The following is a 72089-nucleotide window of genomic DNA, read 5'->3' as shown; positions in this document are numbered from 1 at the left end:
ATCAGCATATTAGAATGATTTCTGAAGATCATGTGACACTGAAGACTGGAGTAATGATGCTGAAAATACAGCTGCGCATCACAGAAATAAATTACATTTTAACATATATTCACACAGAAAAAAACTACTTTAAATTAAAATAATATTTCATTTTTTTGATCAAATAAAATGCAGTTTTGGTGAACAGAAGAGACTTCTTTTAAAGCATTACTGACCTTAAACTTTTGAACAGTAGTGAATATCTAAGCACCATTGCTTTATCTGATAATCACTCTACCATGAAAGTACTATTGTATTGTTTTGAAGAGAGCAAGACCTACTTATCTCACACACACACACACACACACACGTCTCTCTGCCTCTCTGAGTGTGTACTTTCAGAAGTCAGTTCAGTCTATAGGTGTCTGTGAGTTGTCATGAACGTCTCTGAACGCGAGCAGCTGGTGCTCAGAAGCTTCTTCTGCTGATTAGCATCTCCACGGCAGATTTCAGAATGACTTCAAATGGCTCATGATGCTGGAGACACGTGGAAGATCAGCGTGAGACGCTACGAGAGCCAGAGAGAGCCAGACTTTCCCTCTGGACGGACGCTACGCTGATGGAGAGACCTGGGGACCACCCTCTCACACACACACACACACACACACACAGAGAGAGAGACACACACACACACACACACAGAGAGAGAGAGAGAGAGACACACACACACACACACACACACAGAGAGAGAGAGAGAGACACACACACACACAGAGAGAGAGAGAGACACACACACACACACACACACACACACCGAGAAAGAGAGAGAGAGAGACACACAGACACACACACACAAATGTATCCAATCATCCAAATGAGAATTTGGATTTTTATATAAAACTAATCAAATATTAATTAGAAATACCAGCTCAAAGAGAACTAGTTGCTCCATAAGCAATATATTTGATTTGAGGGCAGCAGCGGAGATGATCATAATAAAAACACACAAAGGATCATTTGAATTCAGAAGAGTCATATAGTTTACATTTATTGTGCTTTTTGGGGAAGAAATAATCAGTTTTATCTAAGATTTATAGTTTTGATTAAGACACTTAATAGCTTGTAAACTACCAGCATAACTGTATATTCCAGTTTTCATTATTTTATTTTCATTATTGTTTGTTGTTTTGTGCGGTTTGTATTTTGAATGTGAGCTCATCTACCTCTTTATAAAATAAAATGTAAATACATGTGTCAATAAATTTAATTTAGATGTAACTTTCAGACTCAGTAAGTAATTTATATATGAATGAATGAACGAACGAACCATGACAGTACAAGCAGGTAGTAAAAAAAAAAAAAAAAAGATATTTTGATAAGATTATACTTTTTCCAGTTTCTTCTTATGAAAGTTTTATATAATTGTATACTGTATGAATGATAAAGAAAGTAATTTGTGAAAATCGGGGATCCTCAAATCTGTCGCACGAGATCCACTTTCCTGCAGAGTTTAGCTGTAACCCTGATCACACACACCTGAGCGAGCCAATCAACGTCTTCAGGACCGTGAGGCAATCACAGATAGGTGAGTTTGATCAGGGTGCAGCGCATCGGTCCTCCAGGGCAAGATTTGAGGAACCCTGGTGTAAATCGTTCGTAAAGCTGTTCTGGCGTAAATTTTCGGATTCATGAAAGTGTTCTTATTATCAAAATGTTAGTTGGCACGAAAGAAATGTACACCTGCTCCTTACCACTCTGTGTTCATTTTGGCAAACCGAAGACACTGAATTTTGATGCATTGCCATTATAATATTTTACAACTTCGTTTGACCTGTTTTTTTTGTTTTTTTGTTTTTTGGGGGTTTTTTTGCAGCTGAGAGTTGATAAACTGTTTAGCTTTGGGTAAAACACAGCACTTGTCACTCACTTTTACCCAGCCGCAATCAATGGAGGAGGGGCGGGACAAATACTACAACAACTGAACAACAATAGAGAAGTTAATATTACTGGTTGCTGCATTTTTATATAGTCAGTAATATTCTTCAAAATGAGATACTAGTAATACGTTACTGCCGTGGATATTCCTAATCATAGCAACCAAAGCGTCTCTGGAAAAATGCTCCACCAGCTGGCCGTTTTCAGAAGAGCACCTGACATGTTTCAGCTGACTAAATGCTTTGATGGACATGTTATTGAATATGTATTGTTAGGCATGTGGCCTATTAGTCTTTTTTGCATTTATGCAATATATTGGAGCCAATCCTGCGTTCCTGGACACGCAATTTACGTAGCTGTAACTCATAGGTGGGGATTATGCTAATTGTGAATGAGCGTGCACACGCAGCCTATTTACGAATTATTGGAACTCATTAACATACGCATGTTTAACTATCAAAACGGAAGTTTATGAAGCATTTGTGAATCCGGAGGAAAGTATTCGGGAAGGTCCGTTTTACGAGAAAATTACTCAGAATTGACTCCTGTATTTACGAATGTTTCATGAATGAGGCCCACTGTGATTAATTATATTTTGATCAAATTATTCTTCCTAAGAAAAGAAGAAAAAGGTTGTGTGAATAATGCAGAAATAATAAACATTCTATTTGGCTTTGTCTTTAATTATATAAATGATTGCCAAATAGTATCTAGTACACAAAAAAAAAAAAAAAAAAATTACTAAAAACCTGTAAGTAACAATTAAACATGAAATGTCGAAGTAGAAAGACTGAATTTGTTTTTGTAGAATGTACTCCAATACTCTTTGTTTTATTTATAACATTGAAAAATCTTTTTTTATAGTGCATAATTTAGCTAAAATGAGCACATTTGGTGCCTTTGCGTGTCCGTCAGATGCTCCGCTCCTGTTGTCGGTCAGAATAAGCTGTAACGTGTAGCAGCCTTTATGCCGTTAGTCAAACGTCTGTCTACGTGAGACGGGCCTTGATCACCAACACAAACGCTCACAATCCTGCTCTCCTGCCATGCCTACACATTCGCTTTCTTCCCACTCTCTTGCTTTCTTTCTCTCGCTGTTCTTCTCTCGCTCAGAGGAGCAGGAGCGCTGAGGGGGATGCTGGGAAAAGGAACTGGGCACATCTGCAGCGTGTGAGGTTCAGAGAGACGCTGCCAGTTTGGAGCGGGATCAGACACAGAGGGAGATGCTCTGGTCCGGGTTCTACCTCTTGGCCACCCTCGCTCAGATCCGCTCAGCCAAACCTCACACACACACACACACACACACCACCTGTTAGTTCATCTGCAGTAGCTAAAAGGACACCCTGACTCCATGAAGTTCCTCTTTCTCTCTGGAGCTTCACTTTGATGTTTGGGGAGTTTTGGAGTTGCTGCTCTTGTCCGTTTAGCAGCAGGACAGCAGTCTTGACACTGAGCCCGTAAACACACACACACACACACACACACACACACACACACACACACTCGCTGGCACGCATTCACACACTCTGGCTAATAGCAGGAGCATCAGTAATTCAGCTCAAATATTCATGCAGACGCAGTCCCAAAACTTCAGCAGTAAACGGAGGTGTTTATCTCAGTCGAGAGAGCTCTCATTACCATAATTACACACTCACATATTTATAAACATCTCCGCAATCTACCTTTCCTTTCACCTGCGCGCACTCCTCGAGATGCGTGCAAAGCGTCTGCTTCCTTTAGAAAGAGACAGACGTGCTGGATCGAGCTGAGAGCGTCAGTGCAGGGAGATGAATGATCAGTGCTGGTAAACACGGTTCAAGAACACCACAGAAGATCTCAAGAACACGGCTGGCTCACATTTCACCTCAAAACCTCATGAAAGAGAGGAAGATTTATGTATAAAAGTACATGAAGCCGATTGACTGACTGACTGACTGACTGATTGATTGATTGAGACATTGTCATGACAATTAGGGACACCGACTCAAAATGACTGAAATGCAAGAAATATATTATTTAAATTGTAAAATATTTATGCACATTACATGCACATATTTATGTACCACATTATAATATCTGTTGTACTACACTCTCAGAAATAAAGGTACAAAAGCTGTCACTGGGGCGGTACCTTTTCAAAAGGCACACGTTTGTACCTAAAGGGTCCATTTTGGTACCTTAAAGGTACATATTAGTACTTAAAGTGCACATATTTTAACCAAATAGGTACAAAAGTGTACCTTTTGAAAGGGTACCACCCCAGTGACAGCTTTTGTACCTTTATTTCTGAGAGTGTACCATTATGTTGATTTAATTAAATCACTGTACTTTAAAGTATGGCATTACAATAATAATAATAATAATAACAACAATAAATATTAGTAAGATCATAGGATCTCTTTAGGATCTTTTTTTGGAGTAAAATGTGACTGACCAGCCCGATCTCACGGCAATTTGTACATATTTTACAAGTTGCCAATTCGTATGAATTTGTACGAATGACCTACACCTAACCCCACCCCTAAACCTACCCATCACTGGGGTTTCGAGAAATCATACAAAATCGTACGAGTGAGGTCGTATGAATTAGCCACCTCGTAAAATATGTACGAATTGCCATGAGATAGCGTCGGACTGACATATAAAAATACAGATATATAGAAGTACATGTAAATAAATTTAGTTTTAATGCAGTTCTATGGTAAATTATGAAAACAATTTCAAAAAAAAATTTTTTTTTTAAGTATATACATTTTCATTTTCATTAGGACTTTAATCTTATATATGATTGCTAAACAGTATCTAGTATAATATAAAATGAACGTATTTCCGGTTTGGTGCTGATAAAGAGAGACATGAGCCTTACTGAAAGGGCTGTGAGGTACATAAAGACATATAAACTTATAAGAAACGTACAGTTGTATAGTATTATGTAAATATGTTCAATGTATACTGTACCAAGATATTCTTCATTGTACCTTTGAGTACCAATTAAAAACTTGAAATATGGTCATTCAGTACTATGAAATATACCAAGGTAGCATGGATTTGCCTTTAAAAATCATGACCCCATCAACATACTGTATGTTTCTGTAAGGACACAAAATGAAGAACGAGAATAACTCCTGAAATATCATTAACTCACCATTTTTAGTAATTCTGACCAAGCAGGGAACGTGTTTGGGGAGAAATTCAGAGTTGTTTGTTTCTCTAAGCTGTTAGAAATGTTGTAAATGTGTGGAAGATGATTCCAGCGTCCGTCTTTGTTTTGGGTTTATGATAATGTTTTTTTCTCGTTCTCTTTGGTCTGAGAGAGTCTGCCTGGCTGTGAGGGTGTCACCATTGATTTTATTTTTCTTCCTTTTAATGGGTAAATAAATTCTTCAAAGTCCGCCGTTGCCCAGAGCAAACTTCAGCGGCCTGCTTTTCAAAGTTGTTCCGCGTGTTTAAAGTTTTCGCGCTGCAGTTTCTTCACGGGAGGAGACGAGGAAAGACAAACCTCAGATCTGAGAGGAACGACTTTGCAAAGGTAGAAGAGAAAACTTCACGTAGGTACAGACGTCCCTGTGGCCGCTTTGACTTTAATAAATCGATAGGCGCCCTGAGCTGGTAAGTACGGCTTTGTTCAACAGAGAGAGAAGCGGCTTTGCAGGGGCTCTTCCTCCGAACGTTTGAGGAACAAGAGAGCATGAATTTCTAGACATCTGCACACACAGGCGGTCTGAGCACATCACAAACATACAACCACCACTGTTACAGACAGAAACACAGACTAAAACAACAATGCTAATTAAGTAAACATGAATAATATGGTTATTTTATCTAAAGCAATATCACTATTAATAGTGTTCATTTGATTATGTCTTTATTATGAGGGGAAGGTGATGTCTAAAAACTATTATTAATATCAAGATTTCAGGTAAATATCTACAGTAACGCTGTATTTTAATGTGTCCTTGGTGCATGTTACGTGCAAAAAATTACAAGTAATTACAAGTAACTAATACTAAACCTATCCCCTTAACCTATAGTAAGTTAATTACTATCACTCAGTGCTTATTTGTGTAATTACACTGCAACAAGGATACATTAAAATAATGTGTGAGAATATTTTCATAATTGTATATGGCAAAGTGTATATTTTTTTATGTACTGTAGCTAGTTGCCATATATTTTCACCATTTTAAACTACCCATTTGCATTTACTGGTCTTGCAGTGACAAATCAACCCTTCTAGTATTATTATTGTAGTGTAATTCTTGTAGTATGATTATTGTGGTGTAATTGTGATATAGTCAGTTTTTTGTAGCATAATTCTTGTAGATTAATTGTAGTATAATTCTTGTGGTGTTCTGTAATTCTTGTAGTGTAGTGTAATTTTTGTAATTGTAGTACAGTGTAGTTGTTATAATTATTGTCATGTAGACTAGTATAATTCTTGAAGAGTAATTGTAGACAGTTGTAGTATAAATTGTTATTGTGTAATTGTAGTATAATTCCTGTAGTGCAATTGCAATGTAATGTAGTTCTTGTAGTGTAATTCATGCAGTGTAGTATAATTATTGTAGTATAATTGTAGTACAATTCTTGTAGTGTAACTGTAGTATAATTATTGTAGTGTAATTGTAGTATAGTCTAGTTTATGTAGCATAATTCTTGAAGTGTAACAGTATAATTATTGTAGTGTAACTGTAGTATTACTCATGTAGTGTAATTGTAGAATAGTTCTTGTATAGTAGTATAGGAGTTCTTGTAATATAATTCTTGGAGTGTAGAATATTTTTTGCAGTATAATTGTAGTACAATTATTGTAGTGTAACTGTAGTATAATTATTGTAGTGCAATTGTAGTATGGTCCAGTTTTTGTAGCATAATTCTTGTAGTGTAATTGTTGTATAATTCTTGTAGTGTACTATAATTCTTGAAGTGCAATTGTAGTTATTGCATAATTCTTATAATGTGAATGTAGTATAGTGTTGTTGTTCTTGTAGTATGATTATTGTACTGTAGTGTAATTCTTGTAGTATAACTAGTATAATACTTGTAGTGCAAATTGTGTACTGTAATACTTGTGTAATTTACAGTGTAAATCTTGTAGTTTATTTGTAGTATATTCCTTGTACTGTAATTCGTATAGTGTAATTCTTTCATTCTATTTCAAAAATAAGAATTAGCAAAATACTATTCAAAACTATTTGAAATGATGTTCTTAAAAGTATTTCAGAATTTTTCTGAAAGTCAGTATAACATGGAACAATACTTCACACACTCTTCTCAAACGATCACAAGCGGTCTCTGAATAACATGCTATCAACTCATGTCTGTTACTGCAGACGCACCTGTCTGCCCTCCAAGACGCCACACAGACGTGTGTTAAATACACTCATGCACCGTTATATTTAGCATCTCCTGCGTCCTCCCAGTTCAATTATGACTTTATCTCTTCCTTTCCACACTTGTGCTCTCCTCGTCTCTTCCCCTGGTGTGTGAGGGTGTGAAGAGCGTGAGAAGAGACGAGCGCTTCGGCAGGTCGGCTCCCGTACAGCGACTGGAGTCTTTTCACACCTGCTCTTCATTATCTCCAAGCGCGAGTTTACAACACACACACACAAACACGTGTGCTCTGAGGTAGTCCTGTCCACCCCACATCTAAGAGTCCAAGTGCCTTTTAGACAGGGAAAAGGTCAGGCATTGCCCAGGTGAAAAACAAGTACACTTCCATAATGTACTTAAAGTGCTCTATTTTCGCGCACTAATTTTGTACTCAATATACTAAAAATTATCCTTTAGTTCTTCTTAAGATAAACTTAAGATCATCGAATTGTAATCAACTGTGCTATTTTGAGACACCATGAATATGAACTAAAATGCACTTTTAACAACTGTCTTTTGTATTTAAAAAATGTATTTAGTTACTACTTGTAGTACACTTGAGTGTACTAGTGAATGAAAGATGGGTTCAAGTGTACTACAAGTAGTAACTAAATACATTTTTTAAATACAAAAGACAGTTGTTAAAAGTGCATTTTAGTTCATATTCATGGTGTCTCAAAATAGCACAGTTGATTACAATTCGATGATCTTAAGTTTATCTTAAGAAGAACTAAAGGATCATTTTTAGTATATTGAGTACAAAATTAGTGCACTTTAAGTGCATTATGGAAGTGTACTTGTGTTTCACCTGGGTGGAGAGGACAACTATATGATTGAGTCATGTATTATGAAACAAAATACAACCTTATTATATTACTGAATACTGCGCACTACATACCATATTATCCAAGCTATCTCTGTTAGTATTCCCATTCAACATTTTTTTTTTTTTGGAACCAAAAACTAGAGCTGCAAATATCTTGAAAAATAAGAGCAAACACATGAGGCAATAACAAAACATCTACTACTGGAGAAACTTGCCCACATACTAATTGCTGAAGATAATCAGCCAAATCCAATCCTCTGGACTGCATCCCAAATCACATGCTTGCCTAAAAACTATATCAGATCAGGTTTAGTGCATCCATTTAAAAGTTTTTTTTTGGAAAAGTCTCTTCTATTCGACAAAATTACATGTGATTAAAAAATACAGTAAACACAGAAATATTATGAAATATTATTACAATTTCAAACAGCTGTTTTCTATGTGAGTATATGTTAAAATGTGATTAATTTATGTGATTGAAAGCTGCATTTTTTAGCATCATTACTCCAGTCTTCAGTGTCACATGATCCAGAAATCATTCTAATATGCTGATTTGCTGCTCAAGAAACATTTCTGATTATCAATGTTGAAAACAGTTGTGCTGCACAATATTTTTGTGGAAACTGTGATTAATTATATTTTTCAGGATTCACAGATGAATAGAAAGCTCAAAGAACAGCATTTATTTCAAATAAAAATAAATGCTTTTGTAACACACACACACACACAGTCACTTTTGATCAATTTAATACATCCCTGTTAAATAAAACTATTAATTTCTTAAATAAAAAAAAAAATTAAAATAAATGTTACTGACCCCAAACTTTTAAATGGTCATGCAGCACAAACATACAAAGCTGAAGCTGCTCAGGTGGCATAATATTTTCAAATGTCTTCTTATGCTAACCCCCTCACATAAATGAACTCTTACCTATAATGAATTTAACTGCATGCTAAAGCTGACATGCAAACACATATAGCATGCAACAAAGAACTTTGTCTGTTGTATGAAGATGCAATTTTATAATGTATCAATGTGCCTTTGTACATACTCAAACCAAAAGTACTTTCTTTACACTGAAGTATGCAATTGCAGTCATGTGTTAGACAGGATATAGCATTGGATGGGATGGCTACAGTATATGATTTATAAGCTCATTCTGTTGAGATCGTAGAGACCCGTATGCTAATATCTGACCCCCCGTCACACACCGTACATCAGTCTGCTGTGCTGTAAGTGCTCTGACCTCATGTGCTGCACCGCGGGTCATCCTGGAGAACGATCTCCCGCTGTGAGTCGATGTATACATCTGACCTGCTGAACATCTGAGCTATACGTCAGAAGATCTCTGGATACGTGCTCTCGTTACAAAAACAAATGACTTGGTCTATCTGGAAGGCCTCACAGTTCAACATAACATGCTGAAGATGTAGGTTTTTGTAATGAGTTGAAGTCAATCATCACTAAAGCTCCTCATGATCTGATTAAAAAAGAAAAAACACTTGCATTTAAGAACAAACCTAACAGAATGTCTCACAAGACAGAAAGACATCACCTAACAACCACCAAAACACCATGGCAACTGCATAGAAAAGCCCTACTAACAACTCTGGCACCATGTTGCAAAGTTTGCAATTTTTTTTTTTTTTTTTTTTAAGAAAAAAAATAAATCTAGTTTGAAGATGCATAATAGATCTGAAGTACAACAACTAGCTGACAGATCAGCTTTACTTATTCGCACATATGGAAATTATTTACTAAAATATTATTTTCTTCAAAAAAAAAAAAAGTCATTTCACTTTACAGGCCAGTTTAAAATATAACAGCTCCCTCAGAATATCGATCTAATGCTTTGGTATCAGAGCTCATTAATAAGGATGATGTACTGATCCAGAGTCAGCGTGAAAGAGCTTCAGGCCAGTCGACAAAAAAAATAAATCACTTACTGTTTTGTTTTTCTGTCATGCATTCTACATTGTTATTGCAAATTCTGTTGAATTTTCACCAAAATAATGCTATCTAGTTGGCTAACAAACAATCAGAAATGAACTATGCATATTTTTAAGTAATAAAAAAGAAAGATTACATTTATTTTTAAATTACATTTAAAATGTAAATGTATTATATTTAAATAAAAAATAAAATGTATATTTTCTATGTATTAAATATTTTGGTAACACTTTACAATAAGGTTCATTAGTTACCATGAACTAAGAATGAACAATACTTCTACAGCATTTATTAATCTTAGTTAATGTTAATTTCAGCTTTTACTAATGCATTAAAATCTCAAGTTGTGTTTGTTAACATTAGTTAATGCACTGTGAACTAACATGAACTAGCAATGCACAACTGTATTTGTGTTAACTAACTTTAACAAAAGATGAATAAATAGTGTAATAAATGTATCGATCATTGTTTGTTCATGTTAGTTAATACATTAACTAATGTTAACAAATGACACCTTATTGTAAAGTGTTACCAATATTTTTATTTAAATGTTTTATTTAAATTTCTGGCAAATGCATTTCTAAGTAAAAAAAATTTTTGTGGGGCATGTGGAGATAATGACTGGCTTGATGAAAAAACAAAACCCTTATTGTTGAGTCCTGGTTTACAAAGAGTTGTCATCAGAACTGTGGTGCAGTAAAGCAGCTCACGCCACTCAGGTTCAAGTCTGAATCATGTCCTGAAGAACTTTCATGTGTCACTTCACTGTCCTCTAAATGAGCGGTTCTTATGGTGCGTTCAAGTCATGTCGAATAGATCGTATTTATGAGTTGAACGCACATGAACGCCACCACAAAGTCATTGTTACGAGTGAGAAACTCAAAATTTTCTTTAAGCCCCGAGTTTCCGAGTTGGGGGCGTGTCAGTGAGAAAACATCCGGATGCAATGGACGCAGCCAAAGACTATAGATATGCAGCATCTCTATTGAAGGTAAATATGTTGAAATTAATAAAATTAAAAAATGTTTGTCATGTAAAATAAAACTATATACGTTATTACCATAGAACATATAATGATTTGGTTTACATCACCTTCATAAATTGAATAAAAACTGAAAAAACCAAAAACATTTCTGTCTGCAGCATCCTCACACACAGACAAAACTTACTCCAGAAGTGTGAAGGGTTATTTAACCGTAGTCATGCGATTTGCATAGAAGTCACATCTTGCACACTTTAAAGAGAGTTCACAACATCCGGCACGTGACGCGTTAACGTGCTCTGGCATAGTAGACGCATGCGCGGAAGCGATCTGTCGCGCGTATACATCACTCATTGTTTAACACCTCTGCAATCTCTCTGCACTGTGTAAACAATGAGTGACGTATACGCGCGGCAGATCGCTTACTATGCCAGAGCACGTGCCGGATGTTGTGAACGCACTCAGGACAGTTGGACAGTGCGGTGGATCAAAGGTAAAAAATGATATAAATACTGTTCAGTTTCTTCCAGAGACTGATTGTTTCATGTCTTAAGACCTCAATGTATCGTCACGAGCCGCAGGGTTTAATTTGGTTTTGTTTGTGTATGTTTTTTTTACTCTCAAAGCCATGGGTCCCATTGACTGCCATTATATGACTGACAGACTGCAACAATTTGAGTTAAAAATCTTAATTTGTGTTCTACTGAAGAATCAAAGTCACCTACATCTTGGATGCCCTGGGGGTAAGCATATAAACAACAAATTTTCATTTTTGGGTGAACTATCCCTTTAAATGGAACAATGGAATGATGTCAGAATATCCTGTGATGTCCACTTCGCAGGGCACTTACGGTCGAATGAAACAAACCCCTGAAGCGGTAAGAGAAACATACAAAATGTGCAGAGCGGGGGGTCGCGAGGACCAGGATTAAGAATTGCTGCTCTAAATAAAAGCTAAAGCATCCATAGATAAAACATACATACAGTATATAACATTTGTACAAAAAGCAGCTCTGGTGCAGGTTTTGCGTGATTATGGCAGACGGTGAGCGGCAGCCCACCTACAGACTCACTACACCAGAGAGACAGAGAGAGCGATGGATGCTGGTCTCTCCTCTGACCTGCTGAATAATGCATGATGTTCAGTACCTGTGTGTTTGAGCGTCCGGCGGGAGCCTGCAGATGGGCCGGGGGTGTACTGCCGGCTATAAGGTGAGCAGCTGTGCACATGAAAGCTGGGCCAAGAACCCTGGAGAGAGAGAGAAGGTAAGTGTTTCACATGCACTATACTGTTTCTTTGTGTGTGTGTGTGTGTGTGTGTGTGTGTGTATCTACCCATTTGAGATATTTGAGCCTAAAGCGTTTTTCTCCCATCTACCTCCATCCCTTAAATACAAACACACTCAAAACACTCCGTCCCATTTCAGAACATAGTGAACAGCCTACCTAGACAGCATTGTAAGGTATTATGGGTGTGCTCTGATCACAAAGGCCTTTTAAGATACACCTTCTTTTGGCCAAATGTGGAGGCAGCATGTATTCAAATGCATTGCAACAAACTCAATATTTGTATAATCTGGGCATTTTAATTGATTTTTGGAGTGTTGTTAGTTTAACAGCATGCTTATAGAAGACCAAATTTGCAGAAATTATAAATAAATGAAGGAATGAATAAGTGAATTAATAACTAACTAGCTAAATAAATGAGAAGATGAATTAAGTAATGATTAAATGACTTGATACAATTAATTTTAATTCAATTTAGTGACATATGATCATTCTGACATAACTGGAGGGCCAAAAATATCAGAGAGAAATAAGAGGTTCATAAGGATGTTATCTGATGTTTAATCTCTAAACTAAACAACAAAACCTGACTGAATGAATCAAATGCTGCTCCGAACAAACATATACACTACAGAGTAAAGCGTGGGGCGGGCAAGACTTTTTATGTTTTTGAAAGAAGTCTCTTCTGTTCACCAAGGCTGCATTTGTTTGATCAAAAATACTGTAGAAAACAGTAAAAATGGGAAATATTATTAACATTTAAAATAACTGCTTTCTAAGTGAGTATATGTTCAACTGTAATTTATTTCTGTGACGCGCAGCTGAATTTTCAGCATCATTACTCCAGTCTTCAGTGTCACATGATCTTCAGAAATCATTCTAATATGCTGATTTGCTGCTCAAAAACATTTCTGATTATTATCAATGTCGAAAACAGTTGTGCTGCACAATATTTTTGTGAAAATCATGATACATTTTATTTTTCAGGATTCACAGATTCAAAGTTTCATCTTTCACAGATGAAAGTTCAAAAGAACAGCATTTATTTGAAACAGAAATCTTTTGTGATGTTATAAATGTTTTTCCTGGCACTTTTGATCAATTTAATGCATTCTTGCTGAAGTATTAATTTCTTTATTGCAGTGGTCTCTATGTTTTTGACTATTTTCTCATGTTGTGCATCAGTCCTGCGTTTCTTTATCACACCGAATGAGAAACAGCATGTACACATCTCTCTCTCTCTCTCACTGTCGGGACGGGCGGAGCGAGTGACCTGTGTAACACCTTGTCCGGGACAGATGGCAGAGCGAACGCACTCGGATCTGCCAGAGCAATCTGCTGAGAGCAGGTGTGAGCTAATTGTCTCCTGCACAGGCAGAAACCAGCTCGAGCCAACGTTACCTGGGTGGAAACAAATATCTTCATTTAGTCCTGACACACACACACACACACACACACACAGCCAGCGCAGTGAAGAGCGGAGATAGAGCCGACCCTTTCCATCCCTCTGGAGCTCAGATCCAAAACCCAGTGAGGTGTCATGCTGTCTGCTGTCTACATAGACAGCCGCCTTCTGAGGGCGCATGCTAACTGGAATCACAGCTGGTAAGCAGCAGCAGCAACAACCGACTCCAATAGAGTTTGCCATCAGCTTGCTGCCAAGCTAACAACTCAATATGCTAATTTAGCTTAAAAAGCACACAAACACAAGATAAAAGTGAATTTCTAAATAGATTAAGCATTTTTTTATTATTGAAATAAGTATATTTGTAATTAATTTACGTGTTGTTATTGTGTAATTGTGTTTTGTTTTTATGCTGTAAAGAAAATTTAGAATGCGGTCCTAGAATTTAGATATATTTAAGGTGGAAGTTTGGGACTTCCACCTGAAATATATCTAAATTCTAAAATAATAATAATTAAAAAAAATATATATATATATATATATATATATATATATATATATATATGCATATATTACATTTTTTTATTAATAATAATTTATATATATATATATATATATATATATATATATATATATATATATATATATATATATATATATATATAAATTATTATTATTATTAATAAAAAAAAATGTAATGCATTTTTTTTTTTTTTTTTTGGTAAAAATTGTTAACTAAAATAAAACTAAAACAATATAAAGCAACACTGATGGAATCCACTATGATTTTATGTTTACACTGGTTACATATAAAATAAGAATACTTAGAAAATGATCAGTGAGTCACATCACACCAATAAGATGATTGGCTCCTGTAACTGAAAGGTGGGACTTCCTGTCTTTGCATTTCCTCTCGATCGTTTCTCACAGAGTGCTGCGTTTGCTGTGATCTGTAGTTTTGTAGAGCGTAATACAATCACTCCAGTCCTCCATTATGATTTGTGCACAGACTCACACACACACACCACGGGAGCTGCTCTGATCTATCAGAAATCTCCATACAGCTCAAAGAGGCCTGAACACACATCGATTTGCTCTCCGTCCCCATCAGACACACACACACACACACACACACACACACACACACTCATACGGAGGTCCATTAAGGTTCCAGCGTGTTCTCTGAGGGCCGCTGTGTAAGAGAGTTTAGCCACCTCCTGCTCGCTCTGTCTCTCTGTATGAACACAGTGAGGAGACGCTGCTGCTGTGTTAACAGGACACACACACACACGCGTCAGTCTACATACAGCATGATTACATATGGACATGAAATATGCAATATATGCAATGTGTTTTGCATTTTCTGAGCTGATTTTACAGGGAAATTTGCAGGAGACTGAATTCTGGAACAAAACACCATAAATTAGCTGGTGATGTTCATAAATGTGTGTAATATGTAAATAAATAAATAAATAACATTGAATTAATATGAAATACAACCCGAATTCCGGAAATGTTGGGATGTTTTTTTTTTTTTTTTAATTTTAATAAAATGAAAACTAAAACAATTTCAAATCGCATGAGCCAATATTTTATTCACAACAGAACATAGATAACAAATGTTTAAACAGAGAAATGTTACAATTTTATGCACAAAATGAGCTCATTTCAAATTTGATGCCTGATACAGGTCTCAAAAAAGTTGGCACAGGGGCAACAAAGGGCTGAAAAAGCCAGACATTTTGAAAAGATTCAGCTGGGAGAACATCTAGCAGTTGGGACGGGAGCATGTTTACCGTGGTGTAGCATCTCCTCTTCTTTTCAAAACAGTTTGAAGACGTCTGGGCATCGAGGTTATGAGTTTCTGGAGTATTGGTGTTGGAATTTGGTCCCATTATTCCCTGATGTAGATTTCCAGCTGCTGAAGAGTTCGTGGTCGTTTTTGACGTATTTTTCATTTAATGATGCGCCAAATGCTCTCTATAGGTGAAAGATCTGGACTGCAGGCAGACCAATACAGCACCCGGACTCTTCTACTACGAAGCCATGCTGTTGTAATAGCTGCAGTATTGTCTTGCATTGTCTTGCTGAAATACACGTCGTCTGGAGGGGAGCATATGTTGCTCTAAAACCTTTACATACCTTTCAGCATTCATTGTGCCTTCCAAACCATGCAAGCTGCCCATACCGTATACACTTATGCACCCCCATACCATCAGAGATGCTGGCTTTTGAACTGAACGCTGATAACACGCTGGAAGCTCTCCCTCCTCTTTAGCCCGGAGGACACGGCGTCTGTGAATTCCAACAAGAATGTCAAATTTGGACTCGTCTGACCATAGAACACTTTTCCACTTTGAAACAGTCCATTTTAAATGAGCCTTGGCCCACAGGACATGATGGCGCTTCTGGACCATGTTCACATATGGCTTCCTTTTTGCATGATAGAGCTTTAGTTGGCATCTGCAGATGGCACGGCGGATTGTGTTTACCGACAGTGATTTCTGGAAGTATTCCTGGGCCCATTTAGTAATGTCAATGACAGAATCATGCCGATGAGTGATGCAGTGTCGTCTGAGGGCCCTGAAGACCTCGGGCATCCAACAAAGGTCTTCGGCCTTGTCCTTTACGCACAGAGATTTCTCCAGTTTCTCTGAATCTTTTGATGATGTTATGCACTGTAGATGATGAGATTTGCACAGCCTTTGCAATCTGACGTTGAGGAATGTTGTTTTTAAAGTATTCCACAATCTTTTTATGCACTCTTTCACAGATTGGAGAGCCTCTGTCCATCTTTACTTCTGAGAGACTCTGCCTCTCTAAGACATCCCTTGTATGCTACAGACCTGATGTCAATTAACTTAATTAGTTGCTAGATGTTCTCCCAGCTGAATCTTTTCAAAATGTCTTGCTTTTTCAGCCCTTTGTTGCCCCTGTGCCCTTGTGTGTAGCAGGCATCAAATTTGAAATGAGCTCATTTAGTGGATAAAAGTGTAACATTTTTCAGTTTAAACATTTGTTATGCTATCTGTGTTCTATTGTGAATAAAATATTGGCTCATGTGATTTGAAAGTCTTTTAGTTTTCATTTTATTCAAGTAAAAAAAAACAACATCCCAACATTTCTGGAATTCGGGTTGCACATAAATTATAAAATATATCTTAAAGATATTTTGTACAAAAAATTGTGTCATCAAATGCCAGATGAATAACAGTTCAAATGCAAGAATTAGATAATAAAGACTAATCAGATGAGAAAATATGTCTTGAAATTTGAATTGTATTTTATGAATTTATTTATTGTATTAATTTAAATGTTTTTTTATATTTTATTTGCAATTAGCCAAGACAAGATTTTTCTTAATGAAGAACAAAACATCATGAAATGTTTATGTAATATAACATATTATATGTATAATATATCTTAATTAAATGCTTTTTTCTTTTTTTTTTTTATAAGATAAAATGTCAGATTCTAACTAGATAACAACTAACAACTTAACTGCAGGAACTAGATAATAAAGATTAATCAGATGAGAAAATATGTCTGTAAACTGCAATATTCAAAATATTCATACATATATTAAATAAATATTTAAATCATCTAAATAATCATGACAAGATGACTGGCCTGTCATTTTTAATTATTCAACATAATTCACATGGGCTTATTATTTGAGTTTTATCAACAACAGTTGATTGCACATGACAAGAAAGTCACGATGGCATACAGTGTTTTCCCTGCTCTGATCTGCCAAACACACAAATACACATCACACACATCATTCACCATAATTCATAAACACATCATTAAACAGCACAGACTCTGCTGAAGGAAAGTCCTGTTAAAACACTGTCCTGTGTGTGACTGTGATAAATTAGGTTCAGGAGGTTTTTCTAGACCAGCTCCACGTGGTCTGCCGCTGTGTGGCGCTTTGAAAAATCTCATTGTATAAATGTTTTGCTGTACTCAGAGTTATTAAGCCATGAATCAGAGCTGTATTTTACAAGCCTGAGCCCTCGGTTTCCTGCTGTAACACACAGCAGATGTTACGCACATCAGCCTGATATCTGATCAGATTAAACTCATCTGCTGGATTACTGAGACACACACCTCTGATCTCTGTGTGTGTGTGTGTGTGTGTGTGTGTGTGTGTGTGTGTAAAGCATGAGAGCTCTTTAATAACTCAGTCATTTCTCCTGGACAGCAGTAAGAGACAAATGAAGAACTTCTGAAGTTTCTCAGATGTTTCTCCTTAGAAAGAGAGTCCAGAAATCCAGTGTTGGGCAGTAACGCATTACTGTAATTTGATGACTTTTTTATTAACAGTAATTTAATGCGTTATAATTTTCAAAATAGTAATTCGAGTATAGTTACAACTTACAAGCCGAGGTCTCTATACGTTACTGCCACGTTACATTGCTGACAGAATGCAGTGTTTTAATGTAGATTGTAAAAAGTGTGTAGCACACGTACTGTCGAGTCCAGTGCCAGTGGATTAGAGACGTAACAGAGTGCGGGCGAGTAGACACTCGTGTGTGTGCGGGATACAGGAGAATAAAATGAATCACGGGACTCCCGCAAAATAGAAATCTAAACATAAAATATCTAAAACAAATAAATTGTTATTCATCTATTGCACAAAAGCAACAAGAACTAATATAAAATATAGAGCTTTTATTTAGGCTATAACACGTGTTTGCAGCGTTGAGCAATGTTGATTTCTGGACCGTAATGGCCAGTCAGGAGTGCAGCACTGAAATCTGCGTGCTCACGAATCCTCTCATTATAACAATTGTAGACATTATGAAAGATTCATTATGCATATATTAATTTTGTTATAAGATATATTGTGATGAACTGATATGTCATCTTTTTTATAGATTATAAAAGCAGCGCTATTTGCTGGCATTATTCCATGCCAAACCATGTATGCAGCAGCCTATGCCTGCTTTAGTTAAAAATAACAGTGTTCTGTGAATGTTGATGCTTTAATAACAAATATTTATCGGGAGCGTTTATGCTGGAATTTCATGTAAATTGCATGGATGTAGCCACAGAAAAAAGTAGCGTGACTAGTAATGCAACTAATTACTTTAGAAATAAAGTAATCAGAACAGTAACGTGATTACTTTTAAAAGGAGTAATCAGTAATTTAATTACATTTTCAGAGTAACTTGCCCAACACATGTGTCTACTAGAGATTTGCAAAAGATCACAATAATATCCCAAAATGGGCTTATATTTGACAAAATATCTAAATATGAACTTATAATAACTAAATAAACAAATAAATGTATAAGTTAAATTACATTAAAAAAAAATCAAATAAACCAATAATAAAATAAAATAAAATTTTTAAATATTGTCTTGGCAAATAAAAAGTACTAAATTACTTTAACTACCAACAAAATCTAAAAATGAAATAAAGTTTTTAAAGGGGTAAAAAAATAAAATAAAATAAAAAAAATAATAAAAAGTTAATTCTAAATACTTACTTATAAATACAAAAATACGTATAAATAAATAAAAAAAGAATAAAAAAAAAAAAAAAAAAGAAAGGATTTTTTTTTTTACTTGCATGACAACTATGGACTCAAACATCTGAGATGAACTTAATGTTTAAATAAAACACACCTGAGAAGCGAATGAAGTCTCCTGAGTTACACAAGGCTTTAGAAGAAGAGCAGAGTGTTTGAGAGCGATGGATCTCATCTCTACACGGTGTGTAAATTATTCATGTGGTGCTAATGTCATTGGATCCTGCGCTCGGATGAACATCATGCCGTTCACACGTCAGAGACACCAACACCACAATCAGTCCTGATGACCCACAATCCTGATATCTAAAGAAACAGATGAAAGAAGTTCATTTATACTTTTTTTTTTTCATCTTATACATTTCAATTTCCATAGGGAAATAAGTCATGAGATATTTGCCTGGTTACGTCTAAAAGCCCACTTCAGTTTTTCATTACAGATCAGCAGGGGTATTATAGTGAACTAAAACTAAAACCAGTTGTGTTACTTGAAATAAAATAAATTATATGTACATGTATTTTTTATATAAATGTATAAAAAAAAAATTATATTTTTATTAATTTTGTCAATGCAACATTTCTAATTTCCATATAGTTTAACTTGATGAACTAAAAAAAAAAAACATTTTATAAAAAAAAGAAAAACTGTTACTGTAGTTAAAGAGAGTTCATCCAAAATTGTAAAAAATAAATAAATAAAATTCATGATTTATTCACCATCAAGGAAAAAAAGGTCAGTCATGGTCACCATTCACTTTGGAAAACAGCAGCTTGGACATTCAGCATTAATATCTCCCTTTCAAGAAAATGCTCCATTCAAGAAAATAAAGTCTCAAAATATTAAAACACACAACGGCGAATAAATGCTTTTATTTTTCAGAACTTTTATATCTGGGTGAACTATAAACATCAATATAGTAAATACTTCAATCACCTCAACCACAAAAAAAGAGCACAATGTACCTGAGCTGAGTGTTTGTTACGCAGCATTAATGAGAGCAGGATTTCCAGAGATGTCAGAGCATCAGTCCAGCTCTCATTACTGCAGTCGCCCTATAGGCCCGGAAAACAACTCAACACACACTAATAATGCTCACATCTGTGTGGACAAATTGTCTGTTCGAGTCTGTACACACCCTCACACACACACACACACACACACACTTAATCGAGGCCCAGAAACGGCCAGCTAATCAGCTCATGCACTATTTATGATCCTAAACAAGGAGGGCGACAGAGAGAGAGACGCCGCGAATAAAACAACACGTCAATCACAGATCCGCTCATACAGCGGCCGTGTTTCTGTTTGCTCACCATGTACAAAGAAACACACATCACACACACACACACACACACTCACACGCCAGAACTCAGAGTCTTTAGCTGCTTCTTTTTGGGGTTTGAACGCAAATCAAAGAGAATTCCAGAGTTGCAGAAAAGGAGTGTAAAGCGTACAGTTAGAGTAAAATAAACAGCCTGACAGCGGGAGCCCGTGTGTGTGTGTGTGTGTGTGTGTTTAACAGCGAAACTTGAAGCACAGAAGGTGCAAACCAGCAGAAGGTAACGTTGTTTCTTTTGAAAGTTCACGCATTCGTAAGTGCAGGATTCCCTCGGCCTGCCAGAGTCTTTCATTACCAGAGTTTATTCTGCTTAATTACCCTGATTGGTGCGCTCAGATATCACTGTGAAAGCACATACATTAATGAGCTCGTCGTTAGCACATGTGAAAGTCCATATGTCTTACGACACATTCAGTCGGAGCGCAGCAGGTAGAAGAAACGCGGCTGAATTTTTAAGCGGTCTCGCAGGAGAATATTCAAAGCCAAGGACAGAAGTTCAGAAAACGCCGGTCTGATTAGTTTCTGTGGGCCTGGAAAACAAGTTCTAACGAGCTCTCCGTTCTCCACCGAAGAGAAGAGAAGAGAAGAGAAGAGAAGAGAAGAGAAGAGAAGAGAAGAGAAGAGAGAGAGAAGAGAAGAGAAGAAGAGAAGAAGAAGAAGAGAAGAGAAGAAGAGAAGAGAAGAGAAGAGAAGAGAAGAGAAGAGAAGAGAAGAGAAGAGAAGAGAAGAGAAGAGAAGAGAAGAGAAGAGAAGAGAAGAGAAGAGAAGAGAAGAGAAGAGAAGAGAAGAGAAGAGAAGAGAAGAGAAGAGAAGAGAAATGAGTTCATATTGAGATCTCTGATGCTACACTATGACAGTAATAAAGGCCTAAAGCCACAAAACCCAAGAAAAAAAAAAATGTATCCACATTATTTAAAACAAAATAATAATCAGAAAACAATATTTTATTACAAATTTTGTAGTGTGATTTCAAAATGTTTTTATTGATATTTAAAAACCCATAGCTTGTAAATGTGTGCATTATTTATCAGGATTATAAAACGTATCTAAAACTAAAACTGAAACTAAAATTAAAACATAAAAAATTTAGTTACTTGAAATGAAATAAATGTTAGCTTAAAATAAAATGTAGCCTGTATAAATTCATTTTGGCTTGTTGCAAAGGCAACATTTCTCACTTTAATTATTTAATTTAGTTAAACTCAAATCTACTAAAATAACTAGAAAGAAATGTTTAAAAAAAAAAAAAAACTATATAGACAATTAGACATACAGTATATAAACTAACCACTAAAAGACCACATAAAAATACTAAAATTTTAATTAAAAATCAAATGAAAAAAAATCAAACTGATTCAAAATATCTTAGTATCTTAATGACACTAAAATAACATTTATGTTTGATGATGTTTGTTAATTCTAGGTATTATAAACTAAAATTAAAATTACTTCTTAGTTTTTTGGAAAAATGTTCATGTTATTCTATACTCAAAGTGATGTGTGATCACAAATGATCAGAATAAAGCATCTGTATGCGCACCTAAACCTGATCAAACCTGAAAGTAGAGGATCGTTCGGAAAAAAAGGTAAGAAACTTTTCACTGAGGCGGTACCTTTTCAAAAGGTACAAATATCACGTACACTTTAGGTATTAATAAGTACGTTTAAGGTACTAATATTCTCTCTTTAGCAGTAAATAAAGCACAAAGGTGTACCTTTTTCAAAAGTAGCGTCCCAGTGACAGTTTTTGTACCTTTTTTTTCTGAGAGTTTGGGAATCTGAGGGTCACTGATGATTCGTCTCAAACTGCAGCGAATAAACACACAGATCATTATTTATTCATGAGGGAGAATTAAACTGGGTCATTCACCCTCCGACTGGCTCCACCCCTTCATCCATCCATCCATCCATCTATCTTTTTGTGACTGTATGTATGCAAATTTATATGCAAATGTATGAATCATGTTGTGTGTAACAGAAAATTAATCAATAAAGCAAAATTCAGGGGGGTTTTTTTCTGCCCCGTTTCTATTTGCTCTCTCTTTGCCTTGTAAATACAGAGATCCTAATTTAAATACTAATATTATGTCTGTGCATATAATTAATATTAATGAACACACCGCAGACCCTGATCAGCGTTCTCTCTCTTACTCTCTGTCATGAAATGATATGTTATGTATAATGTGTTGCAGATGTTTATATTCATCTGGCATAATAAACAAAATAGCTGCATATTTTTCTATAATTTAGGCGTTTAGCGAGGAGAAAGCGTTGCGGTTTTGTGCCTGAAACAGACCCTGAAACTTGGCCAATTGTCTTTCAGTGCAATTTGATTAATTTGACACAAATGTTTATATCTGGCTTTTCATGTCCAGACTCGGTCTGGGCGTTTTTGTGAATTATAATTGTTCTTCAGAGGTTAGGTTAACGTCGTAATTAAGACCAATTTGACTCCTACAATAAACAGAAAGCTGAAATGGAGCAGCGAGACGCGTGACAGGACCGTGAAGCGCTCCGCTCAAACGAGGAACTTCAGTGAATAAACCGGACTATCAACTCACAGCATACTGAAAGTTAATTAACAATTTGTTAATTGAATACAGGGCCTATAATTGTTGCATTACTAGCATAAACATCATTTTCTTCAAATATTATTAAAGCGTTTTTTGTTGCACCTATTAGAGATTCTTGTCTGTGAGTTAATTTCATTATGCTAATGAGCTCTCTTCCTCTCAGAACCTTCGCTTTGATCCGTGTTAATTGTCGTGATCTTCAAAGACAAAGTCACCACTTACTTTAAATGAATTTTACATTTTTTTAGGGAATCTTATGGAAATGAGGAAGAAGTAATTAAATTTTTATGACGCGTCTCGGTATTTTTAACGGGCGAGTGTACGGTACAGAAGAGGTTTCGTTTCAACATTTAACAGGGGAAAACTGAGAAACGAGAAAGAGCCGAGCGCAAAAAAAAAAAAAAACGGTCAGATGCTAAAGATTAAAGCGGCTGCGAATCCAAGACTTAATTTGTACTGATAAACTTTAGTCTTTAATATGCTCTTTTGTGTTCGCAGCGTGAAATCGTCACGTCAGAGCTGGAGAAAAGAAACTTTCCCTTCTTTTCTCTCGTTCACCTTCTGAACTGTTTCAGATTCTCTATATCCTGCAAAACAACGATTTGCGTCCAGAAGACATCAAATCAAACACCTCGCCATCGTTTCCAAAGAGCGCTCTTACAAACAAAGGCTCCAGTTAGAACTTGAAGGCTCTGAAACCATGAGAGAACGTCTGAAGTTTCACAAAGAAGGTTTTATTCTGTAGTTCTTTGTATCGGCGCTTTAATGAATCCAGAAAGCAGCTGACTGATCTCAAGGAGCTCTAATGTAGGGGTGTTTTCTCCCGGGAGGTAAAGGAGGCAGAACTGCATCATAAAACACTAAATCAGGTAGAAATGAATCAAAACAAACACTGCGTGTGTAAATGACTCCTCCTGTAGTAACACGCTCCTGAAACGGATGGCTGGATTGAACGGGTAACTTAACAACTTGGAAATCAGAGCTGTGTGTCGTTTCTGGATATAAACGAACAATAATCGTGTGCTCAAACTGCTTTTTAGTGGTTGAATTAAAGATGCACCTTCACGTGCGCAACCTTCGCCACACCTGCTGCATTTAAAAAGCATCTGAGACTGAAGATCCAAAATAAAGTGGTCTATTAATAATAGCAAGAATAAACTAATTGACAGATGCACAAAATATGCTTTGTGATGCAAAACCATAATGAGAAATGCTTTCTGTAAGTAAAACAAAGATTATTGGAGTCTTTCTACCTTTAATTCTGTTACTTGCTGTTTATTTGTTGTTTGTGAAACTTACTAACAATTTCTGAGTGAAAATCATTCCACCAAAGTTTTGCAGTGAATGATCTTAACTTGAAAATGCTACAGTAACAACTTGAGAATTGGTTAATGTTACGTTATCATACTATGAGACAACATTTTACAGTAAAATACTGTTATATTGACAATTTTCAGAAGTGAAAAATAATCATTTTATAATTTACAGTGAAAAACTGATTGATTGATTGATTGGATTTGTATTTTTGCAGTGTGGTTTTAATAAGCTACAATTTCTGGCCATTAAAAACATTAAAAAATCAGGAGACATTCCATTTCAGAAGCCACACCATGCGCCTTTTCTACACAGACACATTTTTAATCTCCAAAAGAACTATAAAAACACATCCAGAATGTTTGTGAGGTTCGCTGCTGAACTTGAGGTGACCGAACCTGCAGAACCTGAGAGTCATCAGGTTTGTCTCTGAGGACTGATAAACTGGATAAAGCTTCAGATGTTTATGAGAGCGATACTTGTGATGTGCTGTGTGTGATTCAGGTGTTTTTTTGTCTTGTTTAGCTTTCACACTAATTACAACTCATTTAAACATCATCAACTGATTAGTTTCAGACTAATAAAATTTAGAACTAGTACACAAAATATGAATACATGAATATGAGCAGATTCTCTGCAACAGCCGGTTATCTGTCTTTAATCAGTGTGTGTGTGTGTGTGTGTGTGTGTGTGTGATAACACAGGTGTGGTGGGTCGGATGGATTACTGTTAAACCCACACAAAGCTTCTTACATGCTGGGTCAACCTCTTCATTCAAGTGCCTCAGATACTGAGCAGATGTGTGCAGGTAGAGCGTGTGTGTGTGTGTGTGTGTGTGTGTGTGTGTGGTGGGTTAAAGTGTCATTAACCTGTAGATAGGCGGGTCACTGAAGGTCCACTCAGGAAACACAGCAGGTGGTTTGATTTATTTATTTATTTGCGGTGTTCAGAGCTTGATGAGGAGCATTAGTTCATCCTGCAGCTAAACGCAGAAACACTGCAGATGTGTGTGGATTAACTGCGTATCTGAGCTAAACATATACAAACTACATGCTGCTGAATTACAGAGATTGACCAGTGGATTCAGAATTAGACTGGAATCACATTTGAATCCTTCAATTAAATCAAATCTGATTTGGACTCTTATCATACTAATTCTGATTTGAAATCAGATTTTAAACTGGATGCATATTTTATCATCCTAATTTTCACTCCGATTTCTATTTAGATTCAGATTTTGATTCTGATGCTTATTCAAGTTCTGATGTGTATTCCAGTCATGTTTTTAATTTTAATTTGGATTCACATTCTGATTTTGATTCTAATTGTAATATTTATTCTAATGAATGTTTCAGATATTAAGATTCCCTGATTTGGATTCCGATTATCATTCTAATTCTGATTTGGAATCTGATGCATGTTTTATTTATGATCCTAATTTTGATTCAGATTCATACTTGGATTCAGATTTTGATTCTTATTTAAATTCAGATGCATATTCTGGTTATGATTCATTTGTATTAACATTCAGATTGTAATATTTAATCTAATGTATGTTTCTGATTTTGGTTTGGAAATGGTTGAGTGAATAATTCAATGAAATATAATTCAGTTTAACAGGAACAAGATGCAGAAATACAGAGCATGGTACTGTTTCCTGTAATGTACACACACCATCACCACTCAAGTGCGTATTTAAATTTTCCATTTGATTTATATAGTTTCATATCCTAATAAAATTCATGCATTTTATGTGGTAAAGCAAGGAAAAGTGAGATTTGTCAAATAAGAAAGGGATGTGAACATTTTCAACTCCACTTCAGTCAACAAAAAACAATCTGTAAAGCAAGTATCCATGCGTTTTAAGACAGCAATCATGTGTTTATTTTGTCATAACTACATCCTTCTACATTCAAAATAACAAACAACTCACACTAAAATTTACACAAACAAAAATTCAGAAAAACAGCTTAAACCAGCCTAAAACAGTCAATTGTGTTTAAGGTGCAAGCTGGTTTTGCTTGCTTATAAAACCATAAAACACCACAGACCAGACTGAGCATCTTAAGGCTGGTTTGAGCTGCCTGATATCAGTCATGCTAGAGTAGATGAGCTCTCCGTCCCTCAGAGAAAACACCTCACATGCTATTTTCATACCGTCACAATCTCTCTCTGTCCTTCAGTCACTCTCACAGGAATATACGTGCATGCTGTACATGAAGCCCAGATAAATAAATAAAAAGCTACAAGAACCTCCTAGATAATTGAAATAGAGAGAGAGAGAGAGAGAGAGAGAGAGAGAGAGAGAGGCGGTGAGTGTGGAGGTGGCAGGTATGATTAAAACCGCTGTGATTTATGGGAAGGTGGACCGGAGTCGTCAGGCTTCACGCTCTGATGCCCCGCACACATAAACTCATCTCAGCACAACACACACACACACACACACACACACACACACACACCTCTTCTGTCCCTCCCAGTCATTTTCAGATGTTTACACTGAACACTTCTACATTCAGACCTCAGCATAATGAAACACAATCTAACAATATGTGGCATCCCACAATACACCTCTCTCTCTCTATCTTATGCACACACAGACAAATGGTCATGTTTTATAAATGTGGCAGTCTGTAAAATAAATAAATACGTAAATAAATGGAAATTAGCACAGAGCTCAAAAAAAAAAAAAAGGCCAAGGGTGATAAAATACCCTTAAAATTGGAAAAATTGTTTTTTTTTTATGTCTTAAAATTAATTCTACTATAGGCCTAGTTGTATTATAACATAAAATACACTGTAAAATAATAATACATTAAATATGCAAAAAGTGACAGTTCATAAGTTAGAGAATCATCAGAGAATGTACTTTATTGAACTGATTTAATTGAAATAATTGACATATAATATATGAAATAATTTATATGATTATATATAAATATAACAAATAATGTCAATATATAAAATTTTAACAAATCTGAGAACAAAAAATGTTTCTAAATACAAAAGTTATTCTCTGACACTGGTCTGTAAGCTCCTTCTAAAAAGAAATTACTGAAGTATTAATTTTTCTGTTTCAAAAGGTTAAAATTCACTTTTACATGTTGTTTGAACTGAAATATGTTGGCAGTGTGTGTACACAACCACCCTATAATGATAAATATCCACCCAGTGTATTTTTTTTAATTTTACATCTGAGCTGCTGAAGACGCAGTGGATTACATTTGTTTGTGAAGGGAATGTGCCCCCGATCTGCCTAAATGCGTCTACGTTCGCACAAATCATTCGTGATCCAGCCTCACCTCCAGTAGGAGTATAAGGGTTTTTATTAATCTTTTCAAATCACCTTTCCTAATAATGTGCTATTTAGCAAGTTCCGCAGCTAAATGTGGCTACAGTTTACAGTTTTAGAGAACGGCTCGTCACCCCACGGAAGAGAGGGGCGGGGTCAGCAGAGTTCAATAGCATTTAAAGGTACATGCACCGAAATGGGTCACTGTGAACAGAGCAAGATAAAAAGGGTGTTGTTTTACACTACCATTGAGAAATTTTAACCAAAGTATGTTATAGCCTTTTCATTAAGACCCTAAAGAATCATATCAACTTGTGGAAAATGGGCATCTGATGACCCCTTTAAGACTGCAGTACTGTCCTCTAAACTAACAGTTAAACAATTAATAACCAGCTTGAGTATGAATAAACTGTGACCAAAGACAATTGCAATGAATTGGAGAATCGAGCAGGAGGAGTTCGAGCTGATGCTCTTCACTGACAGTGAGCTTCATTTATATTGTAAGACTCAAACAGAGGCAGAAATAAACTGATAAATTTCCTGATTCACTTACAGCATCAATTGATTTCCTTTAAAATTGCATTTTTTGGGGGAAAAAATGTAATGCCGCTCAAATAAAGCTAAAGCAGAGAGGAAGAGCCTGAACTAATGACAGATAAACGGATGAAAACAAAGGCAGAGGAAAAGGGGACATTTATCTGGAGTCTCGCTCATGATCGGAGATCATTTACATCACGAAACAGGTTCTGACGTCCCACAAAACAGGGTCCTTCTGGACCTAAAATACTTTGGTACGCCGCGTCTGATGTCACCCACTGATTTATTTGAGAAGCCAGTTTCTCAGCGGCTTCAGGACAGGATTGACAGAGCTGGAAGACTGGGATTGTGATTCATTTTTCTTTTAATGAAATTCAATTATAATGCTTTCACTGTCTATGTATTTTTTTATGCTTTAAGCATTTTCTGACAAAATGCAGAATTTGCCTTTGTCTTGTCATCCCCCCCACCCATAATGGTCTGACATCATATGAAAAATCATATTAAAAATTTTTTTTTAAAAAGTAATCAATTTATATAGGAAAATATAGCCTATTTTAAAATTAAATTATTGGTTTTATTGAATGTTTTGTTATTTAATAATATTGTAATCTATTATTATTATTATTATTATTATTATTATTATTATTATTATTATATATAAATATACGTCATACATATTAATAATATTTATAATTATATATATATATATATATATATATATATATATATATATATGTGTGTGTGTGTGTGTGTGTGTGTGTGTTTATATACAGTGGGTACGGAAAGTATTCAGACCCCCTTAAATTTTAAACTCTTTGTTATATTGCAGCCATTTGCTAAAATCGTTTAAGTTCGTTTTTTTCCTCAATGTACACACAGCACCCCATATTGACAGAAAAACACAGAATTGTTGACATTTTTGCAGATTTATTAAAAAAGAAAAACTGAAATATCACATGGTCCTAAGTATTCAGACCATTTCTCAGTATTTAGTAGAAACACCCTTTTGATCTAATACAGCCATGAGTCTTTTTGGGAAAGATGCAACAAGTTTTTCACACCTGGATTTGGGGATCCTCTGCTATTCCTCCTTGCAGATCCTCTCCAGTTCTGTCAGGTTGGATGGTAAACGTTGGTGGACAGCCATTTTTAGGTCTCTCCAGAGATGCTCGATTGGGTTTAAGTCAGGGCTCTGTCTGGGCCATTCAAGAACAGTCACGGAGTTGTTGTGAAGCCACTCCTTCGTTATTTTAGCTGTGTGCTTAGGGTCATTGTCTTGTTGGAAGGTAAACCTTCGGCCCAGTCTGAGGCCACTGTGCTCTTAGGAACCTTAAGTGCAGCAGAAATGTTTTTGTAACCTTGGCCAGATCTGTGCCTTGCCACAATTCTGTCTCTGAGCTCTTCAGGCAGTTCCTTTGACCTCATGATTCTCATTTGCTCTGACATGCACTGTGAGCTGTAAGGTCTTATATAGACAGGTGTGTGGCTTTCCTAATCAAGTCCAATCAGTATAATCAAACACAGCTGGACTCAAATGAAGGTGTAGAACCATCTCAAGGATGATCAGAAGAAATGGACAGCACCTGAGTTAAATATATGAGTGTCACAGCAAAGGGTCTGAATACTTAGGACCATGTGATATTTCAGTTTTTCTTTTTTAATAAATCTGCAAAATTGTCAACAAGTCTGTGTTTTTCTGTCAATATGGGGTGCTGTGTGTACATTAATGAGGGGAAAAAAAAAAGAACTTAAATGATTTTAGCAAATGGCTGCAATATAACAAAGAGTTTAAAATTTAAGGGGGTCTGAATACTTTCTGTACCCACTGTAGGTGTGTGCGTATATATATAGTAATTATTAATGTACATATTATAATAAATTATTAATGTATATAGATAGATAGATAGATAGACAGACAGCAAAAATACATGTATTGTTATTTAGAATAATAATAATAATAACTATTATTATTATTATTATTATTATTATTATTATTATATGTAAATGTTATAATGTTATAATGAGGAATGAGGCATTTATATAGCGCTTTATTGTGTATTGGAATACACCCAAAGCGCTTTACAATCATGTTTGGGGGTCTCCTCAACCACCACCAGTGTGCAGCATCCACTTGGATGATGCGACGGCAGCCACAGGACAACGGCGCCAGTGCGCTCACCACACACCAGCTACAGGTGGAGAGGAGAGAGAGATAGAGCCAGTCAAGTAATTGTAATTAATCATTATTACTAATATATATATATATATATACACAGTGGGGCAAAAAAAGTATTTAGTCAGCCACCAATTGTGCAAGTTCTCCCACTTAAAAAGATGAGAGAGGCCTGTAATTTTCATCATAGGTATACCTCAACTATGAGAGACAAAATGAGAAAAAAATCCAGAAAATCACATTGTAGGATTTTTAAAGAATTAATTGGTAAATTCCTCGGTAAAATAAGTATTTGGTCACCTACAAACAAGCAAGATTTCTGGCTCTCACAGACCTGTAACTTCTTCTTTAAGAGGCTCCTCTGTCCTCCACTCGTTACCTGTATTAATGGCATCTGTTTGAACTCGTTATCAGTATAAAAGACACCTGTCCACAACCTCAAACAGTCCAACTCCAAACTCCACCATGGCCAAGACCAAAGAGCTGTCAAAGGACACCAGAAACAAAATTGTAGACCTGCACCAGGCTGGGAAGACTGAATCTGCAATAGGTAAGCAGCTTGGTGTGAAGAAATCAACTGTGGGAGAAATTATTAGAAAATGGAAGACTTACAAGACCACTGATAATCTCCCTCGATCTGGGGCTCCACGCAAGATCTCACCCCAAAATGATCACAAGAACTGTGAGCAAAATCCCAGAACCACACGGGGACCTAGTGAATGACCTGCAGAGAGCTGGGACCAAAGTAACAAAGGCTACCATCAGTAACACACTGCGCCGCCAGGGACTCAAATCCTGCAGTGCCAGGCGTGTCCCCTGCTTAAGCCAGTACATGTCCGGCCCGTCTGAAGTTTGCTAGAGAGCATTTGGATGATCCAGAAGAGGATTGGGAGAATGTCATATGGTCAGATGAAACCAAAATAGAACTTTTTGGTAAAAACTCAACTTGTCGTGTTTGGAGGAGAAAGAATGCTGAGTTGCATCCAAAGAACACATACCTACTGTGAAGCATGGGGTGGAAACATCATGCTTTGGGGCTGTTTTTCTGCAAAGGGACCAGGACGACTGATCCGTGTAAACGAAAGAATGAATGGGGCCATGTATCGTGAGATTTTGAGTGAAAACCTCCTTCCATCAGCAAGGGCATTGAAGATGAAACGTGGCTGGGTCTTTCAGCATGACAATGATCCCAAACACACCGCCCGGCAACGAAGGAGTGGCTTCGTGAAGCATTTCAAGGTCCTGGAGTGGCCTAGCCAGTCTCCAGATCTCAACCCCATCGAGAAGTTGATAGTCTGTGTTGCCCAGTGACAGCCCCAAAACATTACTGCTCTAGAGGAGATCTGCATGGAGGAATGGGCCAAAATACCAGCAACAGTGTGTGAAAACCTTGTGAAGACTTACAGAAAACGTTTGACCTCTGTCATTGCCAACAAAGGGTATATAACAAAGTATTGAGATGAAATTTTGTTATTGACCAAATACTTATTTTCCACCATAATTTGCAAATAAATTCTTTAAAAATCCTACAATGTGATTTTCTGGATTTTTTTTTCATTTTTTCTCTCATAGTTGAGGTATACCTATGATAAATTACAGGCCTCTCTCATCTTTTTAAGTGGGAGAACTTGCACAATTGGTGGCTGACTAAATACTTTTTTGCCCCACTGTATATATATACATATAAATAATGTACATATTATAATCAATTATTAAATTAATGTATAAAGATAGACAGACAGACATAGTAAAAATACATGTATTGTCATTTATAATAATAATAATAATAATAAGAGTTATTATTAGTAGTATTAGTATTATTAAATATATAATATACATATTCACTGTTCATTTATTCATTCATTCATTTATTATTTAAGTAATGTTACTTAATTATTATTTATACATTTCTGAAATATTCAGGCACATATAACATTATTTTCGGAGTGTGTTTGTATGCACATTATATGGCCCTGTTATGGCCCCTAATTTTTTTATAATTTGCTGTAACCGACAGTGTAAGGAGAAGTAAAGAAGATCATTATATTGCACCTGGACAAAGCGAGCCGGGCGGCCGTGATTGTGTGTGAGATCTGCTCAGGTGAACTCCTCAGAGGCTCAGGTGGTTCATCTGAACCTGAGAGAGAGATACACCGCATATTTCAGCAGAGAAATGACACTCGGCACAGAGATAATTAAATTTCCACTCATCCCAGCCACCTTTCCAGCCTTTATGGAGATTAATTACGTTCACCGTACACATATACACACACTGGCATTCTTTCATACACACACACACACTGTGATAGCAGCCATTACACTTGACTGGTTCCATGACCACAAACACAAAGAGGCTCGTCTCTCTGATTCTTATCACACATGTTACTTATTCATTAATTTCAGGAGTTTATCAAGCATAAAGCTCACTGTGAGACTAACAGCACCAGGCCAGAGATAAGAGACATTGTACCTTCAGGTGATATTTAGACACAGACCGCAGCTTCATCGCGTGTACTGGGGAATATTAATAGCCTCGTACACCATCCACCAGAAATAAAGCTAAACCTCCAGCAGATGTGCCGTCTAATACAGTTCAGGGCTGCTTCTTTGGTTTACTGTGCCTTGTCATCTCACAAAAACATACAACCCAAATTCCGGAAATGTTGGGACGTTTTTAAATTTGAATAAAATGAAAACTAAAAGACTTTCAAATCACATGAGGCAATATTTTATTCACAATAGAACATAGATAACAAACGTTTAAACTGAGAAATTTTACACTTTTATCCACTAAATGAGCTCATTTAAAATTTGATGCCTGCTACAGGTCTCAAAAAGTTGGCACAGGGGCAACAAAGGGCTGAAAAAGCAAGACATTTTGAAAAGATTCAGCTGGGAGAACATCTAGCAACTAATTAAGTTAACTGACATAGGGCTGGATAATAATTTGATATCAATATGTATCGCGATATATATTTTTTCAATAACGGTGATATGATTTTTAAACACATTTGCAATATTTCGATATACATTACTAGTGTGTAATACATTGATTTATTTGTGGCGTTTGACTTCGTTGAACATGAGTTCAACATGAGCACTGCAAGTTTCAAAATCAAAACACGGTGCGGGTGATTTATATGAATGTATCTCTGAAGGGAACCGACTGTCTTCAGAACAGTTTTGATGGCATTATCATTTTATCTGATAAAGTAGCGTTCACAAGCGGAGCTGCTTAGATTACAGCCATTACTGGGGAAACCGCTAGTTCTACCACTCTCAAAGCACCTCCTACTGGCAGAGAATCAGATTGCATTTTCAATAATAATCCCGTCTCCAGCAACATGTTTTTGTTTGTGTGTGGGGGGGGGGATGATAGAAATTAATACTTTTATTTAGCAAGGATGCTTTAAATTGATCAGAAGTTATGATAAAGACATTTATAATGTTACAAAAGATTTCAGATAGATGCTGTTCTTCTGAACTTTCTATTCATCAAAGAAACCTGAAAACAATTCTACTCCGCTGTTTTCGACATAATAATAAATGTTTTTTGAGCAGCAAATCAGAATATTAGAATGATTTCTGAAGCATCATGTGACTTGAGTAATGATGCTAAAAATTCAGCTTTGAAATCACAGGAATAACTTGCATTTTAAAATATTTTAAAATAGAAAATAGTTATTTTAAATGGTAAAAATATTTTTACCATCAAATAAATGCAGCCTTGGTGAGAAGAAGAGAATTCTTTAAAAAACAAAAATCTTACTGTTCAAAAACTTTTGACTGGTAGTGTATGTTAGCCAATGGATTGAAGTTAAAGATATTAATATTAATAAGGTGAGTCTGAGATGTTTATTTGACAGTGATTTCACATTTCTTGTTTGTATGAAGACTAAATACAAATAAAAGGTGAACATTAATTTATTTGTGCTGTTCCCCCCCCCCCCTAAAATATTATATAGTTTAATAGGATGAGTTCATAGACTTGGCAAATTCATTTTTCATAAGTTTGTAGGTACAGACATCTGTTGTGGGCATTCTTGGCAGTTTTTTTATGAGGCTTTTTTAAATAGTGTTCATATCGATATCGGAATTATATCGTATCGACCGAAATTAAGAAATATATCATGATATCAATTTTGGCCATATCGTCCAGCCCTAAACTGACATCAGGTCTGTAACATGATTAGCTATAAAAGGGATGTCTTAGAGCGGCAGAGTCTCTCAGAAGTAAAGATGGGCAGAGGCTCTCCAATCTGTGAAAGAGTGCATAAAACAATTGTGGAATACTTTAAAAACAATGTTCCTCAACGTCAAATTGCAAAGGCTTTGAAAATCTCATCATCAACAGTGTATAACATCATCAAAAGATTCAGAGAAACTGGAGAAATCTCTGTGCGTAAAGGACAAGGCCGAAGACCTTTGTTGGATGCCCGAGGTCTTCAGGGCCCTCAGACGACACTGCATCACTCATCGGCATGATTCTGTCATTGACATTACTAAATGGGCCCAGGAATACTTCCAGAAATCACTGTCGGTAAACACAATCCGCCGTGCCATCTGCAGATGCCAACTAAAGCTCTATCATGCAGAAAGGAAGCCATATGTGAACATGGTCCAGAAGCACCGTCGTGTCCTGTGGGCCAAGCCTCATTTAAAATGGACTGTTTCAAAGTGGAAAAGTGTTCTATGGTCAGACGAGTCCAAATTTGACATTCTTTTTGGAATTCACGGACACTGTGTCCTCCGGGCTAAAGAGGAGGGAGAGCTTCCAGCGTGTTATCAGCGTTCAGTTCAAAAGCCAGCATCTCTGGTGGTATGGGGGTGCATAAGTGCATATGGTATGGGCAGCTTGCATGGTTTGGAAGGCACAATGAATGCTGAAAGGTATGTAAAGTTTTTAGAGCAACATATGCTCCCCTCCAGATGACGTGTATTTCAGCAGGACAATGCAAAACCACATACTGCAGCTATTACAACAGCATGGCTTCGTAGTAGAAGAGTCCGGGTGCTGAATTGGTCTGCCTGCAGTCCAGATCTTTCACCTATAGAGAACATTTGGCGCATCATTAAACGAAAAATACATCAAAGACGACCACAAACAGCAGCTGGAAACCTATATCAGAATGGGACCAAATTCCAACATCAAAACTCCAGAAACTCATAACCTCGATGCCCAGACGTCTTCAAACTGTTTTGAAAAGGAGAGGAGATGCTACACCACGGAAAACATGCTCCCGTTCCAACTATTTTGAGACCTGTAAAAGGCATCAAATCTGAAATGAGCTCATTTTGTCAGCATCAACATTTTCTCAGTTTAAACATTTTTTTATGTTATCTATGTTCTATCGTGAATAAAATATTGGCTCATGTGATTTGAAAGACAGACTAGTAAATGCTTTTGGCCTGTTTTACCCAAGGAGGTATAATAAAGACAAGAAAGTTTGTCTTTTAGCAATCAAAAATATCCTTAAAAATACAATTCATAAGCCATGACTTATGAAATAAACTTGTGCCCTCAAAAACTAAATAATTTACTGATGAAAACATATACAATAATGTAATCAGACAAATAAAGATGCTTTTAAACAACAGAAAGGAATAGCGTTAACTGTTGAAACTAACCAGCCAAACAGTGTGCTTCTTATATTTCTGCTCAACACAAAAGAAGATATTATGAAGAATGTTGGTAACAAAACAGTTGACAGTAGCCAATGACTTTCATAACATGGAAAAAAATTAAATAAAATACTATAGCATCAGCTGTTTGGTTACCCACATTCTTCAAAATATCTTCTTTTGTGTTCAGCAGAAGAAAGTACAGTAAGTCTTACAGTTTTGGAACAACATGAGGGAGAGAAGGAAATTTTGACAATTTTTATTTTTGGGTGAACTAAAATGTAACAGTCCATGCAACCAAACCTTTAAAGATCCAAAAAGGTCATAGAGACGTCTAAAACCAATTCATATAAATCCAGTGGTTTTATCCAAGCCTTGGATATGACCTCTTTATATGATGATTTAAATATTTGACGAAAGCACATAGAGAAAACATTAAAACTCAAATGTTCATACATCATGCACATATACATTTGAGTGTTTACTATATTTGATGTACTGATCTATGTGTGTGTGTGTTGATCATTGTTTATATGTGAATAAAAGCCTAAATTAAATCTGTTCATCATATAAAACAATAATATCTCTTCACAAAACTTGGATTAAACCACTCTAATGATATGGATAAGTTTGTGTGGTCTTTCTGGATCTTTAAAGTTTTGATTTCCTGGACGTTCAGTGGAGGGACAGAAACTTCAAGTTTCATTAGATATATCTTTTTTGTGTGTGTTTGTTTGTTTCAATTTGTTTTCAACTCTTTAAGTGTTGGCCAGAAGCTAATAAAAATATAAGTAGTTATTATACAACTCAATCAAATTCGATATCAAATTCATATTGTATGAAATATAGCCTACAACAACAAATGGGTTAAACTGTTGACCATTTCACAATTTTTTAAAATGCCGACAATAGCAGCAGCTCTGACAGCCTGGTGGAAATTCCATCAAATCACAAACTCCCCTCTTGCTCCATCTAAATACACCCCGATTTGGAATAACCCAGATTTCACATCTAACAAGAAGCCACTTAATTTACGCACATGGGCAGAAAAGGGAATCACACAACTTCAGCATATCTTTCATAATAATAACCTGGCCTCATTCTCCCACCTGGTCCAGAGATACGGCATTGGGAACAGTTGTTTTTGGAATACTCACAAATCAAATCATCAATTCAATCAAAGATTGAGACTAGGACAATTGATCTAGACCTCCCCCCCTCAATATCAGCGCTAATTAATATATCTTCAAAAAAACTACTCTCCAAAATATACAGAATTATATCAAAATCAGACAATACATTAAGTCTACCAAATGTTAAGTGGGAATCAGATTTATCTATTGCTCCCGATGCCGCCTTCTGGACACAAATCTGCAAAAATATTTACTTCATGACGAAAAATGCCAACCTTCAACTAATACAATATAAAGTACTTCATAGATTTCACCTTACTGGACGAAAATTATTTAAAATGGGTTTTACTTCAGAAACATGCTCACATTGTACACAAAACACCTCAGACACCTATCTTCACGCCATGTGGCATTGCACCCCAGTTAAAGAATTTTGGGAAAACGTTACTGAGTCACTATCCAATCTTATGGGATGTCACGTCCCATTATCTCCCTCACTCTGTATATTAGGTGACATATCCATAATCAACTCAAACGATACAGATAGTAAATTACTTCTAGTGGCTCTAACTATCGCCAAGAAAACTATCCTCGTGAACTGGAAATCAAGGAACACCATACATATTACATCTTGGAAAAACTTACTACTAGAGTACATCTCCATGGAAAACCTGTCAACCTCCACTCAAAATAACACAATAGAATTACACCCCTCTTTGTTATCTCTCATAAACTTCCATCAATCATGAATCCGTTGACCCTCTTTGTCTGAAGCCTTCCACAGCGACACACCATTCATCAATATCTACACAAGATTTGTGGGAGGGGGGTTAGGAGGAGGTAGCAACAATGGCTAATATCAAACTAAATTAAAACTTATGAAAGATTAAACTTGTTCATTTTTTTTTTTTTTTTATTATTATTATTTTTTTTTTTTTTTTTTATTTCCCTATCCTTTCTTTCTCTCTTTCTGTTCTCCTCATTTTTGTTGTGGTTTTTATTTTATTTATTATTATTATTTTTTATTTATTTATTTTTTTCCCTCTCTTTCTATTTCCATGCCTCTGGGCTTCAGTTGGCTGTGGCATCTCAGGTCCTGCCCTGTGTGGTTTGGTTTAGTGGTTGGTGGGTGTGCTGTGGGGCCGGGAACCTTGTGCCTCCAACCTGTACCAGCTTTGCCCGGGTTTTCTTGCCTCTGGCGGGTCCAGCACTACATGCCTTGCTTATTTTAATGCATCACTAGACAATATACACACATCTATTGTAAAAAAAAGTAAGGGGAAAAGAGAAATAATAATAATAATGAGAGGGAGAGATTAAAGGAAAGAAAAAAAAAAAAAAGGAAAATATAAAAAAAAATAAATAATAATAATGAATAAATAAAAAAATGCATACATGTATATCAGACACACACACAGGGTAAATGAGACGTGAGCATGGGGACCTGGACTTTGTACTGGGCTGGTTCCACGCTACACGTCACTCTTTTTTAATGCATCATACACTTATATACATATGTGGGGTAAGCGTGGCATGTGAGTGGCGGCCAGGGGTGGACTTTTGGGCCCCGTGCCCTGCAGCACCTCTCCTTGATGGTTCATTTTTGGCATAATTTATGAGCCCAGAGGCAGCCTTACAATATCTCTCTATTAATAGCTTTATTACACTGGGGGGAGAAATTAAAAAAAAAAAAAAGTTTTATTTACTACTTGCAGCCAAAGAACTGGACCAAATCTTGGCCTTACACCTCCAAACATCTTATAAAGAAACCAGACACGACTATTTCTTCCCATGAGGATGAGGTTTACCACCAAAAAAATCTCCTGTAAACATATGAACCAATCCAACACACTTTTTGGACTGACATTGCTATTCTCAATGCTTTTAAACCAGAACGCTCTCCTATCACTCACACATAGAGCACAACAAGAGGCATTCAGAGCACTTGTGCTTTGCGTTGCACGACAGCTGGATCTTTCATCTGCAGCAGAAAGTCTACGGACTGAAGGTACAACATCACACGAGCACAAAAGAAACAAGCTCTGCTTCTGCAAAAGCCGCTCTGGCAGCCCGCAGGAGAGACAGAGGAGAGCAGAAAGGTAGCAATCAATATTGAAACACAGAAATTAAGCATTTAAATCACTAATTAGGGAGTAGACTGCTCTTCACACCTGTACGGCGTTAAGCTTGCCAGCATCACACATCTGTCTGCGCGCACCTGCCAAACACCTGCCTCCTGCTCAATGCTGCCTGATTACAGCGCTCTCGCTCATTACTGCCTCCGCATGCACAAACGCTGATCCCAGAGCAGCTGTCTGCGGAAAGAGCGTGCCGTTCACGCGCATGCACTGATCCCGGAGCAGCGGATTCACATGGATGCCTCCTTTATGCCCCGGTTCCTGCTCTTCACTCGTACAGGCCGGAGCAGACGGATTATGTCCCGGATCACAGCTCGCTCGCTCTCTCTCTCTCGCACTTCCACCAAATTCCTCCCTGTGCGATTTGCATATGTAATTTCGGAAGCTGAAGGGGTGATAGGGGAGCGTGTCTTTCTTTTTTTCACCTCTCCACGTCTTTTTTTATCCCTCTCTCCCACCTGTCACCATAAAACCTCTTTCTTCGCTCTGTTCTGCTGCCGGAGCTCGACGCTTTACATTATGTTCAGGCAATGGAAGAAAATGCCGCTCTTCAGCGAACGTGCGATTGAAGTCGCATCTGAACAGGAAACTTGGATGACTGCATTCGGCGTGACGGCCAACAACATTGTAGTCTAGAAAACCAAACATTCGTCAATCAATGCGTCTGTACTCTAGAATACAGTAAGTACGGTAAGTTTATCAAGCAGCACTCTTCAGTTCAATAGTGCTTTCACAATGAATACGGTTTCAAAGCATCAACCAACACTTCTACTCTAGAAAATGAACTATAGAATGTCATTCATCAACATTTCTACTCTAAAATGCAAAACCATTCATTAATTGTGTGATCTAGAACACTTGCCATCCGTCAGTTAACACGAGTTCACTATAGAATACTAACTATTCACCATCTAACACTTTCTATATGCTAGAACCATTCATCCAAACCAAAGTGGATCTCAGCAAACTTCTAAAGGGGCCACATATTGACTTGAATTTTTAATTCATTAATTCATTTACTTAACAAAAACTATTTTTTTATTAAAAAAAACATTCATTTATTCATTCATTCATTCATATATATATATATATATATATATATATATATATATATATATATTTTTTTTTTTTATTCACTCATTAATTAATTTATTTCTTAATAAATGAATATATCTTATATATTTATTCATTCATTTACATTAACATTTTTATTTTTAATTATTTACTTGGTTAATTCAAATGTTTATTTATTCATTCATCAAAAATAACTTTATAATTAAAGTTAACTATATTAAGATACTAAAACGTAAACCTACATATTATTTTTATCTTTTTGTGCATCAACAAGTTTTGTTTTTATTAAAAAAAACATAGTTATTGCAACTTCTTTAATCACAAAATCAATCGTAGTTACTTTAATTTATAGTTTAATCTAATGAAACTTCTAGTTTGTTAATTAAAATGTTAAAAATAGCCACTGCTCTAGAATTACTCATTACTACTTGCATTCTAGAACACGATCTATTCATCCGTACTATTGAGCACAATTTGTCAGGTGAAATATAATTTTAATGAAATCTGTATAACTTCCTTCTTGCAAATATTACGTTGCATAATAGCTGTATAATTTACTTATTGCAAATGTTCTTTTTGTAAATAGAAAATTTAACATTCAAATGAAAAATATAAGTATTTCTAGACTTCCATGCTCTAGAATGGCATTCATTAACCAACACCTTTGCAGTCCACAGTTCAGCAGTCAACCTCACTGTGATACAGTGACCATCCATCATTCAACGCTGCTATACTCTAGAACATGAATCAGTAGCACCTGTGCACTTAATAACAATAACAATTTCTTCGACCAACGCCAGTGCGCTCTAGAACACAGTTCAGTATTCCCAGTTGTCTAGAACACCACCACAGATGCTCTAGAACGTCCTAAACCTCTGAATCTAGAACACCTTTCAGGATTCATTTTACTGTAGCTTTATACACACACAACGAGCCAGAACCATTTGTCCAAAACCTGGACTGTGTGTGTGTGTGTGTGTGTGTGAGTGAGAGAGAGAGAGAGAGAGAGAGAGAGACCTATAAAAAGAGAGGTTGAGACGTGTGCGGGAGGCTTAGAGGAAGTCACCCTCCTCCTCCTCCTCCTCCTCCTCCTCCCACAATCTAATAGGATCATTCTCATTCTGCTGGAGCTGTTCAGCAGTTACCGGATCACCATCTGTGTGTGTGTAAACCTGAGTCATTCGAGAGCTCCGCTCGGCAAGGTACAGCAGCTCCTCTAATGACTCTTAATCTTTTCTTTAATTAAATCGTGCAGCCAACCTGAAAAATCTATCTTAATGCAAATGAGCAGGGCCCTTTTTGGCATTTGCTCACCGTAATGCACTAATAAGGTTAATTTAATAAAAATCTGTTCCAGTTTTTACAGATAATTGTATATTTTTTTGATCTATTTTGCGTTTGTTTGCGCGCATGTTTGCGGCTTTGAGGTGATCTGTGTGATCCCCGTGACGCGCCGCTGCCGATATTTCAAGCGGAGGCCTTTTTAAACAGTTTTCATTGGGGAGGAAAAAAACGCAGGTCTCTGTAGAGCTCGTTTGCACGGCCGGGGCGATGTAACCTGTGGAAACCTTCGCTGTCTGCCCTGCTCATTACGGACCACTTTCCCCACAGCGCCACAACATTACACCTTATATAAATATGACAAATGCTTTGTTTATTTCATATCATATTCATGAATAATTTAATGTTATCTTGGCTAAGGTGTGAACTAATATGAAATCCCTGAATTATTAATTTAATATGTGTCGTAGCAGGTGATGTCTAATCTGTACAGCAAACAAGCGCTTCCCCGTGAATACCCAGCATGCACGGCAGGTCATTGCTCAACTGACGCCCGGCCTGGAGGTTTATAATGAGTCTTATAGTAGAACAGGTTCTTATATTGATCTAAAAAAAATGAGATGAATCCTTGGCTGCTTAGCTTGGGTCATTAAGCCCCTACTGGTTGATAGTATAACTACACAGACTGACTGCAAAGAGCTTCTTTCTCCACTGATGATAAATTAAAAGTAGCCATGCATTCTGATTAATTAAACTGCAAATATTTAATTATATTATAAGGAATTTACGGCTGTAATGATTGCAAAACTGGGCGCCATGCACTCCTCCAGGAGTCCTGTGCCAGCCAAGCAACTGCCATTGACATCAAAATACACACAATGTCAATGAACAGGGCGAATGCAAACACATTTCTTCTAAAAAGATCTGTGAGCTTTTTGAAGCGCTTTAAAACTTGATTTGTATCTTCTGAAGAAGCATGATGTCTCCAACATCTGCCAAGAACGCAATGCTAATGTCAATGTAAACACATGTCACACGCAGCTAGAAGACTTTCGGTGATGTTGGGAAGAAATTGCATTTCCATGGAAAGAGAGGATTATTTCGAAAGAAACCCATGAGTTATCTGATTGGCTGTTTCAGAGCTAATTAAATTCTGGTTGCCGTCTCATCAAAGTCTCACTGTAGAGTTCAACTTACTCACTGCAAGATTTTATGCCAAAATAAGGCCCAGAAACGCCCATCATGTCATGATTCAGAGCGTTTCTGGGAAGTGGTGAGATCGTAACTCGAGCCGGTGGGCTTGTCAGGTGGAAATGTGTTGAGGTTCAAGCAGGTTGGATTCTGAGCAGGGTGTGATAGAGAAGATCCGGAGACTCTCCCGGCTCAGACGGAGCGTCAGTGCCCTCATGGGCGGCTTCTGTAGATCCTGTGAAATGAAGCTCTCTGGAGTCAGAAGGCCTCTGTAGACACCGGCATCCTCAGGAGAGCGTTCAGCGCAGCAGAGCTCTAACGCTCCTCTGAAGAAGGAACTGAACTCTGTTGTTTTCCCCTGGACCCACAACGCCCAACCTCTTCACATTTCCCCTCCGTCGGATCTCAGACCCATGGGAGATGCTAGTGCACGCTTTAAACTCTATTTCGCTCTTACTTTTGTCGTGTAATTGTCAGTGAATGAAAGTACATATTCTAAAAATATAGCTGCATGAAATGCTTGCAGTTTTCTGTAAAAAATCTGATCTGACAATTAAAAACTCGGATAATTATGAATTGGTGTACTGGTAGGGTTGCAAAGGGGCAGAACATTTCTGGTAAATAGGGCTGGGCGATATAGCTAAAAAATGTATCAACGATATAATGTTTCATCGTTCGGTATAGATAATTATTGACATTTTTTATAAACTTTTTTTAAAACAAAGAGCAATAGAAAAAATTGTTTCAATTTAACCACTGTATTTCTAAATGAACCCAATTTATTGAGACAAACAACATTTTTGTTTTGTTTGTTTTAACAGTCAAACACAAAATAAAAATTAAACCAATATCTAATTTCTAATGTTTTATATGCGGTTTAAATAGGTCTTAAGGAAACTTTTGGCTTGTTTCCCGAGGCCACAGGAGGGTGCAATGAGTAAAATAATGCAGTGCATTAAATTGTCAACGCAAGGAAATAACTGTCTATAAAAAAACATGCATTACGTCTAAATTAACTCATATAAATCAAATATAATTTTGTAAATTGCATAAACAATTATGAACAAAATGGCATTATGTATTTTTGCATTGCTTAATACAAAGAGCTGAATCGCCCATCACCATTAAACTGTTTTGACTTTAAGTGGCTTTCTATGCATCTCTTGTGTGAGACGTGGGTGCAGCAGTCATATTTGTCCGTCTAAAAAAAATGCACTGAATTTGCGTTCTGTGTGAATGGCTTGGTTTCGGTTTTAACCTAATCAAGATCTTCTACGCATTGAGCTACTATATTTCTCTAATATTTTGAATGAATAACACAGCAACTGCGCGTCTCGTGGGCTAGACTAACAAAATATCAAAATACACTTACATCATCATCACCGCATCTCGTGTGCCACTGATGACGCTCCTTGACACATTCAAATGCAAATGTTTATTTTAAATTTGACTAATATTTATTTTTTTATTCACAATCTCCTCATCACAGGCCGAAACACAGCACTCAGTTCAGCATGTGGTTGTGTTTGTGTGTGCTGTCTGCGTCACTATATAGAAACTTTTTCTATCGTTATCGAAGAAGGTGTACTGTCGATAAATATCGATAGCGTTTTGCCCAGGCCTACTGATACATTTCCAAAAATGTTTCAAGTTTTCAAAAATTTCCAGAATTTTCTAAAAGTTTCCAAGAAACCCTGGAAAGTTTCCAAAATTTACCAGAAATGTTCTGGCTGTTTGCAACCCTATATGTAAGGCACCTATTCATCCCCATAAAAGGGTTATGAGGCCAAGAATAACTTTAAACTTCAATTACAGTAGATGAGCTTATTTATGCTAAAAAAATAAATAAAAATACAATTTGTATATTAAAAAATTAGCACTGCATTTGTACCACAAAAGTTGTGTTGACACTTTTTAACATTATATACATAATGCATTTATACTGGAATCACAAAGATGCAGCAGTTAATTTACACAGAGCCAAAGCCGCACTAGAGCTGGAATGCTTTAGTATGACTTTAATGTGGCATTGCATCTTCAAAAAAACTGAATTCGGGGGTGGCACGGAGCCTCAAATTCAAATAAAATTAAGGAACTGAACTGGAATTGAAATTGAAATTCTGAATGGCACACAACCACGCAACACACACTGATAGCCACACAAACACATTCTATTCAGCAAATCTGACTGAATCCAGAGGACATTATGAGTAGATGACGTAATATCATCCTCAAATTCATAACTGGTGTTATTAAAGAAAATAATGAACACAGATAAATAGAAGTCACATCTGCACTACTACAGAGCTGAAGGAACAGTGTCAGCATGAAAGCACATGGTGAGGATGTTGTTGCAGTTATGCTGCAGTTTCACATATGAGGTTCAGTGCAATATGCATCAGACAACATATATGAAACACACACAATGCAGGAAACAAGCTTTCCTCCTTAAATTTTAGTTGTGCGTCCAATAAAGCCAGCAATCATAAACTCCCAGTGATGGGAAGCAGGGAAAACTCACACTATCTGCCGTCCTGCTGGACTCTCAATAATCCGTAATATAATCCTGAATGGAGACTCATGTTTCTGCATTAGTCATTTCAGTCAGAGGGAATTTTAAATCTCCCTCAGACCCTGATTTATCTGTTGTGGCATATGGCTGTTTTCTTAATATTATCTGTTTGTTGCTGGACAATTTGTTGTAACGGGAAAATTCGGAAGATTTATTCTTGATGTGGAGCGCTTACGGCAGACGTTCTACATCCAGATAAAGTGCAGCGGTAGAGAATGGACAGACATCAGACATCTAACAGAGCTCTTACAGGCCCATTATCAAACACGTTTGATTTGTTCACATTGTTCACTCATAAATCTCTTTGACATCTGCCTTTCTGTTCAGCCATGAGATCAACAGAATCTATTTGGATTAAAAACCTGAAATAAATTTGCCAATGCTTGATGACTTATATACAGTATGATATCTTGATATAGCAATGCCCTGGCAACCTCCCAGAATACTTAAAATACCTCACAGCAATGCAATAAAATAAATAAATAAACACTGAGAATACCCTTGAAACCACATATCAATGTGTTAAAAGGAAAAAAAAAAAAAAAAGGAAAAACATCTTAGCAGCTGCATAGCAACGCCCTGGCAACCACCCAATATACTCTAGTAACCTCACTGCGATGCGAAAAACCACTGAGAACAATTTAGCAACATAATAGCATCAATTAACAACTGCATAGCAACTCCCTGGAAACCACCCAGAACACTCCAGACCTCATAGCAATGTATTAAAACGCTAAAACATCCTAGCAACCGTGTAACAACACCCTGGCAATATAACAATGTGCTATGCCTAAACATTACTGAACTGCAAAGCAACGCGCTGGCAACCATAATAATGTAGTTTCAAACTAGTATTAGAATTTTATTTTATTTTATTTTATTTATTTTTTTTTTTTTGGTACAGTAATTCAAGCCCCAATCATTTTCTTCAAAAGGTAAAAAATAATGTTTCATTGTGCTACTGTTAATAATTCAGCTTGTCTATAAGCCTGACTATTTGTGTTAAAATGTTATCGGCTGCACCTGGTCATTATTGATTCACAGTTCGTAAAACCATTATATTCAACTGATTACATCAAAAGTGTTATTGAACGCGCGATCTGCCAATGTTACATGTAAACAATTATCCAGAAAACGCGGGAAACTCCGTTCATAAGAATGAATGTCATCGCACATAAATCATCAGCTTTTCACAAAGTTTATTTTAAGACAAAAACACATCAAACTGATTTACAGAGAAAAAAACAGAAGAAACTTACATGGGCATTTTGTTCCGTTTATATTCCTCAGCGCAAACTCCGTGTTGTGGGAACTTTGCTTTTGATTCAGATTCGCGATTCTTTTTTTTCGAACCTATTTGTCAGATTCACTGCAAAGAATCGACTCAAATGAGCCATTTGTTCACGAATCGAACATCACTATGAAAAGAAACTTCACAGTATTAAACTGCACATATTCAGAGACTGAAAAGCTAAAATTAGAGCAGTTAATCGATTTTTGCTCCAAGTGGAAGAAGTAAATTTAAATGTCCATATTATCTGATTGAACAGAATGTGAAACTTTGCCCAAGGGGATTTCTGTGAGTGTGTGTGTATATGAGGGAGTGTGTGTTAATTATCGTGTCAGTGTGTTGACCTCAATATCAAAGCTCTCTGAAGGTATGTTGAGAGGCATGGAGGATAACCAGCGGATTAAATTGGAGTATTTTCGAACGACCGGGACACATTAGTTTAAGGGCAGAATTACTTTTATAACACAGTAAGTGGAGATTACATGAAAGAGAGAAGCTCTGTTCCAAAACCTAATGAACTGCCTACTGCCTAGATAGACAGCAGCCTTCTAATGCATTCTACGTAGGCATCACTTAACGTGAAGAGCACTAAACTCAGTTTACAATGCATTCCAATAGAGCTTGGACACTAAGGTCCCTTTATGGCAAGTTCACTCGTGGCCATCTTGGTAATGCTATTTTCTCCAAAGTGTGCATGTTTTGAATTGTCATTGGTATCATACATTCTTCTCAAATCACACTAAAAATGCTATTTTTCTGGTCGGTCCGGTTAATAATACACAATGCCTTGGAACTTAGCCAAAACAAGATAAATTGGAAGGCAGCATTATTATGATGACTACATTTTGGAACAGACTTTGTGTTGAAATTGCATCTATAATGGCTTAAAATGACACCTAGGTAGGCAGCTGAATAGGTTTGGAGCAGAGCTGGAGAGAGAGAGTCTGTGAGCTGGGACGTGTCTCGCATGTGCTTTACAGCACACTTGATTGTAAGACCCACAAATGTGATTATTATGGTGTGTGAAGTCGTCTTGAGGATTAATGTTGTATTTTCTCAGGTTTAAAAGCAGCTGTTACCTGGTTCAACCTCTTCAGCGCTGATTAAGGTCGTTTCAGAGGTGGAGCTACAAGCGTACCTGCCACTTTATAACCTTTTATAAAGCTCTTTGCCTTAATCTGCCTTCACAGGCTGAGAAATTTACACATCCTCACATTACTTGGCTGTCGTCCGACATCAGCCAGTGTTCCAGGAGGTGTGTGTTCATGTGTGTGTGATTCACGAATTGTCTTCATGAGTTTGAATTTGAATGTTGAATTGGGATGACAGGAGGAGGAATTTACTGCACTGCAGTTCGAACAAATTCAACACAGTCACTCAAGAGGAATTTCATTAGTCCAACATAACAAAATAGGCCAGAGCAGAAATTTTATATTTTGTGTTTTATTGTTTCTATACTGCAAGCAGTTCATGTTGTTTTGGTGCATTCAAGTCGTCTTGAGAAGTTTATATTTATGACTAGTTTATATATAAGTTTATATTTATGAATATGATGTCAGGTGCATTCAGATCACTTTGGTCATTGCAAAATGGTGATATACCTTTTTTTAATTCTACATCTGCAAAATGATAAATAAAGAGTACATTTGGTGTGTCTTTGCTTTTTATTGTTTTTATTCAGTTTATGAAGGTGCTGTAAACTGAATCATTATATATTCTCATAATTGTAGAGTACTATCATATTTCATACATGCAACTTTTATTGTAAACGAAAAAAGAAAATCCAGAGTTTCCCACTTTAGCGACAAATGTGTGCTGCCGCTCATGTGCATTTAACTTCATGTAGCATTCATGTAGCATTTAAATATGATCTTTACAACATGAATGCACCATTTGGCTGAAGTTTGAAGATGTTGGGATAAATTAGAGCATTGTGGGTAATTAAGTATTCTTCCACCATGGTCAGTAAAATGAATGTTTATGTTGAAATCTATATAAATTTGCATTGACATTTATTAATTTTGCAGAAAGTCTATGTAGTGGATGTTGAATTGCATGACAGGAAGAGGAATTTACTCCATTGCAAATCACATCAAATTCAACACAGTCACTCAAGAGGAATTTTATTTGTCCAACATAAGGCCATAACAAAATAGGCCAGAACAGAAATTTTATATTTTGTGTTGGTGCGATCAAGTCCTCTTGAGAAGTTTATATTTACGACATGAGAAGTCATACAACCCGAATTCCGGAAATGTTGGGATGTTTTTTTAATTTGAATAAAATGAAAACTTAAAGAATTTCAAATCACATGAGCCAATATTTTAATATTAACAAATATTTAGATAACATAACAAATGTTTAAACTGAGAAATTTTACAATTTTATGTGCAAAATGAGCTCATTTAAAATTTGATGCCTGCTACAGGTCTCAAAATAGTCATGTTTACCGTGGTGTAGCATCTCCTCTTCTTTTCAAAATAGTTTGAAGACATCTGGGAATCGAGGTTATGAGTTTCTGGAGTTTTGGTGTTGGAGTTTGGTCCCATTCTTGCCTGATATAGGTTTCCAGCTGCTGAGGAGTTTGTGGTCGTCTTTGACGTATTTTTCGTTTAATGATGCGCCAAATGTTCTCTATAGGTGAAAGATCTGGACTGCAGGCAGACCAATTCAGCACCCGGACTCTTCTACTACGAAGCTATGCTGTTGTAATAGCTGCAGTATGTGGTTTTGCATTGTCCTGCTGAAATACACGTCATCTGGAGGGGAGCATATGTTGCTCTAAAACTTTTATATACCTTTCAGCATTCATTGTGCCTTCCAAACCATGCAAGCTGCCCATACCGTATACACTTATGCACCCCCATACCATCAGAGATGCTGGCTTTTGAACTGAATGCTGATAACACGCTGGAAGGTCTTCCTCCTCTTTAGCCCGGAGGACACAGTGTCCGTGAATTCCAACAAGAATGTCAAATTTGGACTCGTCTGACCGTAGAACACTTTTCCACTTTGAAACAGTCCATTTTAAATTAGCCTTGGCCCACAGGACACGACAGTGCTTCTGGACCATGTTCACATATGGCTTCCTTTTTGCATGATAGAACTTTAGTTGGCATCTGAAGTTGGCATATTCCTGGGCCTATTTAGTAACGTCAATGACAGAATCATGCCGATGAGTGATGCAGTGTCGTCTGAGGGCCCGAAGACCACGGGCATCGGCCTTGTCCCTGACGCACAGAGATTTCTCCAGTTTCTCTGAATCTTTTGATGATGTTATGCACTGTAGATGATGAGATTGGCAAAGCCTTTGGAATTTGACGTTGAGGAACATTGTTTTTAAAGTATTCCACAATCTTTTTATGCACTCATTCACAGATTGGAGAGCCTCTGCCCATCTTTACTTCTGAGAGACTCTGCCTCTCTAAGACATCCCTTTTATAGCTAATCATGTTACAGACCTATGTCAATTAACTTAATTAGTTGCTAGATGTTCTCCCAGCTGAATCTTTTTGAAATGTCTTGCTTTTTCAGTCCTTTGTTGCCTTCGTGCCAACTTTTTGGAGACCTGTAGCAGGCATCAAATTTGAAATAAGCTCATTTAGTGGATAAAAGTGTAACATTTCTCTGTTTAAACATTTGTTATGTTATCTATGTTCAATTGTGAATAAAATATTGGCTCATGTGATTTGAAATTCTTTTAGTTTTCATTTTATTCAAATTTAAAAATGTCCCAACATTTCCGGAATTTGGGTTGTATGATGTCAGGTGCATTCAGATCATTCAGGTCAGTGCAAGATGGTGATAAACCTTTACTACAATTTTTATTTTTATTTTTTTAATTCTACCTCTACAAAATGATAAATAAAGAGCACAATTGGTGTTTTTGCTTTTTAAATTTTTTATTCAATTTATGAATGTGCTGTAAACTGAATCATTATGTACTATCATATTTTGTACATGCAACTTAGCTAATTTTATTGTAAACAACAAAAAATAAATAAATAAATAAAATAAAATCCAGAATTTGTGCTCCCGTTCATGTGCATTTAACTTATAAACATGATGTTTACAATGTAACTTGAATGCACCATTTGGCTGAATTTTGAAGATGCTGGGATAAATTAGAGCATTCTGGGAAAGGAATGCTTCCATCATGGCCCATAAATTGAAAGTCTTTAGTTTTTTTCAACTGCTTACACACATTTTCAAAATGTTGCCTCTTTTTTTTTTTTACTTTACACAAATCCAAGAATTGCAAAACACATCTCAAAAGCAAACATTTGCAAACACCTTTGCCATAATATTAATTCCTGTTAGATTTATTTGTGTGTGTGTGTTACATAAAGAATTGTGTTTTACAAAAAGTGTTTTATGAAATGGAAAACTGAGTCAAAGGCTGAGAATTAGCATATGGTTTTGCAGATTTGGTGTGTGCTTCTGCTGTTTGAGTGTCAGCCTTTAGAAACTGTGACAAGTAAATATTTTGTGTGTAAGCAGTTGAAAAAAAACTGTAAATGTAATGCAATCTTTATAAATTTGCATGCACATTTATTCATTTTGCACAAGCTCTATGTTGCTTATGTTTATGAGCAAGTCATACAGAAAAATTAAATATGTTATTATAAACTTCACTTGCAGCTGTTATATGGTTTCTTTGAAGTTCATTCCATTTTAATTCCTTAAATTCACTTTTCTGCATCCTGTTTGCTACCTCAATTCAAATTCAGGCATTGTTAATTCGATTCTGAATGGCGCACAGCCCTGGAGCGCCTGCGTGTGTGTGTGTGTGTAATAGGTAAATCACCGCCCGTATCCCAGCATGCTCCCTGGTGGCGCGGGGCCTGGCAGCAGGCGTCTCGTGTCAGCCGTGTAGCATGGCAACAGCATGTCAGCTACGGCTACGACAAGCGCTCTCCCGACGACCGAAAAAGACATCCGTCAATGTCTCGTTGGCGTGTGATTCCTGCGTTGGGATTTGCCGCTTGCGAAGATTCTATCCACAGGTCTAATCAAAAATCTACAGCTGAAGGAGGATGAGGGGAGATTTATAACGATGAATACAGTGAGATGGTTACCGTTGGCTTTTCTCTCCGGGCCGTGCGCTCCCTCGCTGTCTTCCTCTGAATAAAATGGCTGTTGAGGGTGAAGACGCCGGCAGCATTTCTGCCATGAAGTTGTGCCGATCGCACCTTCGGTAATAAGCAGCTTTAGCTCCAGAATAACAGCAAAGCCCCCTGCTATCAGTCTCACTCATTCACAGCTAGCTAACAGGGTGAGAGAGAGAGAGAGAGAGAGAGAGAGAAAGACAGACAGAGGAAGAGAAGGGCACTGTGGAAAATTCCTGATTAAAAGGGGAAAGACAGCAGCAATTAGGCCCAGACAACAGCACTTCTTTAAAGAAATAATCACCCAAAAATGACAACTCTGTCATCGTTTACTCACACCTCATGTCGTTCCCAACCCGCATGACTTTCATTCAGCTCTGAAACTGAACACAAAAGGTGGCTATTTGAAGAAGATGAATGACGTCTGAAGACTGGGTTTCACCAAATTGCATATTGTAGAAGTGGTTCAAAAAGTGGTCCATACGGCTAATGCTCTATATTACAAGTCTTCAGAGGTCATATGATGCTGATTGTGTGAGGAAAAGAACCAAATTTAAGTTGTTATTCTTTGAAAAATCATATCAAATATGATATCATTAGACATACTGTGTCAGATAAGACAGGCAAGAAAAAATGACATTTAGAGTTAATGGTGTTAATGCTCCATTTTTGTAGTCTATACAACTTTTTTGTCAGTTTCAGAGCTGCAGCAGAGATTTTAATGTAACAGAAGATTAGATTTGGAATATAGTGTATTAATCATTGGACTTTATCATTGGGCATTATTTATGAAGACATGTAGAATGAGCCTAAATGTGAATGTTATCAAATTGTCACACACACACACACACACACAAATGTTCTTAAATATAATTATATAATATAATAATATAATTTAGTATCACATTTTCATGTTCACAATTCTCTGACGCTGGTTAATGGTCACATGACATGCAGGTAAACAAAACAGATTTTTTTAGTAAGTGTTTATTTTGATTGAGTTAGGTCTGATTTCAGTGATGTAAATATCACAAAGCTGCCCAGATGTTGCTCATGTACACATATATTAGTGCATATTGTCAGTCTGTCTCTACATATGATGTTTTATTAACAAAGTTCGGGAGGAGCACGTCAGATACTTAGCCTAATTAACACAAGACGAACACATTCAAGTTAATCAACGCATGGGTATAAATACAGGTGAAAATACCTCTATCCCTTTGAGGGTTAATCAGCATCCCTCCACCTCCCCTTCTCCACTCTTGAGTTCTTACCACACTTATACGGGGGGTACTCTGGGTTTGGGCCATTCCGAGCTCGGAGCCCTTCCCCAGGACAGCACGCCAACTACGCATTACTAAACTCCGGCTTATTATTTGTAAGTGTGAACTCGTGAATTTAATAAACAGTGTTGCATTATTTTAATTACTGGTATATATGTAAAAGGTATGGACACATGCTCTTTAGTTGCAGTATGCATAAGAACATTTCATGTCAGTATTTGTCTTTATAAATCCAGATTTGTTCCTCACTTTTGATATAGGATGAAATCCGTGGAATTTAGGATCAAATCTAGTTGTACGTGTGTTTTATAAATGAGGCCCGGTTCTCATTCTCTTAAGAGCAACCAGGATATTCTTCAAAAATGCAACTTTCCTGTTGCATAGAAGAAAGGGATTTGGAACAACATGCGAGTGAGTAAATGAAGACAGAATTTCCATTTTTAGGCGAACTATTGCTCAAACTGAGTCTTATCTACACATACACCGCCTGCACGCCGCAAAAACACTGGTGCCAAAATTCATTTTTCATGTGTTTCTGTGGATAAAAGCCACATGCAAGTAAGAGTGATTTCACCAGGACGGAGCTTTAATTCAGAGAGTCCCCTGAAGGAGAAATGCATGAGATGGAAAAATAAATAAATATGATGATAAACAGCTTTGCGTTAGCTCAGGTTTATGAGTACTTATGTAAATGCCCGAATACCTGGATTACCGTTTATAATCTGCTTATGGAGAGACCACACACACACAGAATGTACTGCAATGACAGGTGTTTCTGTACTAGCGTCTATTACAAAAGCTTATGAGTCACTGAACCCAGACAGATATGAACGCGCACGCACATATTAGTGCTCATTTTATTTGAGTAAGGTGTATATTTGTTCAGTTTTGAGACAACTTTGCATCTATGAGCTGTGTGTGTTTACAGTATACAGTAACATACTATTTCAACCATACCTTTATAAGGCAGAAATGATAAGAGTAGTGCACTAGTCTTAATTCAGCTCACACCCTTGGACCTGTAAACGTTTCCAAGCTTTAGGGTTTTTGCCTAGATGGCAGCAGATCATGGCACTTGCGAAGGTCAAGGGTTTGATTCCCAGGGAATGCATACATTGATAAGATTTGTATCTTAATGTAAGACGCTATTTGATTTAATTGTATTACTTTTTTTGTTTAGTTTAATTGTTTTACACTTTTAACAAGTATTCAAAAGCAAGAAAAGTTTCCGCATTTTATTTATTTATTTTATATTTTTGCATATTTTAAAATATGCAATCAAAATGATATACACTATGATTTTAAATGTTTTTGAAAGAAGTCTCTTCTGCTCACAGAGGCTGCATTTATTTGATCAAAAATACAGCAAAAACGGTGAAATATTATTAAAGTTTAAAATAAGTGTTTATTTCTAATTTATTTCTGTGATCAGCTGTATTTTCAGCATCATTACTCCAGTCTTCAGTGTCACATGATCTTCAGAAATCATTCTAATATGCTGATTTGCTGCTCAACAAACATTTCTGATTATTATCAATGTTGAAAACAGTTGTGTTGCACTATATTTTTGTGTAATAGAAAAGTTTGGTGTAAGACTTCAAAAAATAAATAATAATAAAAGAGAGAGAGAGAAAAAAGAAAGAAAGAAAAATACTTTTATTCAGAAAGGATGCATTAAATTGATCAAAAGTGACAGTAAAGACACGTATAATGCTGCAAAAGATTTCTATTTCAAATAAATGCTGTTCTTTTGAATTTTCAAAATATCAAAGAATCCTGAAAAATTAAATATTTCCACAAAAATTCTTCTTTTGAGATCAGGTTTTGTAATTCTAAGACTAAAAACGTCAGATTGTTCTTCATGTGCTGTGACTTTTCTAACTGATCACAGTGGACTATCAAATCTGAAAAACAAACACACACACATTTCAAATATTTTCCTGTGACGGTCAGAGTCACACTGTTTTACAGCCTTCTGCTTTATTAAAAGCTGAATCAGCCGCTACACTCTGATTGAATTTCTTTTCTTGATAAAATTTGTTATCACTGAGGAAAGCAGTCGTAGAGCAAGCTTTGCTTTTTAAAGTCATTGAGTTTCTCACGGATTGTCAGAGTGTTTTCAGGAGGTGTGCTGTGAAGGAGTGCAGTACAGATATCAGAGCGACTCTCTCTCTCCTCCGCAGACGATCAATACGGCTGATTAATCACCCACTGTCCTGCCGTCAATATCATATACGCCACAGACCTGAGACGGGAAATGGCCTTACAGCGTCCAGGACGCACGTTTATACAAAATAATCAGCTTCTCACTGAATCCTGCAGCACAGAACAAACACCATCCAAATACAATCCGATCTCATTAATGTCTCAACTCTTTCTCTTAGTATCGATGACATTCAACAGAAAGCAAAGGGAGATTTCACAGATAAAACACTCCAGAAATCTCACACGTGTCTCCTTTAGGGTTTCAGAGGAGATCTCAAAGTCAAATGTATTCATATTTAACAATGCACATTGTTTTAAAGCAGCTTCATCGCAAAATCATGATGTTAATGTTTGTAATATATATAAAAAAATGTTCATATCTTATAGTTGCATTTACCAAATTAGAGCTTGATTTCATTCATTTTGCAGCAATATAATCAATCAAGCATTTGAGATTTGCTATTACTTGAGTGTACTGTAGGCTTAAATTTAAGATTTATGTATTTGAATTGCATGCAAAATTTCTCAAAATGAATTGCTCAGTTGTAACATAATCTAATAATCTTATGCATATATATATGTGATGTATTCCTCATTTGTAAGTTGCTTTGGATCAAAGCATCTGCTAAATGTATATTTGTATGTCATACATAAATGAAACAGGTTAGATTTCTCTAATAAAGTGAATAAAGTTTAAATACACAATATCAGGTTTATCTGTTCATCATCAATACATTCAATTTGTTTCATTTGTTTCAATGTTGTATCTTAATTAAATGTATGCGATTTTGAATTAATTTAATATTTCTCTTTCCACAGCTAGACACTTTTAATTTTCTTTTTCTTTACTTTTTTACTGTTCATACTTATGTTTTTTTGTTAAATGAATTACTAATATAATTAATATTAAATAAAAAAAGAATAATAAATAACTCATAATTGTTCTCACAATGAACTGATTATATGTGATTAATAACGGAGCATAACTCATTATGAATAAATGCATTTTGAAAATGATTATTGAAATAAAATCACATAAATGTAAATAGTTTATTTATTTTGATTGCAAAACCCTTACCTGTTTCTTACTTGCTTCATTCATGTATGACTGATACATATGCATCACATTAAGTTTATTAAAACGGTCTAATCCAAATTTTATATGCAATTCAAATACATAAATCTTAAATGTAGGTCTAAATTGTTTTTTTTTTTGTTTTGTTTTTTGAGTGTATGCGGATAAACTGTGCTCAAAATTTCTCATCAGATGACCTGAGCTGCTCTGTCTGTTATATTAGCTTATCTGTGTCTGTTTTTATTTATCATAAGCAGTTTTAGGAGAAACATCTGAACTGAGAAGTCCAGGAAACTTCTGGAAGCGTCACATTTCTCAGTCTGTTTATCAGGAGTGTGTTTCATCTCCTCGCTCACCTACAGCTCTGAAGCATCACAACATCTCATTGATCAGGGAGCGTATGGGATGTTTGCATTGATTGGGAAAGTGCTGGCTCTTATTAAAGGACTGCTGCTTCTCCCCAGGCCTGTGTTCGGTCCTCTCCAGTCGTCTGAGCTCTGGACTCTATCGATTTCTCCCGCTGTTCCTGCATGTCCTCTCCAATGCGCCGCGGCCCCGCAGCCCTGCGCCAGCTGTAATTTGTGATAAACGATCGTAGATTTAACAAATCCTGCATCAATATCATATCTGGCGTGGGAGAGCTAGCAGGCGCAAACATTTAGTTTGGACTGAATTACTGGCTGGTTAATATTCCCTATAGTCAACAGGGTCAATAGAGACACAGAAGCAGAAGGATTCGTGATTTGAGCTCTCCGTTCTCTTGAGATGAGGTGCACCGGATACACTTATGACATTTTACCTTCAGAAACCCCTGTTAACTAACAATGACTTCCATACTGTCTCTTTATTTGGCTGTAATCATTATTGGAAAATATGAACTTTACCTGTCGCTCTCAAATATATTTAATTTGACCACACACATGATGTTTCAAGTGAAGGTTTATTGTTATTTTAGATGAGCACCAGTACCTTTAACTGTAACTTTAATGTATGTTTGAACTGAAATGCACTCACATACAAGTTTCACATTTATGCTGCAACGATTTCTGAGCTGCATGGTTCTGTGTGTTACAGGCGGTTTTCAGCTGGAAACAGGTGCTTGACTAAAATGACAACAAACGTTGAACTAAAATGAAAACTATTAAACATTGTTTTTGATTTAATACAAGGCTGAAATAATCTAAATTATAAATATAAATAAAAAAAAATAAAAAAAAACAATTCGAAATGTTGTCTAAAATTAGTACAATCAAATCTAAAATAATGATAAATAATAAATTCAACCTAAATATAATATAAAATAAATAAATAAATAAATAACAAAAGCATATAGCAAAATTACAAATTTAAATAAAATGAAAACTAAAAATATAAAAATTAAATATAATTTAAAATATTAATAAAAACAAAAGATGACAAAAGCACATAAAAACTAAAACAGTTTAAAATGAAAACTGATCATATAAAAATAAAATGTAATTACAAAAATTACAAAAATGACTAAAACTTACATTAAAATAAAAACTGAAAACATAAAAAGCTAATTCAAAATAAATTAAAAAAAATGTCAAAAACACATGACAAAAACTTAAAATGAAAACTAAAAATATAAAAATAAAAGGTAACTTATTTTTTTATAATTACCAAAATTTTAAATTAATTAAATGTTAGTAAATATTATAATGATATATGAATAATTTGACACTAAATAATAACTAAATTGACACTGGAAAAAAAAAAAAAAAACACTACAAATTTGACATGATCACGTGTTTCTGACCACTTTTAATGAATGTGGTTTATTTATTTAATTTATTTACTGACAATTGCATTCAATACGATAGAGAATAGTATACCTTGTTAGGAGGATTCCCATCATCTCATTCTCACATCTCAAGCACGTCTTTTCTAAACTAACAGTGTGAAGTCAGACCCTGGTTAAAGCTCCCTGAGGTCTGGCTGGTGACCACAGAGAGCTTCGGCTCTTCAGCGTCTGACCACAGACACCAGAGCTCCTGTCAGGATCGTCCCGAGTGAAATGTCAGTGTGACAGTCTGGCGAGAGTGAACCCCGAGCACGTCTCGTTAGTTTGACGACTACCTGTGACGGCTGACATAATGAATGACACTCAATGCAGATCATCTTCACACAGTGATAATTTATTCCGTTTCAGAAACCTCTTCACGTTTCTTTTTTTGTCTTTCACTCATTTGTGAACGCAAGATGACAACATATTTCTCAGAAGATCCGAACAATCCAGACAAAACCGTAAATTCACGTTTAGACTTCACTTCTGACGAGTGTGAACAGTAACAAGTTGTGACTGCAGCAGTTAGGTAGTTTATGTATATATACTTTTTTTTTTTTTTTTGGGATTAAAAATACAGTCAAAATTATGAAATATTACAATGTAAAATAACAGTTTTCTATGTAAATTTGTTGTAAAATGTAATGTATTTCTGTGATGCGCAGCTGTATTTTCAGCATCATTACTCCAGTCTTCAGTGTCACATGATCTTCAGAAATCATTCTAATATGCTGATTTGCTGCTCAAGAAACATTTCTGATTATCATCAATGTTGAAAACAGTTGTGCTGCAATATTTTTTGTGGGAACTATGATGCATTTTATTTTTCAGGATTCACAGATGAATAGAAAGTTCAAAACAACAGCATTTATTTGAAATGGAAATTATGGAAACATTATAAATGTCTTCACTACCAATTTTGACCAATTTAATGCATCCTTGCTGAACAAAAATATTATTTTATTCCAATAAACAAAAAATTCTTTCGAACCTCACATGTCTGAATGGTTTATATTTATGCCATGATTATTATACATATACATTATGAAGCAGCTCATAAGACTCATTTGTTGTTGTGTGCAGTCAGTGAAGACATGTTGTCTATTTATTGCTTTGCTTTTGCACTTACTGTTATTTCTCATCATTCATTTCAGACTAAAAGTTTTTTCCTTTGCTGTGTCCCTGTAGATTCAGTATCAGCGCAGGAAGCTCTGTCAGAGAATGTAAGTACATGTTCAACATTCACTCACACAGAACAAACAATTAATGCAGGAGGACTCGGTAATAAAAGGAATAATAATAAAACGGTGGCAGGTACGAAAGATTACGCTGTCTTTTAAAAGAGCGCTTACAGATAAGGAAAGAGGAAAAGAAAAAAGGCCCTCCAACCTCAGTGTAGCTCATTAGTCCTGGATAATTTCATGCACAAACGAGACGCCTTCCTAATGAATCATTTTTAAATATTAACATGTCAGATGTGGATCTCTCAGGAGTGAGTCTGTGGAATGAAATTTGAATACCATCATATTTACCTGTTTTTGAAACACTTTGAATTTGCATGCGTTTAATACACGCGATTATCATCATGTATGAAAAGCATTTAATGAGAAAGAGCAAGGAAAACATTCATTATCACCCACGGCATCGAGAGCGAGGGAATTTACCGCAGTGGAAATGAGGCCTGGCAAAGTGAAGATTGACAAAAGTGTTCAGATGAGACAAGCTGTTCCCTCGTAGAAATACAGCTAATGTGAAAATATAACCTGCACGGCAGAAATATAGTATTATGTTGATGTGAGTGCACTGTAAAAAGTGATAAGTTGACTTAACTTAAAAAAATTAAGGAAACCTGTTGCCTTAAAATTTTTAAGTAAATGATAATTAAAAAAATAAGTTAAGTGAATTGTCAAGTTCACTTAACTTTAAAAAAAAAAAAAAAATTATTTACTTAATAATTCTAAGGCAACGGGCTTCCTCAATTTTTTTAAGTTAAGTCAACTTATCACTTTTTACAGTGTGGAGAGATATTTCGAATGATTTTGTTCGTTTTTTTATTTTTAATTTACAAATTTATGTACGAGTCAGAATTACTGTCTGCTGTTCTATATGGCAGATTCTTTGACATCTGCAAATTGCAGTTTATTCTGGCTAAGAACCGCCCACTTAGGATGAGTCCATCTGACTGACATGTGAACTGACCAATCACAGTTCGTTTTGATATTACAAGCTGTATAGGGGCGGATATATCACTGATGTCGACTGATAAAAAAAGCTGTTCACATCACCTTCTGAAAGTTGTTGGAGCTTGCATTGTTATTAATTATTTGCAGTTTCATGTTTAATATTTAAATAGCCTATATGATCTCAAGAGAAAAATCTGAAGCTTTTTCTGGCAAAACTTTTTGATCTCCATTTAAACTCAAAGCATTGGGCAGATTAAAAGGACCTCATCTGAGATTTTTCATTAAAATTAAAAGTTTGGGAAAAGTTTGGTTAAATATATACACTGGATCAGTTCAGTCTGACATGTTTGTGCAGTCTCTCCCAAATGTACCATTTTTTTTTTTTTTCAGTCTGTCAATCATCCAGAGGTCCCGCCCTCTAAACGCTCGGGGCTGCGTGATTGGCAGACGCGTTCGGGGAGCTGCAGAGTGTGTCACAATCACACGTCTCTCGCGAATTTCCCTGCTTTGGGTTTCCCTCAGGAATGAAGGGAAGAACCGTCCTGTCAGAGGAATCTGAGAACGGCACAAAAATATTACATCACTTACACAGCATCTCAGACTCTATAGTGAAACCTGGAATAATTTACAGTGCCCTCCATAAGTATTGGGACAGTAATGTCAAAATTGCTTTGTTTGCTGTGTAGTCAAGACCAGGGGTGTAGCACCAAATGCTGGACCCCTCACAACACAACGCCTCATCAATCATATTAATAATAATAATCAATATATCATTATGGGCCCCCACTCGCCAAGGACCCCTGTTACTCAGGTCCACTATTAGCCCTATTAACTATTAAGCCGACGCCCCTGATCAAGACATCTGCAAATATGATTAAAAGATGAATATGAGACAAAACTAAAGAATGTCACATTTTATTATTAGCTGTTTCAACACATACATGTTTTACCAAATAAAAAGGACAGCACTGTTACAGTTCATCCCACTATCTGATGTGAGCGGAAGTAGCGGGTCATTAGAACTTAAGGCTATTATTTAGTTGCAGATCCCTTGCGTGGAATAACAGTGAGTCTGCGACCCATAGACATCACCAGACTCTTAGTCTTATCCTTTGAAATGCTTTTCCCAGCCTTTAATGCAGCCATTTCCAGCTGTTACTTGTTTTGAGGAGTTTCTGCCTTTAGTCTTCTCTTCAGCTGGAAATTCATGTTCAGTCGAGTCTAAATCTGGAGACTGATCTAAGACTTTCCATTCCTTTGCCCTGATAAACTCCTTGACTGAACTGGCAGGGTGTGTTGGGTCACTGTTCTGATCCAATATAGAGCGCTTTCTGATGAGTCTGGTGACATTTTCTTGAATATTGGTAGCCAAGATGGTTTTGTACCCTTCCAGATTCATTTTGTGATGTCATACGATAAGTAATCATTAAAGCTGAGAGGGCCTGTTCCAGAGAGCCATGCATGCTCACCACCTCCACCATGCTTTACACATGAGGCTGTATTTGCAGTTCCCTTTTTCGCCACAAGTTTGCTTTCCCATCACTTAGATAAAGGTTCATCTCTCATCGGTCCATAAAACTCAGTTCCAAAACTCTTCTGGCTCACCTTTCTGCTTTTTTGCTAACTCTAATCTTGCCTTTCTATTTTTTGGAGCTGGTCAGAGGTTTGTATCTTGCTGTGTAGCATCTGTAATTCTGTCAAAGTCTCCTGAGGACAGTATATTGTCAGAGCATCACCCAGCTTTCTGGAGGTTGTTGTTGATTTTACAGACATGTATTTTAGGGTTCATTTTCAAAGCTTTTATGATTTGTCTGTCATTAATTACTGTTGTTTTTCTCAGCCAATCAGGTCGTTGTTGGTTGCTGGTGTCGCTGGTGGTTTCCAAACTCTTGATTTCTCCATGCCCTTTGTTTTTGCTGGAGCTCTAATTGACTTCCTCTTTTCTTTTAGCATCCAAATCACTTGCTTTTCTCTCAAAGTCAGCTCCCTCGTCTTCATCCTGGTTGTCGTCATCGAACGCAAGACTCAGAAGTAATGGATATAACTGATGTGACACATTCCCTGCTTTTAATATCTGAACAATTAATGCAACAGGACACAGCTGATCAATTAAAGGCCTTTGAGGCAACTGTTCCAATACTTACGCTCACATCAGATAGAGGGATGAACTCTAAAAGTGCTGATCTTCTTAGCTGGTAAAACATCTATGTATTGAATCACCCAATAACAAAAGGTGACATTCTGTAGTTTTGTCTCATATTCATCTTTTAATCATATTTACAGATTTCTTGAGTCCACAGCAAACAGAGCAATTTTGTCTTTACTGTCCCAATACTTCTGGAGGGCACTGTAGAGACAAAAGTCAGTGAAGATTTTTGGGTCAGTAAGATTTTTTCAAATAGTTTTATTCACCAAGGACACCTTAAATTCATCAAAAGTGACAGAAAAAACATTTATAATGTTACAAAAGATTTCTATTTCAAATAAATGCAGTTATTTTGAACTTTCTATTCATCTGTGAATCCTGAAAAATAAAATGCATCACAGTTTCCACAAAAAATATTCATCAGCATAACAGTTTTTGACATTGATAATGATCAGAAATGTTTCTTGAGCAGCATATTAGAATGATTTCTGAAGGATCATGTGACACTGAAGAATGGAGTAATGATGCTGACAATTCAGCTGCGCATCACATCAATCAATTACATTTTAACAGATATTCACATAGAAAATATTGTGTAATAATATTTCAGAATTGTACTGTTTTTTTTTTTTCTCATCCAGGAAGACCAGAAATACTGATGACTCATCCTGCACTATGGCATTAATTGTCCAATCAAAATATATCTAGGATGAGAATGCCCCTCCCCCTGCAATTAACTGGCAAGTATCATGTCATTGTTCATGGCTGTGATTTAAACGAGGCCTTTTGGCTATTAAAAAAGAGGATAAGCCCTTTAAAATGTCCTGAATACTTATTGTATAAATATGAAATATTACGGTATTTCGAATATGTCACTATGAGTGTAAAAATGCTTCAGAACAGTATTTCATGTTTCATTTAAATGCAGTACTCATAATTGCATTTTTTTTTTGTAACAGTAAACTCTGCTGCTAATTTGCACAGGTCAGTATTTCAGATGTCTGAAACGATGCGGTAGCGTCAGTTGTCTGTCTGACGGTCTGTCTCTTTTGTTTGTGCCGTGTGTGTCTGCGTTCAGCGAGCGCCAGCAGTCTGATGCCAGCAGCCGGAGCCCCTGGGCCGGGCCGGGCCGAGGACAGATGTCACCATATTGGACTGATGCACTTGACTAGATTTTATGTGGGAAGGCGATGTTAGGATAAACAGTTAAACACAAAAACACATCCCCGACAGACCACACACTCCAAAACAACTCGCATTTGGGTCTGTTTCTCACGCAAAGCTATCGGATGACGTGAAGTACTGCACATGATTATGACACAATTAATAATGATTTGCATTTGTTATATGGAAAAGAGCAGCTTGAACATTCTGCAAAACATCTCATTCATTGTTCCACTGAAGAGAGAAAATCAAACCGGTTTGAAACAACATGAAGGTGAGTAAATGATACAATTTTAGAATTTTGAATGCGTGACCCTTCACTGTATGATACATTTATATTCTTGGAATAACTGATGGAACGGTTTCCATAGCAGCACATGGAATAACAAACCAACCTTTGTTGCATTAATGAACATTCACCAGTTTATCAGACGCTGTGTGTGTGTGTGTGTGTGTGTGTGTGTGGTCATGTTGGCTGAGCTCCAGCCTCGTTCATCAGGCGGTTTGGAGTCTGTTTGTCTTGTGAGGTCAGAGAGGAGCAGGATGTGTGTGTTATTAACGCTCATGTTGTAGTGTGTGTGTGTTTGCCCTGCAGCTGAACGTATGCAGAGGGTTCAGTACAATCACCCATAATCCTTCACTCTCTCCTGCCCCTCATGCTCCGAGCGCCTCTCTCTTTATCAGCCGTGATATAAAACAAACATTACAGCATAAATAACAGGTCCATTATAACATTTAACAGTCATAATGTAAAAGAAAATAGCAGTAAAATAAATCCCAAAAATGTATTGGGGTATACATGTACAGTTTTGGGGTCAATAAAATTTTTATTTTTTAAAGAAATTAATACTTTTAATTATCAAGGATGCAGTAAAGACATTTATAATGTTTCAAAAGATTTCTATTTCAAATAAATGCTGTTCTTTTAAACTTTCTATTCATCTGTGAATCCTGAAGAATAAAATGTATCACAGTTTCCACAAAACTGTTTTCAACATTGATAATAATCAGAAATGTTTCTTGAGCAGCAAATCAGCATATTAGAATGATTTCTGAAGATCATGTGACACTGAAGACTGGAGTAACGATGCTGAAAATTCAGCTGTGCATCACAGGAATAAATTACATTTTAACATATATTCACATAGAAAGCATTTATTTTAAATTGTAATAATATTTTAGAATTTGACTGTTTTTACTGTATTTTTATAATCTAATAAATAAAGCCTTGGTGGGCAAAAGACGCTTCTTTCAGAAACATTAAAAAATCTTACTGACCTTTATAACTATAGAACTGCATGTGGTTGTTTGATATCCAGTGTAAATAATAACTGTCTGGTTGAGTCTGGTTGATGGGGGCCTCGGGGATTGTTGACTTACACTTCGTTTGTCATCTGAAAGGTAAACGAGGAGAGCAGGAGAGGTGGGAAAAGAAAAGACCTTCAGAGACTCTCACCTCTGCGTCTCCCTGCGGAGGTCAAACGATGGAGAGAAGCTGAGGAGCGCCGGCTCCATCCCTGCACCCAAAATCAGCCACGGCAAAGTGTCTGGGATACGCGCGTGCCCGCCGTAAACGACACCGATGTCTAAAAGCCTGTTTTAGGCTGAAGAAGGAGAGCAGAAGATGGTGTGAAAGCAGAAGTGGAGGTGTGCGTGGCTACGGATCCCTGGAGAAGATGCTGTGAAGATCTCCCCTCGCTTCACCTCCGACTGACTCCAGCAGCGGCACGTCACGGCCTGGTCACTTCACACACACACTCCTGAACATCCTTCCAAAAACACACTCACACACTCTCTGGAAGGTAATGGTGCGTTAGTCTCCGGGGTTCGGGGTGTTGTTGAACGTCTTGCAGGTTAAATGCACACTTAAAGGCTCACTTCTCAACCTGAGCAGAACCCTGAGCCCAGAGAGACACGACCGGGTTCAGCACACGAACACACACTTCTACTCACCGTGTGTGTGTGTGTGATTCAAAGCAGCTTTATCACAGATGGTAATGTGGTGTGTTTCACTTGCTGTCTGTCTCATGTCTCTGACCTGGATGTGCTTGATTTACAGAGCTTTATACTTCAACGACAACGTCAGATATGACAGGATTTCTAAATTTCCGAAAATGTCAGAGTTTGGCTTTGTTTTCTCTCTACAGTCCTCATACATTATATGTACTCATATTTGCAGTGCTTTGACCGTTCTCTGTAGATCCCGCCTTCCCTCAAGCCATGATTGGTCAATCATGTACAATGCCTGCACGCTATTGGTCAAACTACTTGTCAGTCATTACCTTCAGCAAGAATGAAAGCAGCAGGAAAACAAAGCCAAAGATATTTAACGATTATTTTATTTTTTTATTTACTAAAACCAGTTTTGTAAAAAAAAAAAAAAAGGTGGAGAATTAAAGTCAACATTTTACTATCCAATCAAAAAGTACACAGTTTAAAAATCCAATCAAAATAGATCAAATCAAGTCCTGTCCAACATTATTTCACTTTGATTACTCATATGATTTCCATATTCAGATTCTATCAAAAATAGTAAGAATAGTATACTAGTATGCATATACTGTATTTCTTCAAATGTGAAATTCTTTAATAAAGGGTTTCAGTCTGTTTTGTAACCTCCTGCGGTGTCTTCCATCAGGTCCTGTAGTCTCTGTCCAGTCAAGGCCTGTCAGGATTAAAATCACCTTTTGTTTAAACGCCTTCAATTATTAAACACCTTCTCGTGCCCTCAGGGGCCGCCAGATTAAAGGTTTTAGCGGAGCGACAGGGGCCGCATGAGCGTCTGCGGTGATGCACCGATGCTGTTATTCCAACATGAGCTTCTGTACGGTCAAAGAATGACTCACTCGGAGAAAGCACAGAAACACAAAACTACCCAACAGACCTGCAGGAAACAGCTGTCGGAGACACGGACTCCACGCTGCCCTTTGGCTCTGGCTATATCTGTATTTATTTATTATTTTGTTTTATTTATCTGCTGGTTTTTATCCTTCTCTTTCTCTCTCTTACCTAGAAGCAGGTTGGCAGTGGTTCTAATGTTGTGTGTGTTCGGCCGCTGGACGAATCCTCTGTTTCTCTGTAAACCTGCATGTAAATGGACTCGCGTCTCTCCGGAGACTCTCCGTTCGGCTGGAAATAGTGCACTTCACTTTGCTTTCCCGGATTTTTTTCTTTTTAAACCTGCTGCTCTAAAACACACAAACAAAAGAGTGCTGAGGATTTGTCTCATATGAGCAGCTTTAGGGAGGAAGAACGGCTCTGGCGTGTTTTGATTGAAGGAAATGTTTAATGCAGGAATTTGACTAAACACAGACTCACTTACTTAAGAAGAACATACGGTACAGATCGTGGTGATTCTCTTCATCTAAGAACACAGAGAAAGAAAGAAAGAAAGAAAGAAAGCGCACACACATGCATCAGTTGGTTTGTATTCCACCTAAACATTTATTCAGACATCTTTATTCAGTTAAAGATGCATCGCTTCCGTTGGAGAGAATGCAGGATCTCTGGTAATATACGAGCAGGTCAAGCGCTGCAGGGCCTCAAATCTCTCTCGCTCTCCTCACGGCTCTGGGTCACCAGCCTAATTGTATTTTCAGGCATTTTGTGTGTTTTATTTTGATGTTCAGGAGAATTGTAAATGAGTCGAACAAAATGAAAATAAACCGATGAAGAGCTTTGACTTCTTCACAGAAAGTGGGGTTTGTTCTCTCAAAATCAGTCAACATATAGTTAAATGGTGATGTTTGTCATTGTTTGGATGTTAAACTACTTGCTCGTAACCTGATTTAATGCAAAGTCAGTTATAAAAAGGGATTTTCACACTGACAGAAGAACCATTTTGGGTTAAGCAATAAAAATAAATACGATCTCATGTTGTGTCAATCACATTTATACTGCCTCCGAAACTTTCATCGTAGTACAAAAATTGGACCAGGTTCGATTTTCTGCGTTTTCGCATCCGTGGCAAGCATTTTGATAGGAAAGGATGACGAATATGAAAAAAATATTTTTTAATTTACAATAAAACATATTCATGTCTAAATGTGACAGCACTGTACAATTACGATAATATATAAACAATTTCAATTACAGCACCTTCATATATTGAATAGAAACTTAAAAAACAAAAACACATCTGATGTGCATTCTTTATTCATCATTTTATCATAGCATCTTCAAAATGGAGACAAAATGTAAGTTCAGGTTGTGGGTGTGTTTGTTTCCCAATTTGTAATAACAGTCATACTGTTGAATTGGATATAATTATTACAGTATTTTTATTTGCAATAAAACTAGCTTTTTTAAGGTTGCATGTACAAAATACAATAGTATTGTACAATTATAATAGAATATAGGTAACACTTTACAATAAGGTGTCATTTGTTAACATTAGTTAATGTATTAACTAACATGAACAAACAATGATCAATACATTTAGTACACTATTTATTCATATTTGTTAACGTTAGTTAATAAAAATACAGTTGTTCATTGTTAGTTCACAGTGCATTAACTAATGTTAACAAACGCAACTTGAGATTTTAATGATGCATTAGTAAATGCTGAAATTAACATTAACTAAGATTAATAAATGCTGTAGAAGTATTGTTCATTCTTAGCTCATGTTAACTAATGTTGTTAACTAATGTTAACTAATGAACCTTATTGTAAAGTGTTACCAGAATATATAACAATTTAATTTAAAGCACCATCACGAATTGAAAAATGCTGTATTTTGGCAGAAAAAAGTGCATTGCTATCTTTCTCCGGCTGAAGTAATCAGAACGCTCCTGAAGTCAGACTTCTCATGAACTCAGAAACATAGCGGTAGCAGCACTGACTCAATGAACCAGTCATGTGAGTTTTAGTCAGGCCTTTGTGTTTTCTGACCGATGATGGGTTATCTAATAAACCTTACAAGCTTATACCACAAATCTGGTAGCTATAGTACAGTTATCATTCTTACAGAAGCAGTAATGTTTTCTGATTGGATGAATTCTGCTGTAGATATTTCGCTGTGAGTCCTGCGGAGCCGAACAGCAGCAGGCCAATAATGCAGCTCAATAAACTCAATGGTATTTTTGCATTGCCGTATCGACTGTGACCTGTGATGTTTAATGAAACCTGCACAGGCCCCAGAGAGATGCATTAACAGCCAGATCTCGCTCCGACCGCTCCGGATTGAGGGTTCAGAGGCTTGTGGATTCTCCCAGAAGGGATCCAGGAAACAAATTAGCCACACGCTGCAAACACGTTTGTCATAGGTGTGTGACTCCATATTCCACTTAATCAATACATTCAGCCTCTGCACTCAACACCCATGAAACTAAACAAACTGAGTTTGTGTTACCATAGTACGAGTCGAACTTTAGGTAAACTCAGCAATCATTAAGCTTATTGATATTATATACTGTATTTATATTGTCTGCTAATTGCCCACATTGTGGAGTCCAAAAGGTTTCTTTGAATCTTTGATTTATAAGCACAACAGCACCTGCAGACTGGCTAATGAACAGCAATGTGCCTTCCTCCTTCACAATCTGATTCTTTACGAATCTCATCTGATTTCATAACCGTGCATTTCGGGTGACAGGTTTAATATTTATAAATGACATGTACCTGTGTTGGATTAATTATCATTTTAAACGTTCCATCATTGCAGTTATATACATAATTTCCATATTTCAATTAATATTCAAATGATGTATAGCATTTTAAATGCAAATATGTAATATATTCAGGATTAGCTGTATTACCTTTAATCAGTGGCTGTCCTGAACTAGCAGCTCTGTTCTTAATAAGCTGTTTCTCTGCGAGTTCCTCTTTACTTATTAGAATACAATACACCAACGCTGGCCACGAAAAATGTCTAATATTATTTCTCACAATTAACGAAGAGTCGAAAACACAGGGCCAAGTTAATTTGCACCGGCAACAGACACACGCACGCTCGCACACGCGACGGTTCAGAGGTGGTAAACAGACTCCTGACTTCCCCAGAATCAGTGAAGTGTTTCAAATCTAATTTGAATATATGAATGTTTGCTTTGTCTGTTGTGCTAAACTGACTCTGTGATTCAGGGGCAAATTGCAGCGGTGGGTTTAACGCAGGCTAGCGCTCACAGGAGGATGACTGCGGGCAGGTTACGGCATTATTCTGCTCTCTGTTTCTTAAGGCTGACAATCAGCCTAATTTAGAAACCAGGGTTGAGTGAAATCCCTCGGAGAGGACAGCTGCTGGGTTACCTGGATGGAGAGCTTTCTGTTTGAAAAGAGTCACATCAGATCATTTTATGTTATTTAATACTTTTTACCCCTGAGAACCGTAAAATTGGTAAAGTTGTTTACTGACAGTCCATTTTTTCATGAGCATTGTCCATTTTCATGTTCGTGTGGAGCCAACTAGTAAACTAGTAAACCATAGTGGTGGGTGGAGTCTGACATGTGGGTGTGGTTAGAAGATGGGCGGAGTCAGTGGTGTGGGCACGACTGGATTGTGGGCGGAGTCTGTGATGTGGGTGTGGTTGGATGGTGGGCAGAGTCAGTGGTGTGGGCACGACTGGATTGTGGGTAGAGTCTGTGATGTGGGTTTGGTATCCGTGTGGGTTTGTTGGTAAGTGGAGTCTGAGTGGGGTTTGTTTGGTTGCATGGGTGGGGTTTGTTTATGGGGGGAGTCTATGATGTGGGTGTGGCTTGGGTGGTTCTTTGTGCCAAAAACATTCATGATTTTTTTTTTCATGGCCATTTTCCACCTTTCTGATATGGGTAGGGTTTGGGGATGGGTGGAGTCTGGTGTGACTGTGATTTTGGTGGTGGGTGGAGTCTGTGATGTGGGTGGGATTTTATGATGGGTGGAGTCGAATGTGTGGGCATGATTTGGTGGTAGGTGGAGTCTCAGATGTGGGTGTAGTTGAGGGGGGGGGTGGCTTGGGTGTTTTTTTTGTGCCAAAAACATTCACAATTTATTTTGTCATGACCACTTTCCACCTTGTACTGTATATGACCCTGTGCTGTATCAAAACTGATGCTATTTAATGTGTAAATGGAAGTATGTTTTCATAGAACAATGAACTCTTTTATTTCAAAACATCAAGGACAATTTCTTTCCTTATGAATCCCAGAGCAGAGAGAGAAAACCTCCAGATAAAGAGTCTTACACCTCTGCTGGTGCTCTGAGCGGCTGCGGAGACACATTGTCACTGTGTGTGTGTTTGAGTGTAGAGATGTTACGGTGAGCGTGTAGACAGCAGTAAACGTATATGCCGGTAATGGATAGGTTTATTTTAGAGACAACCATCTGCTATCAATCTCTCTCTCTCTCTCTCACTCAGGGAAAACGATAAAGACAGATTCTGTCGTGAACGGGAGCCCAGGGTCCTCTGGAGGATGAAATCTCAGGCATTTCCTGTAACAGTAATAAAAATGAGCAGGCTTAAAGGTGACATTTCACAATTTACTCTTATTTGTGTCTATAAAGTGCATTCTGCGGCTCTTGACTCATTCACGGTGCCTGCGTGTAAGAGGTGAACATTAACAATGTCCTGAGCAAATGGAAATTCTATCCCCTTTTATTAAAGCACCTGCGCTGTGTCCAGCAGGCCTGACCTCAGAGGAGACATTTTCACCTACTGTCACCTCCTGTATCCCTCAATTTATGCTCGTCTGTGCTCTCTAAACCCAAGGGCCTGGATAGGTAGGCGACAAAGACAGAAAGAAAAGAGGGAGAACATGTTTGTCATTGGCTTTATGGAAGGATATTCATCATTTATAGTATTTTAGGCATGTTTTTCCTGTCATTGTCTTTGTGATGGGATGAGAAAATATTTATGTTCATATGGGGACAATAACTAGAAAATCATTGTGTTGGGTGGAGTTGGTGATGTAGGTGTGTTTCTAGGTGAACTCTGGTGTGGGTGGTGGTATCTATGTTGTGGGCATAGTGTTTGGTGTAGTGTGATGAGAGGTGTGGGTGTGGCTTGGAGGCAGTTCTTTGTTGTGGGTTTTGTTGGTGGGTGGAGTTTGTTGTGAGTGGTGTTTATGTTGCAGGCATGATGTTTACTAGAGTGTGATCGGTGGGTGTAGTTTTGTTGGTGGGTGGAATCTGGTGTGGGTGGCCACCCATAGCCACACCCATATCAAAAGAACCACCTCCAGGCCACACACCACACCTCCAAAACATAGACATCACCCACACCAGACTCCACCCACCAACAAAACCACAACACATACTCCACCAAATACCACACCTACATCAAATAACCACCCCAACCCAGGTTTTACTGGTGGATGGAGGCTATGTCACA

The sequence above is a fragment of the Onychostoma macrolepis genome, chromosome 06, assembly GCF_012432095.1.
Source record: "Onychostoma macrolepis isolate SWU-2019 chromosome 06, ASM1243209v1, whole genome shotgun sequence".
In the NCBI taxonomy this organism is placed as follows: domain Eukaryota; kingdom Metazoa; phylum Chordata; class Actinopteri; order Cypriniformes; family Cyprinidae; genus Onychostoma; species Onychostoma macrolepis.
The sequence above is the reverse complement of the archived record's forward strand: the minus strand, read 5'-3'. Positions refer to the sequence as shown.